The 70,214-nt window shown below is 35.1% G+C and overlaps 3 protein-coding genes and 1 long non-coding RNA gene across 4 annotated transcripts in view; 2 read left to right on the plus strand and 2 right to left on the minus strand.

Moving 5' to 3' along the window:
* LOC127865891 (CDGSH iron-sulfur domain-containing protein 2 homolog B-like) overlaps positions 1 to 15,725 on the plus strand; it is a 19,824-nt gene extending 4,099 nt beyond the window's left edge. The window contains exons 2-3 of the mRNA XM_052405942.1: positions 8,014 to 8,225; positions 14,705 to 15,725. Coding sequence (XP_052261902.1) covers positions 8,014 to 8,225; positions 14,705 to 14,809 — 317 coding nt within the window. The 3' untranslated portion in view covers positions 14,810 to 15,725. The remainder of the gene's footprint in view (positions 1 to 8,013; positions 8,226 to 14,704) is intronic.
* Positions 15,726 to 21,588: 5,863 nt separating this feature from the next.
* Positions 21,589 to 23,894, plus strand: LOC127865897 (uncharacterized). The gene is made up of 2 exons (XR_008042814.1): positions 21,589 to 21,807; positions 23,753 to 23,894. It is a non-coding gene; the product is annotated as an uncharacterized LOC127865897 (long non-coding RNA).
* A 5,447-nt stretch (positions 23,895 to 29,341) lies between these two features.
* LOC127866233 (uncharacterized protein K02A2.6-like) lies at positions 29,342 to 38,379 on the minus strand. The gene is made up of 3 exons (XM_052406657.1): positions 38,299 to 38,379; positions 35,662 to 35,857; positions 29,342 to 32,184 (listed from the first exon to the last, which is right to left on the minus strand). The coding sequence occupies exons 1-3, from the start codon at positions 38,377 to 38,379 to the stop codon at positions 29,342 to 29,344; spliced, it is 3,120 nt and encodes a 1,039-aa protein (XP_052262617.1).
* A 14,461-nt stretch (positions 38,380 to 52,840) lies between these two features.
* On the minus strand, positions 52,841 to 59,948 carry LOC127865875 (kyphoscoliosis peptidase-like). The gene is made up of 5 exons (XM_052405904.1): positions 59,858 to 59,948; positions 55,328 to 55,516; positions 55,102 to 55,217; positions 54,778 to 54,897; positions 52,841 to 54,692 (listed from the first exon to the last, which is right to left on the minus strand). Exons 2-5 carry the CDS (start codon positions 55,484 to 55,486, stop codon positions 53,744 to 53,746), a joined length of 1,344 nt encoding a protein of 447 aa, XP_052261864.1. The 5' UTR covers positions 55,487 to 55,516; positions 59,858 to 59,948; the 3' UTR covers positions 52,841 to 53,743.
* Positions 59,949 to 70,214: the final 10,266 nt, after the last annotated feature.

The raw sequence follows: 70,214 nt of genomic DNA on the forward strand, positions 1-70,214 counted from the left end.
ATCATTTTGAATGAAAAATAATCAAATTATAACAAAAAAATCTACTCAGAAAAAAAAAATCACTATTAAATATATATATAACAAGGTATTCAACTCAAAATGACCCGAAAACAGGGTGCATCGCTTTGAACAGCCAAAGCTTCATCAAGTGTGCAGTGATTTCTATGGACTCGGTCTTAATCAACGCAGAAATGAATTTACTTTCTGGAAATGTACATACAAATGTATCTTGCACTATTTTCACAAGTGCTGGGTCAAATTTTAAGAAATAACATGATACGCAGCTCGCGTGATCTACTGGTATGCAAGTTTCACGTCATAAATATGACCCAGATGATTAAAAAAATAGAATAAGAACACTGCTATGGTTTAAAAAAAGGGATTGCATGCTAAAAGTAAGTTTAATGTTGATCTTTGGCCTGCACTTTAGTAACATAAACTAACATTATGTTTGTGTTTTTGAAGGTTATTTACAGGTCCATCAGCTTTTCACTTGTACATGTATATGAGAAGACCTGCATTTAGTATCATTATGTTTTTATTTTAATTTAGTTTTTTTTTTGTTGCCCCTGAATCGAAAAATCGGGGGTATATTGTTTTTGGCCCGTCTGTCATTGAATGTGTGTGTGTGTGTGTCCCAAAACTTTAACCTTGGTCATAACTTTGGCAATATTCAAGATAGCAACTTGATATTTGGCATGCATGTTCTATACTAATAACTAAATACTAGTAACAGTTAATTTATAATATTTTGGATTGACAAATTGCTTTCATTTCAAATGGTGGAATGTTTGCAGCAGATTCCATGCACATTTTGACAGAAACCTGTACACAATTTTGTTAGTAGTGTCTGATACATGTACTAACAGTAACATACAACTGTACTTACAAATCAAAAGTCATGAAAGCGTGTTCCAGTATTCCAAAGTTCAGGGTGTTTTACTGGTGATCACTGAATAACTGAAGCAAGTGAATCCCTTTTGTTAGAATATGCCAGAAACCATAGGGTTTTATTACTGTAACAGATGTTTTGATGTTATAAATGGTCTCTGACAATCCATATTTTCTAATCTCTTTGTCATTATTTTGCTGGTGGTAAATACATTTGATATACCCAGCTTGGGAATATCCAATGTCTCTGGATTCCATGCATAATATACACCACAAATAAAATGACAAATTATATTAATAATGTGATTAAAATTCTCTTTTATTGTATATATATCAACTAATGACAATTTATATGTATCAAAATTATCCATAATACTTGACATATTTTGATGACTTGATTACCTACATTAAAGCTGACAAGTACTAGTGATGTAGTGTTATAGGCTAAAAAATTGCTTGTCTGGAGCTTTGCTGGCAGCATATGTCATAAGATCCATTTTGGTAAGACGCAGCTCATTTAACTCAATGCGAAGATGTAAAAAAATAAGATTGAATTATTTGATTGGATAAGACCTTCATGTACAATACCATGTAGACTTCAACTTGAAGAAGTCAATATAAGAACAGATGGATCTGGTTTTTGCCACTTAAAGTTTGAACTCCTACCTAGCTATTATATTTGTTATGCCCCCCTTCGAAGAAGAGGAGGTATATTGCTTTGCTCATGTTGGTCGGTCTGTTGGTCCGTCCACCAGGTGGTTGTCAGACGATAACTCAAGAACGCTTGGGCCTAGGATCATGAAACTTCATAGGTACATTGATCATGACTCGCAGATGACCCCTATTGATTTTGAGGTCACTAGGTCAAAGGTCAAGGTCACGGTGACCAGAAATAGTAAAATGGTTTTTGAATGATAACTCAAGAACGCATACGCCTAGGATCATGAAACTTCATGGGTAGATTGATCATGACTTGCAGATGACCCCTATTGATTTTGAGGTCACTAGGTCAAAGGTTAAGGTCACGGTGACCCGAAATAGTAAAATGGTTTCAGGATGATTACTCAAGAACGCATACGCCTAGGATCATGAAACTTCATAGGTAGATTGATCATGACTTGCAGATGACCCCTATTGATTTTGAGGTCACTAGGTCAAAGGTCAAGGTCACGGTGACCCGAAATAGTAAAATGGTTTCCGGATGATAACTCAAGAACGCATACGCCTAGGATCATGAAACTTCATAGGTAGATTGATCATGACTCGCAGATGACCCCTATTGATTTTGAGGTCACTAGGTCAAAGTCAAGGTCACGGTGACCCGAAATAGTAAAATGGTTTTCGGATGATTACTCAAGAACGCATACGCTTAGGATCATGAAACTTCATAGGTAGATTGATCATGACTTGCAGATGACCCCTATTGATTTTGAGGTCACAGGGTCAATGGTCAAGGTCACGGTGACCCGAAATAGTAAAATGATTTTCGGATGATAACTCAAGAACGCTTTTGCTTAGGATCATGACACTTCATAGGTACATTGATCGTGACCCGCAGATGACCCCTATTGATTTTCAGGTCACTAGGTCAAAGGTCAAGGTCACAGTGACAAAAATCGTATTCACACAATGGCTGACACTACAACGGACAGCCCATATTTTCATCAATGAATATTCATTAAAGCCAAAGTTATAAACATCCCCCCCCAAAAAAAATTGCATGCATTTTTGTCTAAAATAATGCAACTACCAAACACATTTATCCACAGGCAATTAATAGAATTGCACAAGCAATTAATAGAATTGCAAGTTACTAGTAATTTAAATGTAATTGATAGTATGTGGAAGCATACATTTATGAACTTGTTAATGCAACTTCTCTGTTCTGCGTTTCCATTTTATATCCAAGTAACATGATATACTCACTTTTGTCTTTAGTTACTTGCATACACATTATTCCAATATAGTACATATTTTAAATAACAATGTTTTGTTATTAAATAATAATGTGAGGCTGTTGATAAAGGAAAAGTATTGAGGATCTCATAAGGCACTCAGTGCTGTTAAATGGGAGGGGGGGGGGGGGAGCACAGCACAACACTGTGCCATCCATTTCACTCAAGATCTTTCCCTACTCACAGACCAAGGAGCAGGGGTCAATCGCAACTGTATAAAAGCAAACATGAATTTTGCATTGGTTTGTTTTATTAAGGATTTTGAGGGATTTTCACATATGGCTTAGCCGCTAAACTGAAGCATCTACATGTACATAATTTATGAACAACACACAAAAAGAACAAATATTCTTAAAAGAAACATGTGGGTAAAAAAAAAGTTTTTTAGCCCATTTATGCCGAGTGGACTCTCTCAGCCTTCTAAATTGGATCAATTCATTTCAAAAATTGGGGATGTTTGGTATATTTACTTCTATTTATTTCTTTTTTTAGCTCGGCTGTTTTCGGGGAAAACCCAAGGTATTGTCATAGCCAGCTCGTCGTCTGCCGTCTGCCGTCAGCGGTCCGCCGTAGGCGTCATGCTAATACCTTAACATTGGCTCTAAAATCAAAGTGCTTCCACCTACAACTTTGAAACTTCATATGTAGATGCACCTTGATGAGTTCTACACACCACACCCATTTTTGGGTCACTAAGTCAAAGGTCAAAGTCACTGTGACCTCTAATATAAAACTTTAACATAAGCCTTATCATTGGCTCTAAAATCAAAGTGCTTCCACATACCGCTTTGAAACTTCATATGTAGATGCACCTTGATGAGTTCTACACGCCACACCCATTTTTTGGTCACTAGGTCAAAGGTCAAGGTCACTGTGACCTCTAAGTAATATAAAAAATAAATTAAAAAAAAAATCTTCTGACAACCTTTAATTTATTTTAAAACTGCACCCGCAGCCAAGCGTTGGCACCTGTTTTTCGATCTCTTGTTTAATATACCACCAACTTTCCAACCATATCAGCAAAAAGTGATTTGTATAAATCGCTCTATATGATCTCGAATTTACTTGCTACAAAATTTCTCATCAGGCTCACACAATAAAACTGCTAAGAAAATTCGTAGCAAGTAAAGATGAGATATAAAGCTTACCGGTATATTAATACCAAATCAACGCTATTAATCACTTAGTAATAAAGGGTATACAACGGCTAAAACTACCTATCTGGGCATGGAGGTTGCCATCTTGACTATCATGTGATTATCCCCTAAGTCTAATACCAGTATGTGAATAAGGAATAAGACATCAAACTTAGAATGAACTGTATTTTTATTATATTCTTTGACAAAACTTTGCATTTATGCTCTTAATGCGTGTCTGTAATATTCTGTCTACACTTCTAGCATAATTATCTCTTCCATAACTAATATAATTCATAAAACTAGAAATGGCGCAGCAGAGGCCGAAGTGTATCCCCACGCTGCATGTTTGACCCAGGAGGCACCCCAGGGGGCGCCCCAGGGTTGGTAATGGGGCCATGCATAATTGAGATTGACTGTATTGTCATAAGAGATGTTCAGTATCTATTGAAAGTAAATAAGTGTAGAAATGAAGAAGTTAATGTAAAATAACATTAAACAAGATGAGAGACACAATGCCCCCTACTGGGCCGCTTTGATTTATTAAAAAAAAATTATCATTTTGCAGGTTCATGAATTACCTCCCTTTAAAGCTCATTACTTCCCTTGGATTTGATTTTTTGACCTTTGACCTTGAAGGATGACCTTGACCTTTTACCACTCAAAATGTGCAGCTCCATGGGATACACATGCATGCAAAATATCAAGTTGCTATCTTCATTATTGCAAAAGTTATGGCCAATCGCCGCTAATGTTAAAGTACATAAAATAAAAATATGAGTGAAAATCTCTGACCCGGCCCCACCCCAACCCCCATGTCTTTTGACCCAGGGGTCAGATCAAAATTCCAAATAGATCAGGGTCGCACATATGCTCATAGCTGCCATTTATGTAAGTTTCAAGGTTCTAGTGCTTATAGTGTAGGAGGAGATAGTGGCCAGGACGGACAGACAGAGGAGATATCCACATTATCCCCATGCTTTTTGGTAACAAATATATACAGCCCGTAAAACTGTATATAAAACATTGAGGAAACCACACAGTTTATTCCAAATCTGAGGATTGCTGGTTTGATGTCTTGCCACATAACTTGTCTCAGGATTGGTCATGATATCCTTTCTACAGCAACTCAACCCCAAACTGTGATCAAAGATAGGCTGTTGTCAGCTTATTGCATAAGCTTGGTACTGGTAAACAAGGTAACCATAGAAAAGTGTTAGTCAACTCTACCCAAACTGTGATCAAAGATAGGCCGTAAACTGTCAGCTTCTTGCATAAGCTTGGCACTGGTAAAAGTGTTAGTCAACTCTACCCAAACTGTGATCAAAGATAGGCTGTAAACTGTCAGCTTCTTGCATAAGCTTGGCACTGGTAAACAAGGTAACCTAGGAAAAGTGTAAGTTAACTGACGATGTGATTTGACTGAAGTACTGTTGAAAACAGCGAAACCCCAACAATTCAAACAAACAAATATTCCAAGATCAGTGTCTTATTCCAAATTAACATAACACATGTCAGGGGTTTTTCAGCACCGTCTTCGCCTCCGGAAAACGGAGGCACTCCCAAAGCAAACGGACCCAATCCCAAACCGAAATTATAAAAAAAAATCCCAATTTCCAAAAAAAAATATTTTTTTTTTTTTAAAGAATGAAGTGTCTTATAACTTGTGTGACTAACCAGTGTTTGTTTTTGTCAAAAATATCTGCTATAAGGTTTTGACTGTACAGTTCTTATCTCAGAGTGTAACTGTAACTGAAAAACAAAACTGCAGTGCTTGAATAAATGTTGAACATGCCAAATATTGCATCTGTTTATATAAAGAAAACAAAATAACAAATAAAAACAAATTTATTTGTTAAACCACTGAATTATTTAAGCATGATAAATTCACATTTTTTTCCAAATTAGCAGTTTCATCGAAGCAAAAATTCACAAAATGGCCAATTTTGTCGATAAAAAATTCCAGTCAGACTCCTTTTCCCAAAATAGGCAGAAAAAACCCTGCATGTAGTGTGTTCACATTAAGTGACATCTAAAAGCCTTCAACTGCTCTGTTCACAAGTTGGCTACAGCTTACTTATTTGTGGTACATACACGGTCCATGGTTTAATCTTCAAGTACAGGTAAACCAGACTGTAAACCTATTGTGACTTAATTGGGAGATTATTCTCAATGTAAACCAGATAACTTAATGCTTATAGGGTACATGTAGTAATACTACCTTAACAGTATAACGGCATATCTGACATTGTAGGTTTCCTAATCATTAATATAGACATGCTTGAAAACAGTAAGTTTTGATTCATTTATTCTTATGTTAATCAAAATCAGCTTAAAAGAACATGCAATTTAAAGTTTGCTTCTGATTAATCATTATGGTGTGCTTATTAAATCTTTATAACTGATATCAGTTTTTGGAGAACTTTGTTTTTCTTGTCTATCAGGAAGGGTGACTTAATCTAGGACCTGTATAGTAGTTAACTTTTTAGCTCATCTGAGCACAAAGTGCTCAATGTACTCTATTGTGATCACCCAATGTCAGTAGTCATGCGGAGTGTTACATCAACATCTTCATTAACCATGTTTATGTTGTTTGTCCGGAAATCTTTTAGATTGAGTTTGAATGTGGGTCACTTTCGTCCAGAAACAAGGTCACCAGGTCAAATCTTGGAAATACCTTGAAACCACTTTTGAGGCCACAGTTATGACTCAATTTTGATAAAACATGGTCAGAAAGTTTATCTTGACAATATCTAGGCAGAGTTTGCATCTGAGCCACCTCCTGTCAAAATTACATGTAGGTTGCAAACGTTTGCGTGGAACTGCTCCATATTTCTATATCTTCTACAGAGATTGAAATAAAACTTAACCACAACAGATATTGTAATTAAACATAACTTATGTGTTTAGGATCTTTTGAACATTCACTGACCAAGATTGATAACTGTGACCAGCTTTTCAGCAGGATTATGCCCCATTGTGTTCCTACACATCTGGTTATTGTTTGTGTTAATGATGAAATGTTTTAGTGCAACAAGTAGTCAATTTCAACTTCAAACATGGCGTTGGGATCATCATACTAGGTCACAGACAAAGGCCCATAATTCTGACGTACATGTACAATGAAGCAGATTATGACCCTCTATGTACATAGCAATCGGTTGCAGTTTAGGCCAGTTTGGTCAAGTTCAAGGTCACTGTTGTCAAAAAAATATTTAATGTATGGTATAGTCTTGTTTTCTTAGCCTTTGGTTAGATTTGTTTATTATTTCACACAAATGTTCGTTAGTTAGTCCTCTGTCAACTTACTGCAAAAGTCTCCATCCCATTATGTGGCTGTTAGAGCTAAACATGTACAAATGTATAATGAGCGTTGAAGTTTTGTTGATTTATTTTCTTAAGTTTTGGGTCAATTATGATGAAATTTCATTTGAGTGTTCATAATTTGTATATTGATCACTGCACAGTATGGCTGCCATTGATAAACTAGCGTAGCTAAGCACATACTGATTTGCAAAATTGCGTCTGCATAATTTGTGAGCGTAGCTCACAAATAAAAACTGAAATACATCAGTCTTTTATACAATTTCATGCAAGTGTTCGTTAGGTGATATTTTGCAAAAAGCATTCAACAGAATCTGCTCCATTTCACAAAAAAGTACCAGAAAACAATACAACACAATAATTTTACTCATGTGTTTATTAAGTGATCCTCTGCCAAACCTTTTGGATTGCTTCAAACAAGATGGTGGCTTTAGCTTAAAATAATATCCTTATCCTTTTTACATCTTTCATACTTTTCTCCAAACTTGGATGTGTACCTTTATTGGTGTCATACCAATCCAGCTTTAAACAGGTTCCCTTAGTTTTCTTTTGTACCCGTTAAAGTATGAACACATAATTTGTCTTCTCACTCTGTGTTTTACAAATGTATACAATCTACCAGGCAATACGATTTACCATTTTAACCCATTTTGTACACAATACTTTGTATTCCTACTAAAATTGAAAAAAAAAGTTTTATCTTGAAGGGAGTGAATGGCTTCGCCTTGTACCAGTGGTGGGTACAATCACTGTGCTGGCCTACGTCACATACCAGGCATTCCGCAAGGGCAAGGCTCCCCCAAGTGACTTGCGTGTGAATCTGCGTATTATGAAGGAGGCTTCCAAGGTCGTCAACATGGTGGATATCGAGGATCTTGGGGATAAAGTCTCCTACTGTCGATGTTGGCGATCCAAGAAGGTGAGTTCACTGTCGGTTAATTTTGGTTTGTAATCTTAAAGATTAAAGTTAAACTTTTCACAGGTTATTTGTTTTGATCCGTGTTGATTTGAAATCTTAAGGCTAAAAAAACTGTGATTTAACGTCTACTGTCCATTTTTAATAACATAAACAATCAGGGCTTGCATCAGGTTAGAATCAGGGCTTGCAATAAGTAACATTTTAAAACTGCAGTACAAAACTTTGTAGACTCGTTATTTACATTAATCAAGAGTATATAAACTTTGAAATAAAGCATGAATACAAGGTTTGTTTGAGCTAACTACCTCTTACCTGAACATTTAGTTTGGGAAGCATGTATATACTTAGGAAATCAAAAAAAAATATTTATTTTTAACTCCTTCACGGCATGGCATTCCTATGATTGCTGCTAATTTTGAAGTCATGGAAAGTGTTCAGGTACTATTTTGGAAGTCCTGCTAATTTGAAAGTCATGAATCTTTTATATTTGGTAATTTGGCAGTCAAGGAATTGCTTTTTTGAAGTCATGGAACTTTTAAAGTGTTCATTTGGAAGTTTTAAAACTTATATAGTTGATATTTTGGAAGTCATTTAACTATTATAGTTGCTATTTTTGAAGCACTGTAACAAAAACTGAAAGAAAGTTACTCCAAAACTTATTTTTATTCAAGCCTTATATACTAACCTAATTTTTTCAAAACAAATGGTGTAGTTGTTTTTGGATCATGCAGAATAATAAAATTTAAAAAATGTAAGCAAGACTTAATTCCAAGAGCAAAGATAAAAGTATTAAACGTTTCACAATGGTTTGACATTCAATCTTTAAATGAGTTTGTTTGCTTCAAACTTTTAAATTGGCCATAACTTTTGCAATATTGAAGATAGCAACTCATATTAGGCATGCATGTGTATCTCATGGAGCTCCCTTCAAGTTCAAAGGTCAAATATATGAGGGGAACATAGTGTTTCACAAACACATTTTGTAAAAATAAGTTTGATGTTTGCTGTCTAACTTTGTATTGTAGTTCTCAACTAAGTTTGTTCAAATCATGGTCCTGATGTCAGAACTGGTTGGGCTGGGTTTATATTATTGTTATATAAAGACTTATATTTCACAACATTATTACAAATCTCTGAACTTATAAAAGACACAAGTTTTTATTTGGTATTCATCATCATAATTATTATGGTTCTTTACTAAGTTTGTTCATACCAATGTGTTCAAAACTGACCAAGTCTCAGGAATCACATTTCTATTACATGTATAGTTTTTACAAACATAACTTTTCCTGAAAGTTTCCTTATTGAAACCACAAGACTCAAACATTAAATAGTTTGTATGTTACATTGTATAGTGGTCCTCTACTTAATTGGTTCAACCTGGGGATTAAATTCCATCCATCCGTCCGTCTGTCACAAACTTTCCAGGGCTATATCTCATAAACTACTGATATATAAGATTTCAACATGAAACTGCATGGGTGTATAGATATCATTGAGGAGAATTTCTTTGCATAAAAACCATACCCAACACTTAATTAATTAAGTGCTCATGGTGAGCTATTGTGATCGCCTTTTGTCCGTCGTGCGTCCTGCTTCCGTCGTCAACATTTGCCTTGTGAACACTCTTGAGGCCACATTTAATGTCGGATCTTTATGAAACTTGGTCAGAACATTTGTCCCAATAATATCTGGACAAAGTTCGAAACTGGGTCATGCTGGGTCAAAAACTAGGTCACTAGGTCAAAAAAAAGAAAAACCTTGTGAACACTGTAGAAGTCACATTTGATGCCCAATCTTCATGTAACTTTGTCAAAATGTTTGTCTTAATGATATGTTGGTTGAGTTCAAAAATGGTTTCAGTCCATTGAAAAAAAAGCATGGCTGCCAGGGGGCGGGGCAGTATTCCTTATATGGCTTTAGAGAAACCTTGTGAACACTCTAGAAGTCTCAAGTTTTGTCCAATCATCATGAAACTTGGTCAAAACATTGGTTTCATTGATATCTTGGACGAGTTCGAAAATGGTCCAGATAGGTGAAAAATCATGGCCGCCAGGGGGCAGGGCCGTTTTCTCTATATGTATATAGCGAAAACATGCAATCGCTCTAGAATTCCTTTTTATGTCCCCCACTATAGTAGTGGGGGACATATTGTTTTTGCCCTGTCTGTTGGTTGGTTGGTTGGTCTGTTGGTTGGTTGGTCTGTTTGCGCCAACTTTAACATTTTGCAATAACTTTTGCTATATTGAATATAGCAACTTGATATTTGGCATGCATGTGTATCTCATGGAGCTGCACATTTTGAGAGGTGAAAGGTCAAGGTCATCCTTCAAGGTGAGAGGTCAAATATATGTGGCCCAAATCGCTTATTTTATGAATGCTTTTGCAATATTGAAGATAGCAACTTGATATTTGGCATGCATGTGTATCTCATGGAGCTGCACATTTTGAGTGGTGAAAGGTCAAGGTCATCCTTCAAGGTCAGAGGTCAAATATATGTGGCCCAAATCGCTTATTTTATGAATACTTTTGCAATATTGAAGATAGCAACTTGATATTTGGCGTGCATGTGTATCTCATGGAGCTGCACATTTTGAGTGGTGAAAGGTCAAGGTCATCCTTTAAGGTCAAACGTCATATAGGGGGACATTGTGTTTCACAAACACATCTTGTTTTATTCCAATCTTCATGAAATTTGGTCAGAACATTTGTTTCCTGGATAAGATGGTTGAGTTTGAAAATGGTTCGGATCGGTAAAAAAACATGGCTGCCAGGGGGCAGGGCAGTTTTGCTTATATGGCTATAGTTAAACCTTGTTAACACTCTAGGAGTCACATTTATTGTCCAATCTTCATGAAACTTGGTCTGAACATTTGTTTTTATGATAGCTAGGCTGAGTTTGAAAATAGTTTTGGTCTGTTGAAAAATATGGCCGCTAGGGGGCTGGGCAGCTTTGCTTATATGGCTACAATGAAACCTTGTTAACACTCAAGAAATAACATTTATAGCCCAATCTTCATGGAACTTGGTCCGAAGATTTGTTGTATTGATAGCTTGGCTGTGTTCGAAAATGGTTACGGTTTGTTGAAAAACATGGCCGCCAGGGTAGCGGCAGTTTTCATAATATGACTATATTAAAACCATGTTAACACTCTAGTTGTAATGCGGATGTTGGTGCACAATGATGATGATGATGATGATGATGATGATGATGATGATGATGATGATTATGATGATGATGATGATGATGATAATGATGATGATAATGATAATGATTAAGATGATTATGATGATACTGGTAATGGATTCAGAAACATAAACCACAACCCAAATATCTAATTATTATTATTGCATCACTCAAATTAATTATTGCCATTACTTATGATTGTTATCTATATCTTTGCAGAAATTTAACATTGTGGTAAAACCAATAAAACAACAAGAAGTGTTACATAGAGTTTCATTCTTTATTCTCATTTATATACATACATTACATATTTATAACAGTGACACATATTCACCTTAAAACATTATGTATATAACCGCTCATGATGTTGAGCTATAAGAGATATTGCACATGTTTGCATATCATTACATAAAATATCATTCTATTATCATTATTCACAATACTAAGAGGTAGAAAGTAAGTGCTACTCTTACTTTAAAAAATAAATAATCAAAGATAAGACAATGATTGCTGTAAATTGGAGCACTAGCGCGCTAGTAAAATACATTTTCGAGAATCGAATAACATTCCTGATCAGATCCGGAATACATTAGTTAGCACTGACTTTCTACATTTACATAAAATTAAATGTTAGTTTACACTAAAACATATATGACATAATTTGCAAAGTAAAAATTGTCGTCTTTTAAAAATTGCATGACAGGTTTTGGAACATTGTCTAATCAAGTCTTTATTTGAGAACAGCATAGTAAATTGATCTATTTTTGATAAGTTTGGCAACTCAGAATTGCATACAATTGCCTTCGAGAGTAAACTATCTCTTAAGTCATTATATATTTGACATTCAAGTATAACATGAAGTTCATTTTCAACATTTTTACTTAAACAAAAAGGGCATGTTCTATTTTCTTCTATTAGTCCTTCATAACGCCCAGTTTCAATACGTATGGGTGCAACACCAAGTCTAAATTTACTAAATGCAGAACGATGAGATAATTACATATGAATCTTATTTGACTTTTCATTCACTTATCCTAGGCTACTCTCTATACAACTCATTTATACCTGTGCTTGCATTGTTGCCAGGTGGTAATTGTGTAACACTCCTGGAAATTGACCCCAATTAACTGGGCACTTTCATCAAAGACCTTTGTATTGATGTCAGATGGAAACCATTATTAGACTTGAAATGTTTTACCCCTACAATTTTCAGTTAGTCAGTAGTTTGTGTGTGATTATGAAAGATTTGTGATTTTAGAAGGTTTTATTGTTGTTTCAATTGGAAATATCAATGCAAGGTGAGTCCTAAAATTGTTCCAGTTGTTTAAAAACACTATGTCAAAAATGTGAACAATTTGGTAGTAAAAAAACAACAACTTATCAAATCTTTTAAGAAGCACAAACAGCTGTTTGAAGAAAAGTTGATTTGTTTTTGCAAAAATAATGTTTTTATGCTACAGATTTTTTGTGCATTTAAATTACAAATAGTTTGATAGTTGTTTTGATATGATACATTTTCAAATGTCTTGTGTGTGTTTACTTCTATATTTGCACACATTTTTAACTATAAGAAAGATCAAGTGATGTTTTGTTATATAAAAGAAGATCAATATTGAATTTCTAGTAGCTGTACATATTCTCATACTCATGTACTTTTTAACCAGGTTTTCCGAAGGAAAAAACTGGTTATTAGATTGGCGAATGCGGGCGGGCTGGCTGGCTGGCTGGCTGGCTGGCGGGCTGGCTGGCGGGCTGGCGGGCGGGCGGAACAAGTTTGTCCGGGCCATAACTATGTCGTTCATTGTCAGATTTTAAAATCATTTGGCACATTTGTTCACCATCATTGGACGGTGTGTCGCGCGAAATAATTATGTCGATATCTCCAAGGTCAAGGTCACACTTTGAGTTCAAAGGTCAAAAATGGCCATAAATGAGCTTGTCCTGGCCATAACTATGTCATTCATTGTGAGATTTTAAAATCATTTGGCACATTTGTTCACTATCATGGGACGGTGTGTCGCACGAAAGAATCACGTCAATATCTCCAATGTCAAGGTCGCCACGACTAAAAATAGATTTTTTTTAAAAACAAACTTACAAAGGGGTTTAATTTTGTTTGTTCATTTCAAAAGTTCAGTTTGAGTTTTCTCCCTTTATCAGATTTTTTTTTTCACTATGAAAACCTGGTTTTGTGACAATTTTGTCCCTTGTTTATAACTGACTTTGATATATGATAACAATTCAACATTTTTATTTAATTATGCAAAAACTATTTTACAAAAACACAATCTCTTTAATAAATACGGTTGTTTTCAGTATCTAAAAGTGTTCTTGCTAAACAGATTGTAAACAGTCATCCCCTATAAGATGCTGAGATGCTTATAACATGATCTCAAATTTGGACAACAATTTGTTGAAAAATGTACTTCCATTTTCTTTTGCTGATGCTCATTATTAAATTACTGTCCTCATATTACTTTTATCCAAAATAATAGCTTTGTCGCAACGGGTAACAAATGTCTATTAAAAAAATAATAAACACACACACAAAACTACTGATAGCGCATATATGTATATATCTGCCGAAACAGCAAACCTTTTTTTTCACAAAACAACGTTAACAACTCTTGTTTCCTGGATATGATGGTTGAGTTCAAAAATGGTATTGATCCATCTAGTAACATGACCGCTAGGGGGGGGGGGGGGGCATTTTCCTTATATTTCTTTATATACTGAAAAAGCCTGTGAACACTCTTAAAGTCACATTTTTTGGACAATCATCATGAAACTTGGTCAAAACATTGGTTTTATTGATATGTCGGATGAGTTCGAAAATGGTCGTGATCAGTGGAAAAACATTGCCGCCAGGGGATGAGGCAGTTTTCTCTATAATTATGTTTGTAAGAAGCATTTTCCTTATATATATATATTTAAAAAAATCTGGGTATTAAAAACATGGCAGCCAGGGTGGGGGGGTAATTTTCTATATTGGCCTATTGTGAATATTTTGGAACACCTTATTTTTAAAGTCAGTCTTGTCATACTAATAACTTAAAATATTTGCTGAAGAGTTTTAATCTTTGTTTCTTTCCATCTCAGTCTCTCAGGTGAGCGACCCAGGGCTCTTTGGGGCCTCTTGTTTAGGATCATACCATTTATCATGGGATTTGCTCCCATCCATAAACAGACTTTATTTCACGGGGGATATTTATTAACAGAATTTGCTTGTTTGTTAATATGTTCTTCAAGCCAGTAATCATCTAATGTAATTTCTACACTCACTTAACTTCAGTTCCCTATCTGCGACGGCAGTCATAACAAGCACAATGAGGACACTGGGGACAATGTTGGGCCCCTGGTCCTCAAACGACGGGAACCTGTTGCAGCCACAAAATAACTGCAGACAATATTCTTGCCATGCCTCCTGCTTCCAGATTGTGTACATTCCTTTGCATGTTAAATGGCCGAGATCAAATTTGAGAACTTTGGTTTCACATATGATGAGAGCATTGGTATTGTAAAAAGATATAAATTGTTTTATGTATTTGTTCTTTAATTTCAAAACTGTTGTAAGGCTAGAATGATTACAACATTTTTAAATTTGAAAACACAACTAATTATCAATTTATGGTTATCTTCCAAAGTGTTTTGTCAGACGAAAGACTCAAATAGATATTCATGGCATGATTAAACAAGTTTTTTATCTTAAGACGTTTTTCTCTTTTCAAGATAAGATAAGAAATTGTATTGCATTCAGAACAGAGAATTCAAATAAATGAGTGCATTGTAGAGTATGTGATAGTAATTCAGTTATTGCTTAAAGAATTTATAGTTAACGTTCTGTGGCTCACAGTTTGACGAGGGTTTAAATGGTGGTACAAAATCAATACATGTTTAAGCAGAAATTTGAAGTTGTAATAGTCTTCAAATTTGTCACACAAAGGTTGATATTCATTAATTTTTGTTAATGGTGTATGAAAGATTTGGTATTGGTTTAGGCTGTTTCCCGTGAGTGAAAGCATTATACAATAATCATGTTATAGTCAAAGAATGATTTTACCTCTTGTTCAAAATAGTTTTCATTGGTCTTATAAGAACTATGCATGTGAGGTATTTTTGTGGAAACAAAAAATTGATTTATAGTTTATGATGTCAACATTATTTGTACGATTTCATTCATTGAACTGCATTGATAGTTTTCATTGAAAATGTTTATAATTTTGAATGTTAGCTCTTATTTTGATATGGAGTATCTATTAAACATGTTCTTATATACATGTAGTTAAGTATTAAATAAATTCATTGATAAGCTATTTATTGTTTTGTTTTATTTATGAAAAGTAAAATATTGTATTTACTTTGTTATATTGTTTTAAAGATAAAAGAATACAATTGTTGCACATAGATGGCATATAATATCCAAAAGACATGCATCACACCAAAATGTAGAACAGTAAAGTTTAATGATCCCACTGCACAATCTGGAGATATGCAGGAATCAGATCCTGTCTATTCTTGAGCCCAAAGTTCAGACACAAATAAGTGAATTACTATTGTCAGCGTGTCAACTTTCTCAAGTTTTTTAGCTCACCTTACCACAACATGCTCATGGAGTGATTTTGTGATCACAGGTATGACATCAACCCATCAAAAAGTAGCTGCATCAGGGTTAACCCGAAAAGCCCGACCCAAGTCCTGACTTTATACTTGAAGGCACTAGCATCCCACTAGATATGTCCACTACTCATCTTGAAGAACACAGAAATACCAAGTGCAAAGTGAACAAGAAAGATAAAATAGAGCTAAGAAGGCGCACAGCCTACTCGCTCATGGGGGCAGGCTTCAATGGAAAGAACGGACTGAAACAATCTGTAAAAGCCCGCCTCTGGTCCACCTTCGTAGTACCTAGAATGTTATACGCCCTGGAGGTCCTACCCTACAGTCAGGCCGATCTCAAAGCCTTAGAAGCATTCCAGTTGAAAACCTTAAAGCAAGTACAACATCTAGCAGACAGGACTTCTAACGTTGCTGCCCTGTCTCTGTTAGGTATTTTGCCTAATAGAGCTCAATTATGCAAAAACACACTTAATCTGTACTACAGTATAATCCAGACACCAGGGACAGTTTAATACAAGGTGGTCGAGAGACAGCTGGCCATGAAATTGCCAACAGATCATAGTTTCTTCTCCAGTATCCGCAGACTGCTCCATACCTATAACCTGCCGACAGCGTACCAACTCTTCGAGAGCCCCCCTAGCAAAGAGGTGTGGAAAGCCAAACTAAACAGTGCAGTGGACCAGCATGCCATTGCGACCTGGAAGGAAGATATCCAAGAAAAACCTTCCTTAAGGTACATCCAATACAGATGCCCTCTCTGTCGGGACATCCTAAGAGCAGAAACCAGAGCAAAGCTGTTGACAGGAACCTACACCCTACAAGCTAACATAGCAGTTTTCAATCAATACGCTGTAAGTCCAACTTGCACACTTTGCAACACAGAACCTGAATGCAGAGTGCACTTTATAGCTAAGTGCCCCACGTCTAATGCCGTGAGAGACAAATACAGAGCCCGCCTCCATGAGTGCTTGCGCTTACAGGGAAGAGAAGAACCGCTGGAGCTAGTGAACAACGCAGATAGTTTCAAACAGCTGATCGTTGACAGCACACAACCAAGTGTCAACAACGGACACCTTCCCTCAGAGAAGGAGATAGAATCCATAGATCTGCTGTCCAGAGAGTACATCTAGAGTATCCATCTACTTCGGTGCCGTGAGCTAGCAAAGGGGTTATAATCACTTTAACAGTAGCGCTAACGCATATCTGTCGCGATTTTAGATTTTAATGTATTTGCTTTCAACTCTTAACTTTTACCCCATATGCGTTAGCTGCTACTATGCTTTTAAGCAAAGATTGTCTTATACTAGAGACCGAACTTTACGGAGACACACTAGTCGACAAACTCTGTAATATATATATATATATATATATATATATATATATATATATATATATATATATATATTTTATTGCCAATCCGTCGCTATTATCCTTTTAGTCGGTGTACCGGATTTATTTTTACATTTAATCTTGATGGACACTTTTTAACATCCGGCTACCTGATATAATGTTCAAAGGTATGTTTTTATCGCGTACGTATATAAATTTGTGATTGTGAGGATTCATTCATTCTGTGCGACAGCATCAGACACTACCAGAGGCCGCCAACATCAGACTACCAAGGACCGAACTACTAGCTCTACACCTTGGGTACTTCGACAAGTCAACGGGGGAATACATACGGAATATTACGCTAGTCAATTGTTCCAAGAGTTTGTATCACCCGAGTCATTCTATACATAGATGGTGACGTCACTACGTTATTATCACCTCTATACTTAGACGCATCACGCACCTCCATTTGGAGGCATTTATGACTACGACACAAAGAAGTCCGCGGATGAATGAAGAATTTGCTTTATAAGTAAACTTTCATGTTATGATTTAAAATTTAAGTATAATTTTGTTCATTCTTACGGTCTTATGTAAGTATCAATTAAAATTTTCGTAAGTTTTCAACAATTTCGCTCTTTTTTCATTTTTTTTTAAACTGTACTTTCACTTTCGGTTGTATAACAACATGTATCCTTTATTGACGAAAGTTTGCAATGAAATAGCGTTTTCAAAACCGCTTAAAAAGTTTCAGAAGGTGTATCTGATGCATGTTATGAATAGACACAATGTCATAGCTATATTGCCGACTAGTATGGGAACAATTTGGTATTTCAAGTGGCTCCATTTGAATTGCAAGAGAAGTTCAAATTGACTTGTTCAGTTTGTTAAATTTTACACCCTAATTATATATTTTTTTATAAGTGCCTGATAGATTTTTTTCTTTAAATAATTGAGATCAATGAAAATTTTAGTAAACGCACAGCATTGATGTTCTATGATGGTCATTTTTTAGTGGAATAGTATGTTACAATAAAACAATTATAACTATTGTATTAATGAATTTAGATTAGGTGTCATCTTTAAATGGGGTAGTAATTCATTATATGAGATTAGCACATTACATAGTTGAAAAAATAAATAACACTTTAATGACTTACCATAGTAAAATAAAGTAGCATAGAATATGTTGCAGGTCATAAAATGTAAAACTGAAATTGAAGAAGCTTTACAAATATTTTACACTGACAACACTGCTGGTTTTCCAAAAAAAAAATCCTTCCTATCTACCTCCCCTAGTTTTTTGGGGCAAATTTAAATATTATTAATATAATTGAGTTAAATTATTAAAATATCAATATGTTTTGATTACATTAGCTTATTATATTATTAATAATAAATACTTTGCAAGGAAAGTCCAATTCTGTTTTAATTAGTCTTAATTAGGTACTAGTAAAATTGAAAATATCAGTGACATCCAAAACTTGGCTTATATGCGTATGAATGCATATTTTCTTTGACAGTTACATAGTACCCTATTTAATTGGATTAAAAACAACAAAAAACTATAGTTTTACAACCCAGCCCAAGTTGACTCAAACTGAATTAATTCATCAATTGATCCTATTTAATTATATTTAAAACAACATGTGTAAGATTTTGAGAATATCCCATGTATTCCTCTAGTATTCCTCTAGTACACCAACATGCACGTCTTTCTAATGATTTACATGCACTCCTTAAACAGTTTAACAAAAATAATGAATGATTAATCCAAAGAAAACAACAAACAAGCTGCTTCATATAAAAAGTTTATTACATAAGATTACATAAGCAAATTAATCATTTTGATAATAAATCAAGATTATACTTCAACCAAACCATTATAAATTTATTGTGGGGTGGGGGGGGGGTAATGTAAGCACTAAAACTAAAATGGGGGAAATGTCTGGGGAGGGAACATCTTAGGGCGGGCGTCCGGAATTCCGGCTAAGGGGGACAGTGTTGTTAATGTGTCTTTAGAAGAAATAACTGAAGGAAAGTACTTATTGGTGTATGCCCATCCAGAAGCATTTCTGAGCATATCAATTGGAACAGCAATATTGAATGCATTTGAAAGAGATATAACTGTTTCATGAATTGCTTTTGTTGAAGCCCACAAGTCATGGTCCTTTAATGGTAGCTTTCCTATTAGGGAATTTTATACTTATTTTTTACTCTACAATCTAGCTCTTTTGTCATAAAATGAGAAGTTTTATTAACCAACAGGTTTTGTGTTTGAACCTCACAAATTTTATAATACCAAAGTCCCATCATATAATCCTCATCACAATCAGCAGCAGCATTATCATATTCATCATCATCATCATCGTTAGCAGCAGCATCATTGTGTTGTATTATCAGAATTCAATACAAATACAAACACAACCATTACAACTCTTACTACTACTACTACTACTAATTAATTAATTATCTACTACTACAACAAGAACAACAACTACGACTACTACTACTGATCTTACTTCTACTACTACTAGTCTACTACTACTAGTCTACTACCCAGCGGACATCATTCTCTACACCATAGCGACCATGAATTAATATTTGATGCCATGTACAACATAATTCACCTTATTACACAAAACATGGAATACACAAAATGAATGAAAATGCTTTAAAATAAATGCAAATTTGAAATTTGAAACAAAACAACCTAAGCAATACATAATAAGAAACACTACATTATTGAAACACTGATACCATGAACATTTTAGGGTGTAACACCTTATGTACATGTACCAGACCTTTTATGTACTACCGGCACTTTGAAACTTTACGTACCACCTACATAAAATATAGGTGTTATTTCCATTCATTCATAGCAGTCCTAATGAATTAAGGTCATTCTCTAAACATGATTAAAGTCTAAAGAAGGAAATAATTTGATTTTTTTACAGTTTGAACATTAAGGTCATTCTCTCTTCTCTTCAAAGTATCACATTTCAATTATACAATATAATACAAACATTTTAGACTTTATAATCCTTAGTCAGGATAAGATAAGAGACAAATGAATTTTTATAATTTACTTCAATTTCAGGTAAGACTAATAAATCATTTATTAAGTACTACATGTACTTGGGCTAATAAATTAAACTAAGACACTCAGTGACACTTAGACAATCTGACAAAATATAAAATCTATGGCTAATATAGATCTATAAGTCTAAATTCATAAATACTATCACACAAAATACATTTCATCAATAACACACATTCATATTAAATTAGTTATCTCTTTATATTATAACTATGGTACATAAAGTGTCAGATAGTGGTACATAAAGTGTCGGTACATAAACGGACTGGTACGTAATGTGTGACATTCAACATTTTAAAAATCAGTTAACAATATATGGACTTCATTGTTTTGCATATACGCAATCAAAGCATATTTATTAAAAATTAAAACACACTGTTCATGGCTGTATCTTTTTATTTATACATGCATCAACTATTCTGGTTATTAATACATTTTTAAAATTATATATAAACAAGAGCACCACATTATGGGTGCCAAGCTAGGCTGCGGTGCAGTTTTGAATAAATGAAATTTATTAAAACAATTTTTAGAGGTTAGTGACCTTGACCTTTGACCGAGTGACCCCAAAATGGGTGTGGTGTGTAGAAATCATCAAGGTGCATATACATGTGAGGTTTCAATGTTTTAGGTGGAAGCACTTTGATTTTTGAGCCTATGTAAAGGTTTTAGCACGACGCGGACGTCTGACGACGAGCTGTCTATGACAATACCTAGGGTTTTCCCCGAAAACAGCCGAGCTAAAATTGAGCGCCATTAGTCCAATTTTTTGACGCTCTTAAATATTAAGCTACTTTTTATATGGGTAATGTTTGTAGCAAAGAATTTAGCCCATATAAAAAGTATCTCTAAATTCTTTGCGCGTCTTATAAATAAGACTAGAGCGCCATATAAATTAAATGGAAAACATACATTATGTCATTGTCAAGAAAAATAAAGCTGTAAAAATCTCACCTGCTCGTCTTTGATGTTGCAATTAGCACATTCAGCATTTTCAGTATCTACTAAATAAATATATGAAAGTGCCAAATGTCCAAGATACCATGACGTCCTCCTCAAAATGTTAGATCCTTTGAACTCCATTTATTTTATCCCTGATTAATCCTCTCACACATGAGGCCGGTCCTCGGATGTTTCGCCCCCAAGACGTTTCCGCCCTGGTCGTTTCGCACCTGGTCGTTTCGCCCCCATATTAGGTGCGAAACGACCAGGGACTAGGTGTTGAGTAGTTTAATTGGTGACCATTATATAATCATCATAGAAAGTACCCTGAATCAATAATGTAAGTATATTAGTGGAACACTAGGTGTTGAGTAGTTAAATTGGTGACCATTATATTCAATAATGTAAGTATATCACGCATTTATCCGACAAAGGGTAGGTGATAAAAGCAATTAGCCACCATAAGTATATATATTAATGTAAAATGAATGCAGATATTTTTTTAATTGACTTGATAATCACAATCCAATCAATTTGATATGAGTATCTTTTATAAGCGGGTTATATAGATATAGATATATATATATGAGGCAATTGACCGTAAATTTAAATAGCATGAGTCTTAAATTAACAAAGCATTTCATTCCCTCATTCTGTAATTGTGATAAAACAGGTGTTAGTTATGGTAGCTATAGCGCTTACCATTTGTAGAAAACGAAATGTGAAAACATTTGGAGATCTGTATTAAAAGAATAACAGTGCTGCTATATATTGTAATATAAATAATTACGACTCATTCAGTTTATAAATGTGCTTTGCTGTAATTTATTATTGTGTGCTATGTATACTCGAATACACTATGTGTTCTGTTCTATTATATTCCAAAAAATATTCATTTAGTGCAATTTCATATTTAATACAATACAATGTATGGAAATAAAACAGTTGGTTTCTTGTATGCGTGATATTCTATTAGTATTACTATTTATTAAATTCAATTAAAATGACTTTGTAAATGGAAATAATAATAAGAAAGTGATGACATGTGTAAATAAGTAGTAGTGTTGCTTATTTTATCTAAATAGCAGCGATAGTATATTTATTATCTCTGTTATATAATGTACTTGTGTATAGTAAGAAATTCTAGTCATAAGTTGATGGTATATTGAATATATTTTGTGTATAGAATCTATTATATAGGAAAAATACAGAAAGCCACTGTTAACCAGTTCACTTAGGTCGTCGCTCTTTTACATCATTTTTCACTATGCGCATTAGTACCCAGTTTTACAAACACCAGTGTTTTATCAACTTCAATATTTTATAACAGGTGTTTAACATAAGGTTAACAGGGGCAAATCTGTAAGATTGGCCATGCATGTTTGTAAATTGTGTTATTTTATGTATTATTATATTGTACATGTCATGGACGAGAAATAAACCTTGAAACTCTATGTTTAAGTCGTAAGACATAATTAAACATCTTAATTGCGATAAGTTCGATTGATTAACTTGACAGCTTACGCACAAAGTGGTGCTTAGGCAACAATCAATTACTGACATCCGCCTTCGATTGTCAATAAATAAACAAATCAGTTTTCTTTTAAAGTGCTCCCTAAATGGATATTTGATAAACAGTATGAACAGGTGTTATAAACATGCCATTCAATGCGGACAGTTTATCTTAACATTGCCACTAATCCGATGTTGTTGCGTAATATTTTTTTAACTATCAGATAAAGATCGTCGTGTATTCGCTTAACAGTAAAAATGATTTTAAAAATGTCGTTTTTTTAGGGTTATTATTATTATTTATTTATAATGAAATGATAATTCAACTTGTTCATCTATGTACTTGATTTACTAATAAAACGATATACATTTACTTATTATAAAAAAGTTATTATATAATCCATCGATATATTATATGTAATTAATTAAATAACATTGCTATAGTCTAAGTAGTTTTGTATGTAGTTGACAAAAAGACAGTAATTCATCAGTACTTAATCTATAAAATTATATCTTAAATTGTAATACGAGAAAATTGAAGAATTATTTACTTATACAAACATTAAATTACATGGCAGTAGTTTTGTATGTATTTTTTCGTATTAATTTATAATAGTGAAAAGTCTATGTAGAGCTCTATTTTCGCGTTCTGCTAGTGTTTGGGCTGTTATACCTAAGTATTTAAAGGATGTCACTATTTCTAATAATTCTCCGTAAAGGTAGAAGTTGTAATTTGTATGGCGATTACTTTTTTCTTAGATCGAGGCCTTTGTTTTAGATGTATTTATTTTAAGAGACGCTATGCAGTAATTAAACAATAATTCCTTCGTTTCACAGGTATTTCTCTTGAGGAATACAAAGCCGCTGTGACGTCAGGATGCGAGCTTGACTTCGTCTGCAGTCCTTGTTCTAAAAAAGAACAGACACATAGATCAGAGGCCGATATTGATGTCGATGACTTTGCTGCAAATTGGGAAATGGGATTCGACATAAGCGACATTCATGACAACGTCACCGACGAGGACTTGGACAGTACGCGGGCAGAAGGCAATGGAAACGTGGACGATGACGGCGCTATTGACGGTGATCACATTACCGGAAACGAAATGGACGACACAACTGGAAACGGGGACGATGACGGCGATATTGACGGACCGCCAGACATGGAGTGATGTACGCTGTCGAACTCACCTACCTGCGTGCCTGCGGAAAACTACTGAAATATCGAATGTGTTCAAATAGACCCTACGGACATTTCTTCGTGTTGTCATGTTTATGTACTTCATAAACTATATAAATAAAATATGCTTTCATTGTCGTTTTATGTAACTAAACTTCTAAAAAATGATAATTAAGTGACACAAGTTGCATTAAAATGTCAGAAAAAAAACATGAAATATATATTAAAACATGTAATTATAACATAAATAATACTTGAAAAATATGCATTTTTAATTCATATTGTCACATTAATTCAGATGCTGTTTAAAGTCTTGTTTTCTTTTCAAGGCAGACACAGGAGCAAGAAATTAATCATTAATGTTACTTAAAAACATATAACATTAAAATTTTAAGTTAGCTGTAGAGTAATACAAGCCTTTTTTTTTAAGAAATACTTTTGAAGCTTAATTGTGTTAATATGAAATTTCATGAAGAGAACAAAACTATATCTCTCAGTGACTAACACAATCAAATTGGTCATAGTGACTGCTCATTGTGTTTCGAAGTTACATGATTACATGTTCTTATACTGAACTCACTTGCATGACTTTAATGGATGTAATCTAATTTCATTGTGAAGAATTGCCCATCTCCTTTTCTAAATCGTTTTATGTAACTAAACTACTGAATTATCGTATGTGTTCATCGCGATGTTTTACAACACTGTAATTCTACGTTATTTTATGCCAAATAAATAAACAAATAGACTCTACGGACTTTTCTTTGTGTTGCTTATACGCTGTTGTGTTTATGTAGTTCATAAAATATATAAATAAAGAATGCTTTCATTGTCGTTTTATGTAACTAAACTACTGAAATATCGTATGTGTTCATCACGTTGTTTTACACTGTTATTCTACGTTATTGTATGTCAAATGAATAAATAGGTCAGAAAAAATATCTCTTTTTAGTTTTTTGTTACTACTCTAGAGTCTAGACTATAAGTTTAGTCATTGACGTGATAAATATCCTCTTAATAAAATTATATAATGGTCATCAATTAAACTACTCAACAACTATTGTTCCGCTAGTATGGGGGCGAAACGACCAGGTGCGAAACGACCAGGGCGGAAACGTCTTGGGGGCGAAATAACTAGGGTGCGAAAAGACTTGGGCGCGAAACGTCTGTAAATCCATGAGGCCTACATGTAAGATTCCTTGTAATGTTCACAGCGTTTATTTTAAATTGTTTACGTTCTCAAATTTTAGCAGGTATTTAATTATAAATATTTATTTATGATCTTGATTTATTTACTATTTCGAAGATACAGTATTGCAACGCCAACGTGTTTAGTTAGTCTAAGTTACGTGTTTAGTGATTCTTACAAACAATAGACTGACATAAAAAGTGGCTCCTTTTGAAGCACAAACTGCATCCATGTATATATTACAGCTGGCCCGGTTTGATGGGGCCTGTTTTTGATAATAATTAATTACCATTTTTCACTTCCGTGTTTATTATGTTTACCAACGCCATGATGGAAAAAAGTCCGTTTCCCACAATCCTTAGCGCGCATTTACACAGGTCAGTAAGACCGGTGTGACACAATGTCACTCGAGTGGCTTGTGTGATGACGTATCACACGAGAGGCGGAGCCTCGAGTGTGATGCGAAATAGCACAAGCCACGAGAGTGATACAAACTCTTGGAACAATTGACTAGCGTAATATTCCTTTTATTATATACAACAACTAACGAAAACTGTTAACAAATGTATCTTTTACATTAACAAAACTGACAAAACAATGACTAAAACGGTACGCCATAGTTTATTTAAGACGCGTATGAATACAGTTAATGTAAATTAACGTGTAAACATTCGAACCGGGAAAACACAGGTTTCCGACACGCTTTCCTTAATGCCATCGTTAATCCAATTTTTATAACAATTAAGTTGACAACTTTAATCCGATGTTTATAACAAAAATGTTTAAACGATATGCACTTCCACTTCTATCTTCCATGTCTTTATCGAAACTTAGTTTAAACCAAACTATTTTATTGTATTCCTATCGAAATATACATTTATGCATGATAAACACACACTCCAAAATACGTTTTTAACACATAGTTTACTGTTAAAAAACACCACGTCCGACATGTCCTTACAGAGTTTAGATAAAACTATGGTGTTTTGTCACAGAAATGACGTCACACGATGTACTACGTAATATATTTCGTAATATAAAATATTTCTATTTTCGATGCGTGTTATGTGACGTCATTAAATGGGTCGAAGTAGTCCGGCTAGTATGGTAATACGGAATTGGAAACAGCGAGTAGCGTAATACGGGATTTTTTATTTCAACGATTGATACAACCTGTATTTTGTTAAAAGCATTAAACAGGTATATAATAAAGCAAAATATAACCAAAATCACCTTGGACCTGACTTCCAAATAACAAACAGCTCTTTCCTATGTTAAAAGGTTTTACACGAGATAACTGTCGTGAATGAATTCCGCATTGTATTGGTGCGATTTTTTGGACAACATTTTCTATTTAGAGATCAAGAGTTATTATTTTATCATTTTTATTAATTGTTATATTATTTATTTGTATGATTATGTTTTCTCACATATCTGACGCAAACATTTGGTCTGCGTTATATAAGGCATATGGCCGTATTATTTACGCAGTGGAATTCTTACCTGTTTATTATTTTAACATAGAACATTCAAGATGCCAGTTTCAGATGTCAAGGATGCCAAGATTAAAAAAGAAGGCGTTACAAAGTGTGTAACGCTCTATAAAGCTGAACGTACATGAAATCCTAGCAATCAAACAAGAAATATTCCGTCGAAGTATTACGCCAGTTAAAGACACAAACCAATGATATATACGTGCAGTATAAGTGTAATGAAGAACAGAAAAGGGAAAAGTCGATTCGATATTATTATAAGGTTACCAAATGCTACCATTATTGTGATTCGGAATGCCTGGAACAATTTGAAATACCTGATGCTCACGTAGAAGATGCATATCAGTGGATTTTTAAATTGCAAACTTAGATATTAATTGGTTATTTAATTCAATGACGTTTGGCGCGTTTTACCAAAACATTACTGATACTTGTATGTAACTTTGATTTAACACAGTTTCGACGACCTTCTTGGGCAGTTGGAGAAAATTGTTATAATCGCAAAAAGTTAACTTGTAGAGGATAGTAAGATTTTAGCAAATTCAATACACTATATATGATTTCAGTAGAAAAGTGTTCAATATATATATACATGTATATATATATGAAATTTCATTTATACTGATGTCAATACATATTATTTAAGACTGTTGAATTGCAGAAATAATATTGGCTCACTCGAACAGGCTATTTCGTTTGTTTCTTACATTGCCTTTTAACCTAAAGTAATGTTAATATGTAAAATGCATGACGAATTCATTCCGACCCAAATTATTTTTTATTATATTTGTAATGCTGAATAAACTTGAAAATATATGCAGGGACATCGTTTGAAGCATCATAACATAAACGTGTAAAATACATAAAATACATAACGAATTCATTCCGACCAAAATGAATTTTGTATCATGGATGTAAAAAATCCTGAATGCACTTACATGTATGAAGATACATTGTGGGAAGGAATGGCGCAACACAAATAATGGTTTATTTAAAAAATAAAACAAAACGTGAAAATTTAATATCATGACATATACGGAACGAAACGTCAGACTTGTCACTACACACATCAGCTGAACATGTTTTTGTTTGGTTCTACTATCTCGTATATCAGCCACCCAACAACCCATCCTCTTGATAATAGGTGAATTGATGCAGTTGCTCGGAAGGGTTTTCGTAGAATTATTATAATTCTAAGGTAAGTAACGTGATCAAGAAAACACCTATATTACATCACATTATATGCTATAAAACTATAATATTGAAGTACATATACAAACTTTATTAAAGATAGGCAAGTATTTCATGTTAAGCTCTTTAACATCGGAAAGAGCTGTTTGTCATTTGGAAGTCAGGTCCTAAAATGTGCTTAAAAGGAAGTCAGTTCCAAAAAGAGGGGTTAAACCAATAATTTTTTCCAATAAATTAATTAGCAGAGATAAAACGGCGTTGGGAGACTGAAATAATAATGATTTCAGTTATATTTTACTGTACACGTTTGTCACTACTGTGTATTATAAGTAGAGTATTACTGTAGAATAATAATAATGCTGTACGAAAAACCTCCCGACCAATTGAATCATTTCACCTATTTTCAAGAAGATTGGTTGTGGGGTGGCTAATGTACGAGATAATAGAACGTTTATCAGCCCTTTAAGTAATATTATAATTAATTTAATGTATTTTATGATGTGTCGACCTTATTCTGATATGAACTTTTGTTTATCCATTCTTTTACTGTCTTTTCAGATGATGCAGGTTAAGAGCGAAAATAAGTGCATCTTTCGTTGCAGTATTTAGTGTTGTAGCTCGTACAAGCACGTTATAAATGGCCAATTACGGGTTCAAAGACAACAAGACCATGCTACTCAGAAAGCGTTCATTGCCAAAAACTCTTAGTCGTACAAAACACCACAGGTTACATTCAACTATTCATTTACACACAACACTACATTCCTCCCCACCTTTAAAGAAAAACTGCATAAAGTTAAATTAAACAAATTACTGAGCAACATTTTAAAAGAATAAGTAATCAAAGTAATTTGTTTCAATGTCCATGTAAATAAAACACAAAACTTCACAGTCCTTATAGATTAATCAAATCTCCACTCTCATAATAACTCTGATAAAAGTTTCTTTACTTAAACATATCAAGGAAATCTAAAGTTTCACACAATTGTTCAAAGCATAAGTATTTATGTGGGAGGTAAGTCATAATGGTAATAATAAACAACTCACATTCAACATACACTCATGGTTCAGGCATATAATCAAAGATTACTTGACTAGACAATAAACATTAGCAGCCATGCTTAATGGGAAATCCTTTTGATACTTTGTTTAATTATTATACAACAATATAATGTTATTAACTTAATCCTAATGTCTTAAGTTTAATAGCTTGTCATTGCCTATAAATGATCATGGCGTAAAATGATTATTATTTTACATTGATAAAACAATCATTTAACAATGTTAACAATTTAAACAAAAATTAAACTTATATCAAAACTTCCAATGATTTTTCAAATACCATGATCTTGAATAGAACAGACACTGCTAACCTATGTCAGTTCAAAATCACAGAGTCTCTTAGGCATTCCCGCTGCTCTAGGTGGATTTCTGCGCAAGGGAACAGGAGTCATTGTAGGAGACAAATCAGATTGACTCGAACCAAGGTCAGGTAACTGAGGGACTGGACATTCAACAATGCTTTCAGGTTCACCCTCAGGATCAGGATCAGGAATACTAGCATTAACAGGTCTGAAATGTGAGGAATTGCGAGTAATGGTATGACCATTCCTATCAGCGATAACCATGCTTCCACGTCTCTCTTTGACTGTGTAAGGGTCAGGGTTATATGGAGGTGTAAGTTTGTCAACCTTACGCTGTTTGACCAGCACCTGGTCACCTGCTATCAATGTACACGGACTTGTGTGACGTCTGCTGTCTGCATACTGTTTCATCTTTTGCTTACTGTTTGCATCATTTATCGCCAAACGAGTAGAGACAGAAACAGGATAGACAGGCTTTGAGATTTCAGGTAATCCCATACTCATCTTTCTCCCAACAAGGGCTTCAAATGGGGATATCTGAGTGGATGCATGGGGAGTTGCTCTATAGTGCATGAGAAAATCATGAAGTTCATCTCTCCAATCACGGTTCGCAGCAACTGCAGCCCTAACAAACTTGTTAAGTGTGGCCATAAACCTTTCTACAGTTCCGTTGGCCTCAGGCCAAAGAGGAGTAATTCTTCGGTGTTTGAACCCACAGGTAGAAGCAAACTCTGCAAATTCCTGTCCCTGAAATGGAGGACCATTGTCTGACTTCAGGACAGAGGGAAATCCTTGTCGAGCAAAGATAGACTTCAATCTAGGTACAACAACTCTGGCAGCTGTCGAATAAACAATCTCCACTTCTGGGAACCGGCTGTGTTCATCCATTACAACAAGCAAGTATTGGCCAGATGGGAAAGGACCTGCAAAGTCAACAGCAACTTCTTCCCATGGCTTAGAAGGAAGCTTTGTAGGACAGATAGGTTCTCGTTTGTTTGGACCGGGATATGAAGCCTGACATGGGATACAAGATCTAACCGCATCCTCAACCATCTTATCAATGCCGGGGAACCACACCTTCTCCCTAACTAGTTGCTTTGTCTTAACCATGCCTTGGTGGGTATGGTGAGCAATTTCGACAACATGCTGCTGCAAGGAAGTGGGAACAACAATGCGGTGGTCACGCAAAATAACACCATCTACTATCGAAAACTCATCTCGAAACCTGACAAAGGACGTACAATCGGAGTGAGACCAGTTGCCGGACTGAATGGCTGTCATAACTTTCTGCAGTGTAGCATCCTCTCTGGTTGCGGTTTGAATCTCCTGTAAGGACATAGCTTTCGGTACTGCCTTCTGGACAATGAAAGCAACATGAGCCTCAGCTGCATTATCACGTTTTGGCTTCGTGAATGGGTGCCTGCTCATATAGTCAGCAGGATTCAGGTCATCTTTACCTGGACGATACTCGAGTGTGAACTGATACGGCATCAACCGAAGACGCCATCTCTCAATGCGCGCAGAAGCAGGTTTACGACTGTTCACAAGACCTAGAAGGGGTTTGTGATCTGTGATCACCTTGAATTCAGAAGCAAAGAGATACAGATGGAAGTGCTCAACACCATAAACAACAGCTAACATCTCACGATCTGTTTGTGAATATCGCTGTTCCACGTCTGTGAGTGCACGGCTTCCGTAACATATAACTCTACCTTCCTGAGTGAGAATCGCTCCGACTCCAACAGGGGATGCATCAACAAGAACCTCAGTTGACTTGTTCTGGTCAAAGTAAGCCATCACCTTAGTACTAGACAGAGCAGATCGCAAACTATCAAAAGCATTTTGGGCATCACTTGACCAATCCCAAGGAACATCTTGCCTAGTGAGACGTCTGAGTGGCTCAGTCATGGTTGCATAGTGAGGTATGTATCGAGAAACATACTGCGTCATGCCAAGGAAAGATCTTACTTCAGCTGGGTTTTGAGGAGCTGAGTGACCTACAATAGCCTTAATTTTTTCTGGATCAGCCGAAACACCTGTATCGCTGAAAACATGGCCAAAGAAAGAGATTTTGTTTACAGAAAAGACACATTTATCTCTGTTGAGTTTGGCACCACATCTGTTCAGTCGCTCCAATGTAAGGCTAAGTGCTCGATCATGATCTGACTGAGATTTACCATGAATAATGATGTCGTCTGCCAAGTTCTTTGCACCAGGGATGTCAGCAAGGAGGTCTGCAACCGTCTTCTGGAAAATTTCAGATGCAGCATTCACACCAAACAATAGACGTTTGTAGCGCCGTAAACCAACATGAGTGACAAAAGTAGTGATGTACCTGCTGGACTCATCAAGTTCAAGTTGGTGATATGCGTTGGACAGATCAAGTTTGCTGAATACTGTAGAACTATTCAAATCTGACATAAGTTCTTCCACAGTTGGCATAGGGTGTTTCTCCCTAGAGATAGCCTTGTTAGCCTCACGCATGTCAATGCAAACACGAACACCTTTTGACTTTTTGGGGACAACTACAACGGGGCTTACCCAGGGTGTGGGACCTGAAATAGGCTCAATAACATCAAGGTCTTCAAGACGCTTGAGTTCAGCCTCAACATCTTTGCGTACATGGAATGGAATTCGCCTATGACGCTGTGTCACTGGGGGAACATCATGATCAATGTGCAGTTTCACAGAGATGCCCTCTATCTTGCCCATCTTGCCATCAAACAGAGAAGGGTACTGATCTGGAATAGAACTTGAAGCTGCAAACGAAGAAAATGCAAACTGAACAATATCCAGAGCTTGAGCAGTTTTGGCCCCAAGGAGACAGCTGGACTGCCTAGAGTCAGTGTTACCTACAACATACATGTCAGCAGTAACTGTTTTACCCTTATAATTGATGGTTGTTCTAAAATAACCCTTAACATCTAAAGGTTGAGATGCACCGTATGCAAAAATCAATGGTACAGGCTGTTGAAGAGAAGGTTTGCTGCTCATGTTATTGTAAATATTTTCATTCATTATATTTACACTAGAACCAGTATCAATCAAAAATTTAACATCACTGTTAAAAATATTAACACAAACAGAGGGTATGCTAGAATTTGTACAACAAAGGTTAAATACAGATTCATCACTAGAACTATTTTGTGTAGCTTCTGAAGTACTGGCTTCTGTATAGTTCACATGTTGTAATCTTGATCTGCAAACTGTTTGAAAATGATTTAATTTGCCACAATGATGACACTTCTTCCCAAATGCCGGACACTTCCGGTCTACATGTTTGCCACCACAGTTACGACAGTCAGTGCCAGTTCTTGATGCCTGGGATGGGTTGTTGTAGGAACCACGACCTCGTGAAGATACACTACGACCACTCGAAGACACCACGACCACGCGAAGACACACCACGACCACGCGAAGATACACCACGACCACGCGAACCACCCGGGAAAGTGTGGATAGCGTTAGCGTAAGCTGCTTGCCGTCCCTCCATGTCAGACGCTCTAACCTCGGAAACCTCCAATGCGCGAGCCTCTTCAATAAGTCTGTCAAGAGTAAAGTTATCTCGCAGAGCTCGACGTCTGATGCGTGTAGACGTGCATCCTTGTATAACTTGGTTAAGGATCTCAGTGTCCTTGTTGTGAAATTCACATGTCGCTGCAAGGGTTCTTAGCCTTGTGTAAAAGGTGTCGATCGACTCACCAGATTCTTGTTTCGACTGCCTAAACTTATAGATTTCGTAGGTAAGATTCTGTTTCGGAGTGAAATAGTTTTTGAATGAGGAACACAATTTTCCATATTCGTCAGGGGTTTCTATGTTATCACCGTTTTCATTCTGTACAGTTTTAGTAGAACCTACCCCTTTTTGTTCATCAGTGAACGAGTCATATATGTCGAAACACTCTTCGCCACAGTAATGCAGAAGGAGAGCCTTTTTGCGCTTGTCAATATCAATGTCCAGTGCACAGATTAAATTGTCTAATTTTTCCGTCCACTTACGCCACCCAGGGACCTATACAAACAAAGGGATTAGCAACCTCGCGATATCCCGTTACAGCACGCAAAATAAACCGGTGCGCGAGATCAGGGACCTATACTTTAATCTCGATCGATTGGTCCCGGTGTAGCGATAATAAACCGGTGCGCGAGATTTGATAATCTCGATCGATTGGATAATGCGGCTACACGATATCGATTGCGAGGGATTTCGCTTATTTAACGCGTTACGTTTTTTCGGATTCAAATTATATTATGTTAAATAAACAAGTACCTATTCGTTTAATTGTTGCGTTGTTGATCTCAAAATCAATCATTAATTAGTCTTATTATTACGCAGTATGTCAAATGGGCACCCAATTATCGGACTCTTTGATGAATATTAATTGCCGGTTGTTTCGCCAGGGTTAAATTGCCGTTGTTTATCGCACGTATGTGCATGTAAAAAAGACCGGTCTTTTAATAGAATTAAAATGTTACCATGTTTTGTTTAAAATAGCAACATTATCAAGACATGTTAAGTGCAAACAACTCAAAATGTATAATTGTTCTTTTAACCTCCGACGCAGCAAATTTTCGAATGTCATTTTAATATTTATTTGGACTCCCTTAAGTCATAGTGAACGTTGGAATTCATGGAATTTACTGAAAATGTCTTCTAAACATAAAAATTTCCTTTCATGGGATGACGACATAGATTTAGATTTGGTATAAGGTTATTATACTGATGATGAGGCAAACAATAAATCGCAAGCAAGCACGAAAGAGCTGTGCTATATTTGTCCTGTTTGTGGTGCGGAGTATAAAAGTGTATCAGGATTTCGAGGTCATGTCATAAAAAAACATTAACAGAATTTACGAGGTAATAAATATTGGATGCATTTTTTTAGTTCTGCATTTTGCGTACAAACCAAACAAAAAACAAGAAAGGTTTTCGTGTTTAAGTAGTTCTATATATATATATATATATATATATATATATATATATATATATATATATATATATATATATATATATATATATATATATATATATATATATATACTCATGTTTTATTCGTTTTATTATCATATATATCTCGAACAATCAATATATAAAACAACATTAATAAATCAAATCCTCGCACATGCAAGTAAGATATCCAAAACAGTGGACACATGATACGGTGTAATAATGATGAGACAATTGAATCAGGCATTTACAGTTACTAGTTAAGTAAATAGTGTGTACAAAGGAGTTTAGTGTTTTATTCCTTTAATTATTTTCAAAGAAATGAATATAGAACGTGTTGTAGAATGGTTTTAACAAAATTATGGACAAAGATTTAAATGCAGTTAATAGAACATAAAAGTTTATTCTGACTTAAGCATGTTAAGCTAATCGTCATTTACATTACATTTACAATAACAGCATGCTTTTGAAGTAAATACAAATCATGCATCACTTCGAAAAAGTTCCTTTTACAATATAAGGAATAAACATGTTTTCGTGAGAATGTTAATATTGTTAATACATAGTGACCTGTCTGTACCAAAGTTCATAAGTGAAAAATATAATTATTACATGACTTTTTTTAAACAAGAATTACATACATTAATATAAAATTAGGACACATATAAGAAAAAAATATGATCCCTGCATATAACTGCATAAAGTATATACTTGCATTGTTTTTTCATTCGTAATTTTTTTTTAGAAATGTAGAATTAAGTAATACTGACAATGTAAAAGCTGTATGATATACCTCTACCTATGCTACACTTAATTGTAGTTAAGTATAAGTAAAATCCCTGTGTTGACAACCTATACTAAAGCAAAACTATAGTGTATGTATAGCGATATGGTTCCTTAGAGTATATAAAGTACAATCATTTTATTTAGAGAGAAATCTATAAGTAAAATTAATAACTCCATCTATATAAACTAGTTAATTTCATTTATCTATATCCCTACATCGACTATCTATGCGAAAAAAAAATAATTGAAAATTCCACCTCAGGATTTCCTATGCAGACATCAAATTTTAACAGTCTTTCCTATAACACCAGAACATAAGCAACGCGATTGATATGTTGTGGCAGTCCAGTCCATATTTGGTGAGATCTCGGAATGCATTTCCGATGCACATAGACAGAGCACGTAAAATTACTCTTAATTTCAACCGATAACTTGATTGCTGTCAGACTGTCATTTGCGTACAACTGTAACATTTGAAATGATTGCTCTAATTCCTTTACAACGAACTGAGATGAAAAATTTTGCAGTTTAAGTTCCACAGCAAAGTCTGAGAAGGTTGTCGTCTCCACCTCCATTTCTAGAAGCCCTGAACTACATTCCATCACATCAGCTTCAGGCTTATCATTGTTTGTCTCCTGGAAGGAGTCAAGCTCATATGTGGAGTCTTCATCAATAGCATAACTATGATCACTTGTGAACTGCACATTTTCACTATCTGACTGGGTAGAAGAATCTGTTGTAGCTTTAATGTTCACCAGGGGTTCACTGGCAACATGGTTTTCTTCCTTTGGCTGTTCAGATGTTATGTAGTGTTTATCTCAATTGTTTTTTTTAAATAATTGATTAAGGACTAATATTGTATCATCATTGAGATTATACAAATCAAGAACTTTGCAAATAATGCAAATTAAATGTACACCACACAATGCACTGAAGTGTACAATTTGCTAATCCTTAGCATGCTGGGAAATTTGTCGTCTGCTAAAGTGTTGTCTGCTGAATTTCTAAAATTAGAATTTTCTTAGATTTTTTTCACAGAATACTTTCAGAATAGCAAACAGTTTGAATCCTGATGAGACGCCACGTTCTGTGGCGTCTCATCTGGGTCCAAACAGTTTGCAAAGGCCTTTAAAGTTTGATTCCAGCGCTGAAAGGGTTACGATACCAACATGAATAATATAGGGCTAGTATTTACAGAGCCTTGGCCCTTACGCAAAAAGCAATGACATATGTATACAAAACTGAAAGCGGTCTAACAATTAAAAAATGACTAAAGTTATACATGTGTATTGTCCTTTAGCTTATACAAAGTTATGAGTTAGTAAATAATGCAAATTAAATGTGAAACACACAATGCATTGAAGTGTCACATATCTAAAGATACCAACATGATTATCATAGGTCAATTATTGACCGAGCCTTTTGAAAAGAGCATTGACATACACATTCAAAACCGAGACTGGTTAAAAAAAAAATGACTAAAATTGTATAATCTCTGAGCTAATACAAAATTATGCCTTTGCAATTCATGTAAATAAAATGTGCACCACACAGTTTATTGAAGTGTAACATTTGCAAAAATACCAACATGATCAAAATAGTGCTACTATTGATGGAGTCTATTGAAAAAAGCCTCAACATATGTTGATAACACGTTTAACTAAAAAAATTGAAAAATAACTGAAATATATCATCTTGGAGCTAATACAAAATTATGCCTTTGCAAATAATACAAATAAAATTAGCATCACACAATGCGTTGAAATGTAATGTTTGTAAAGATACCCATAAGATTAATATAGGGCTAGTATTGACTGAGCCTTTCGAAAAGAGCCACGACATATGTTGATCAAACTGATAGTGATTACAAAATAAAAAAAATGACTAAAATGGTATTATCTTTGAGCTAACACAAAATTATGCCTTTGCAAATAATGCAAATTAAATTTGCACCACACAATGCATTGAAATGCAACGTTTGTAAAGACACCAACATGATATATATAGGGCTAGTATTGACTGAGCCTTTCAAAAAAGAGCCACGACATATGTTGATGAAACTGATAGTGGTAAAAAAATAAAAAAATGACTAAAATTGTATTGCTTTTGTGCTAATTCAAAATCATGAATTTGCAAATAATACAAATAAAATTAGCATCACTCAATACGTTGAAATGTAATGTTTGTAAAGATACCAATAAGATTAATATAGGGCTAGTATTGACTGAGCCTTTCGAAAAGAGCCACGACATATGTTGATCAAACTGATAGTGATTACAAAATAAAAAATGACTAAAGTTGTATAATCTTTGATTTAATACAAAATTATGCCTCTGCAAATAATACAAATAAAATTAGCATCACTCAATGCGTTGAAATGTAATGTTTGTAAAGATACCCATAAGATTAATATAGGGCTAGTATTGACTGAGCCTTTCAAAAATAGCCACGGCATATGTTGATGAAACTGAAATTGGTAACCTATAAAAAAATGACTAAAATTGTATTGCCTTTGTGCTCATTCAAAATCATGAATTTGTAAATAATACAAATAAAATTAGCATCACTCAATGCGTTAAAATGTAATGTTTGTAAAGATACCCATAAGATTAATATAGGGCTAGTATTGACTGAGCCTTTCAAAAAGAGCCACGACATATGTTGATGAAACTGATAGTGGTAAAAATTAAAAAATGACTTAAATTGTATTGCCTTTGTGCTCATTTAAAATCATGAATTTGCTAACAATACAAATAAAATTAGCATCACACAATGCGTTGAAATGTAACGTTTGTAAGAATACAAAAAAACAATAGTATAGAGCTTTATTTGACCAAGCCTTTTGAAAAAAGCCACGACACACGTTTCTCGGATTATGGAAGTGTAAACAATGATACGCATGATTTGGTGAAAATACCCACCGTTGTTTTATAAGTAAATACAAAGCATAGTCGAAAACAAATGAAACAATAAGATGTATCAAACTCAACAAACCTTTGCAATGAATACTTCTGTGTTGGCAACACTTGGTTAATTTGTACTCTTATTATTTCTCGATTGCTTTGTCACGGTCTCGCTTTGTCAAAATGGCGGCTCTTAAAATTTGCCTCGAAGCGCGAAGTCTCGTTGGGTCGCAAGTCTCGTTCCCTTTTGCGTAACAACGCGATAGCTTGTTCTTCGGTTCAGTGAGTGTCTCATCCCTTTGTTTGTATAGGTCCCTGCGCCACCGTACGCCGGCTGAATTTGACGAAGAATTTGACGTGTCGCCGCTGTCATGGATGTTGAACGAAGGAAATGGAGGAAGGTTGGCCATCCTCGTCGCCAGTTTAGTGTTGTAGCTCGTACAAGCACGTTATAAATGGCCAATTACGGGTTGAAAAGGTTGATGTTATGTGCAGACGTGCATAACAGATCGTATAGAGCAGACTGTCATTGAGTGTATATCCCAGTGTGTATGCGTCAATAGAAATTGAGTATTGTCAGTTTTTATGCAAGTGTATTCTCCGGAACAGATCCCGACTACAACTATTAATTGTATGAATTTTATTTTATTAACATTTAATAAACATTATTTGTCTGCTTATGGTATGATGTTTATTTAATAAACTACATTTATATACATCCGTTCAATCTTCAGATGTTTCAATATGTTTTTAAATTGCAATTGATAACAAATGAAGCCCTATAATCTGCACCCAGTTGACATTCCCGTATTCTTATACGGTCTCTATGCTGTATTAAAAGATATTATAAAACTAATGCTTATACGGGCTTTATTCCATTTAATGCGATATGAACACATTATTTACGTCTAAACAATCTAAGAAGATTCTTTGAAATATATGTGGTTGATTTCGACGGAAAACTATTGCAGCCCTATCAATCTGCATGTGTTCCGACAGCATTGAAGATTTATAAGTGTTTTATCCCGTGTGCTATAATCTTTTAATTGCATTTAAAACGTAGTGAGTCCCTAATCATCTGCGTCCAGGTCCAAAGTCTGAGCAGGTTCCGAATTTGGTTTCATGCGACGGATGACTACTGAAGCCCGAACAATCTGCATGCGTCCGATAAACTTTACAAGGCATATCTCAGGTTTTTATATGTGATTGATTTGCGAAAGAAAAATAATAAAGCCCTATAAATCTACTGGCGTTTCGACAACATTAACATGGCATTTCTAAGAATCTTATAAAGTTTACTTGCGACGGACAACCCTATAAATCTGCATTCGTTTCAACGCATCCTATCAGATTCTTATATGGATCTAATTTCAACGGGGAATTTGTGATAACCTATTAATCCTTATGCATGCCAACAACCTTCACAGTGTATTTCACAGGTTTTTATTTGGATTTTAAATTCGACGGAAAACTAATAAGTCCTATTAATCTGCATGCGTTACGACAGCACTCACAGGGCGCGTATACGGTTACAATCGGGGATTGTATGGGATTTTTCCATATACATTTGCGCTCAGTCGACACGAACATCTTAATTTATGGCATTTAATAAGTAATGCAATCCTTATCCATGTGCGTTCTTATACTGCTTTAATTGCGACTAAAGAATTTTTATTTTAATTAAAATCGCGATCCATGTAATGGAAATTAAACATGCAAGAGCAAGTGTAAAATGTATTCAGTTGTGACGTAAAACGGTCCGTGAACAACCTTAGTTTGATGGTATACGCACGATGTAATAGTTGTCTATACGCAGATTAATAGACGTTCATAAGTTCCACAACGCTTTTTAATACGTCTCAAGCCATGCGAAAAGTGTATGGACGCAGATAAATATAATGTCATTAGTTATTTAATACAAGTACTAGCGAATAAGCCACCTTCATATATCGACTCGATGCACATTGATAGGGTTCCTTTAGCTCTGTAATGCAAGTAAGACCGTATATATGCGCATGTGAATGTTAACTGGGTGCAGATCAACAGATACTCATTATTATTAAACCTGAATGTGGCAGAGTCCCGGTCAACCCCGAACAAGCTATGGTTTATCCCGGTGAAGCCCCGGCAGAGCCCAGGTTGTCGCCGGTAATGCCCAGGTGGAGACCCGGTAAAAGCCGGCAGCGTTCCGGCGAAGCCCCGGTCTACCGTAACTCCGCCGAGAATCACCGGGGCTATTCTGGCAACAGACCCCGGCAGAGGTACGGCAACGCCCCGGTTTAATCGCGGTCGTCGCCGGTAACGGCCAGGTGGAGCCCTGGTGAATGCCGGTGGCGTCCCGGCAGAGCGCCGGTTTACCAATGAACCTGGCTATACCGGGACTCTGCCGGCATTCACCAGGGCTCCACCTGGGCACCACCGGCGACAACCGGGGCCTTGCTGTAGCTCTGCCGGGGTCTGTATGGGCCCCGATGAAGCAACGGTGCCGTCCGGGTTGTTCCCGGTGCCGTCCCGGTTGTTCCCGGTGCCGCGCCGGTCGATGCCTGTCCTTCACGGTAACAACCGGTTCATCCCGCAGGTATTAAAACATTTTAATACTTACCCGGTGGAGCGTGGAGCCCCAGTTGTCCCCGGTTCATCCCTGTCGTCCCCGGTTCATCCCGGTAGAGCCCCGGTTCATCCCGGTAGATCCCGGATCACGCATCGGGGCTCCACCGGCATCATAGTGAGAGTGGGCCTTAAGACCGTATATACGCGCATTTCAATGTACACAGATCAATAGGCAACAATCTCGTATAATCCAGAATTAAATCGTATAAGCACGATGTGAAAGTTATCTGGATACAGATTTATAGGTGCTCATTTGTTCCCCAACGCTATACCACGCGTATAAAACTTGCGAAGATCGCATAGAAGCATGTAAATAGAAGTTACACAATGCACTATTAATCTGTATTCAGAACTCAATCTGTTGTGCACGTCTACATCTAACGCTTACATGCAAATAGAAGTTACACAATCTGCATTATAAATCTGTATTCAGAACTCAATCTTTTTTTCTAACGCTATTATAAACCACAATTCTACGACAAATTATTGACGCAGACGAATAGGGTTTCATCATAATCTGCACTAAAAATCTGCATTACATATTCTAATAGTGCCGCAAAATATACACCTCCCACTGTTCATCACGTGATACACAATCTTCACAAAAAATCTGTTTACTGAATTCAAACAGTTATGCGCGTCTGCATATAACACTAACCGGTTTAAAGACAACAAGAACATGCTACTCAGAAAGCGTTCATTACCCAAAACTCTTAGTCGTACAAAACACCACAGGTTACATTCAACTATTCATTTACACACAACACTACACAGTATATGTTATGAGGAATTTTACATTAGGGGATGATTGAGATACCATGCCCCATTCATGGACCACACGAGTTTAAATGTAGAATATACAAGAAAGAATCCTTCAACAGAGCCGGACTAAAACAGCAATTAAAAAAAAACACGAAACAAACAAAAACATGTACAGCCGATGTTTGTAGTGTTTTTTTTATAAAGTATGCAAAGACATGTCTGACATTTAATTGCTATGAGTGCTACTTAATTACACGTTTTGTTCCGTATATGCAATGATGCTAGTTTCTCGCGTTTTTTTTTAAATTAAAATAATGGTAAACCATTATCTGTGTTACGTCATTTCTTCCCACGATGTCTCTGCATACATTTTAAAGTGTATCCAGCACTTACATACATGATAAAAAACATTTGGGTCGGAATGAATTCGTTATGCATTTGACATATTAACATGACTTTAGATTAGAAGGCAATGTTATGAACAAACGAAATAACGTATCTAAGTGAACCAATACTTTATTTCCTCAATACAACAGTCTCAAATAAAATGTATTCACATAAGTAAAAATAGAGAAAAATATATATGTATATATTGATCACTTCTATTGAAATCATATCGTGTATGGTATTTGCACACATTTTTATATCCACTACAAGTTCACTATTTGTGATTATAATATATTCACCAACTTGTTTAAAAGAAGGTCGTTAAATGTGTCACATCAAAGTCACCTACACGTATCAGTAACGTTATGGAAAACGCGTCAAATATCTTTGTATTAAACGAACAGTTAATATTTAAAATATAAAATTTAAAAAAAACATCCATTTATATGCATTTTCTAAGCAAGCGTCCGGTATTCCAAATTGCTTCAGGCATTCTGAAACGCATTAATGGTAATATTTGGTTACACCAACCTTATAATAGTATCGAACCGGCATTACACTAATATTGCATGTATATATGATTGTTTTGTTTGTTTAACTGGCGTGGTACTTCGACGTAATCTTTTTTGTTTGATTGGTGGGTATTCATATTCCTTTCGCTTTCTAGATCGGTACACACTTCGTAACGCCTTCTTTTTTTTTAAATCTTGGAATCTTCAACGTCTTTAACTGACGTCTTGATACCTGGAAATAGTAAGCATAGTATTCCGTATAGTAAGCATAGTATATATCGTTTGAGGCACATTCAAACATAAGCATGTTCATATGTGTTAAAATAAACAGGCAAACATTACACTGTGTAAACAATACCGCCAAATGCCTTATATTACGCACACCAAATGTTAGCGTTTAGTATGCGAGAAAACATATAATAATAATAAATAATAATATATAGAAAGTAATACAAATATTAAAAAATAGATAACTCTTGATCTCTAAAGAGACAGTAATAACGTTTAAAACCTTCTAACATAGGAAAGAACTGTTTGTCATTTGGAAGTAAAGTCAAAAAAAGGAAGTCAGTTCCAAAAAGAGGAGGGGGGGGGGGGGTAAACCGTTATAATTCGGAATTAAATGAATTAATGGCATGAAAACGCGTCGAGATAATAACATAATCGTGATTTATGTTATATTTTACGTAAACATGCACAAATACTGTTTATTATGAGATAAACTTAATATTCGAACATCCAAAATATCGAAGGTCAAGAAATTAAATGACAAATTTGTGGACGGTTTTGCTTCAATAACTTTCAACGGTATTGAAACAAAAACCGAGAGGAGCACAAACGCCGTAAAGCCGAAAGGGCGTATTCATTAAACAGAAATATAAATACAAAGTGGCTTACCGGGTGAAAATATCCGCTACTCCTTCACGAAAAACACCAAAAAGACGCCATCTTGGAAGTAAGTTCCAACTTACCTCACCTAAAACTGGTAAGCTCCCGCATACGCATGCTCCATTGGAAAAGGCGTATTCATTTAAAAGAAATATTAATATTAAGTGGCTTACCGTGTGAAAATACCCGCTACTACTTCACGAAAAACACGAAAACGACGCCATCTTGAAAGTAAGTTCCAACTAAGCTCACTTACATCCGGTAAGCTCTCGTATACGTATGTCCCCTCCCATGTATATTGGGAAAGTGCCTTGAGGGAACGTGCACTTGATACACGGAATTGGAGTTATTGCCCTTTGTTTTTATGATTATGAGAATATAAAAAAAAAATATAATTTATTATTATTACACACTAACTATTGTGTGTAAAACATAATTTTTGAAGGCTTAAATGACTTCAAATCAAACTAAATTTTATTAAGGACCTTTAGACGAAGTAAATGTATCATAACTCTTTCTTCAAAATAACAAAGTTATCACCCTTTGTTAATTTTCCTAAGCACTATTTTTCCATTGCGATGAAAGACATCAAGGCAAATCTTTGTAAATCTAAAGCGAACATTGTCGGTAAGTTCAGAGTCCAGTTAGTATTATCTCTCTCTTCAGTGTTTTAGAAGTTATTTTCTTTACTCTATTTCTATTGATGAGCCCAATTACAAAGTGTTATATTATTTTTCGTATCATAACTTAAACGTATTTGAAAGGATTCAAATAAACGACATATAATCATAGAACTCTTAGAAAAGAGGTCCAGAGTATACATGTATTTATGATCTCTTTGATATGTGTTGTATTTGTTTGTGTGCGAAGAATCACGACTGGTATTCAATTGATTGTGATTAAACATTTTCATTTACAAGAGTACATTAAGATTTTTTTCTGTAAAAGTGTTTTGTTTTTTAACAACGTTGAGTTATAATCACACTATTGAGTCAAAATGATGCTTCTGGACATTTACTGTGACATCACTTGTTTGACTTAAAATACACTGAATAGTTGTAGAGGAAGGTGGTGTGCAAATTTAAAGAGAAAAAATAGCACACATTACTGTGTTCCCTGAAAAAAAAAATAGGGGAGCATAAAGTCGCCACTTTGCACGAATCCGTCCAATGTTTTTGTATGTTTTCGTTCAAAGCTACTTCAGACAAATTCGTGTTCCGCTTAATTACTATGAACTGGCGAGCTGTGAACTAACTATAACCGTTTCTATGATTTTTGTCAGACCTACTTGGGACTTTTCATATTCGAAATACTCATTGATAGTTGTAGCACGCGTAATGATTCTCCAATATTACAGGTGGGTCGAACATTGGCATTGAAACATTGTTTTATAGGCCGCACACATTTTGAGGCCGCATTACATTTAAATTATTTTTGCGGCGTTTTGCTCGTTATTTCATATTGTCTCATATACATGGTGTCTGTTTGTTCGTGTTTATATAGGTTTTATGATATCTTCATTTTTATTTGAATGAGAAAACATTTACATGCATAATGTATGTTTAATATTAGTTTTATTTTATAACATAGAATACCCAAATGACTTAAGTGTTATGTCGATATTCGATATTTAGCTGTCTTATTGGCACTATTTTTCGAAAGTTTCGACACATATATTTGTTTTAACAAATACATGTAACGATTTTGGAAATGAAATAATTAATTCATGAAGGTTTATTTAGCTAACACGAAGCTTGTCGATAAGAACGATGCTCCTGATATATTTGCGAGTGTCCTAATACGTCTGTTTATTTCACGAATACAGTTCATAAAAGATCTTTTAATAAACGAGACCTCCAGCATTCTTTAATTGCTGTTATAAATCTTTGTTTATTGATAAAGCTGTGATTAATAAACACATGTGATTAATAACGAAACTTTCATGTTTCACGTGTTTTCAATTCTAGTACTACTGTCATAACATGTTTATTTGAGTATAGCGGTTGTACAGAAATCACAGGTGACCATATAACATACAGCCGCGAGATAACACGAGATCTCATTGATGTTTCCAATTATTGTTCATTGATTTGTATTTACAAGCATTACAATTAAACAAGTGAGCACGAAAAAGTATTAAGGTAGCGAAGTCCTTATCTTTTATTTATTGAGTTCATTAACTCCAAAGTTTCAAACGAAATATCTGAATAGTTCTATTCATGGTTTTGTTGCTTACTACTTGGGCTTCTATTTTTAACACTGCATCCAATTTACTTTGTTGAAATGTGTTATTTTTGAAACCTTAGTAAACATTCTCATTAACAGACAAGGTAGTTTTTTTAATAAGATTTCAGGACTGCTAAGAGCATTCTGGAGTTTGGCTGGCCGCATAAGACCCATTTTCGTATGACGCGTGTTATGTGTGACAGTAATTGCAGAGATGTTAAAATATTGAAACGCATTTTTGTAAATAAAAATGAACCAAAATATCCTATTTGGTAAAATATATTAACATAACGAGTATATGGTCTTATTTTTGAGCAAAATTTTACGGGCATCAATTTAACCAATTTAAAGATAGAAATTTGATATGAACAAATATATTTAGATCAAAGATTTTACAAATGACCGAACCAAAAAGAGAATTATTTTTTTATTAGCATTTCATGTTCGACAAAATGTTCTTGTTTTGTATTTGTGAATCTGGCTGAAAAAAAAAACAACTACGGAATCCAGAAGAAATTTAGGTCGATTATTTGAAAGCTTTCTCTCTAGACCATTATCTATTAGTTCCTGCTTTTTTCACATGGATTGCTGAACATATCATGTAAGCGTCTCAAGTATTAAAACAAACAAAACCTAAATAGTTTTTTTCATTTGATCAATTGCTTTTGGCAAACGTAAGCGTTTTTGTTATCTGGTAAACAAGTCCCAGCCGTGCGTTATTATGCACTATTTACTGGGTCATTTGATCTTAACTTTTAAATGTGTGCCCACTATATATAGAAACAGTCATATATTTGATTTAATAGATATATACATTCAATATTAGCCAATTGGTAATCATTCCACTAAGCTGACAGTAGTACATTTTTTTAATAACGTATACATTTATAAATACATGTATTTAAAGTTTAATGAATTAGTGCATGCCTTCAATTAACACAAGGCTTGTAACAACAGACTGCGTTAAAAAGAACTAAAAACATACCATTTTAATGTATACCAGTACATGGATACGATTTTATATACGAACTATTGTTAAAAATTACAACAATTAAACATATTACACAAATGAATATAATTTCCATCACTCCCACATATGTTTAAGTAAACGAATGCTTTATTTATTTAAAAAAAACTTGAGTGTTGTGCTGTATAATGCAGGTGTTTAAAAGGGGCCATTTTTACTCTTGAAAGATTCGTCTGCATTGCAGATACGATATAGAAAGGAATAACATAACGTAATGCTCGCGCTCCACTGACGCCACGTTCATCCTGAAGAACGGCGTGATCGTCGGTGCAGGGTATACGAGCGTCTAGAATTTGCAGGTACATGTACACGTTTTACAGTTGTTACAATGCCAGATGTAGCGCCGTTAAATGTCGCATCGCCGCTATATGTCGCAGGCGACGAGATTTGTCGCAACGTTGACGATAAATGTCGCAAGGAACGATAAATGTCGCAAATCCTACTGACGATATATGTCGCAACTTTAACGATAAATGTCGCAAAAAAATCAACTGCCTATATATGTCGCAACATTAACGATAAATGTCGCACACCTTTGTAAGTCATGTAAAAAAATGAAAAGTCGAAGTAAAATGACTAAAACTTTTAGGTTAGATCTATTATACCCGACAAGGTTCATTGGGCCGACTTCCATCAGAATGGTCAGTTTTTAGTTAGTATTGTCCAAAATGGTCAGTTGCGGTCAGTTTTGTCCGAAATGGTCAGTTGTGGTCAATACTGACCCAATCAATTCTTATAATTCTTGGCTCGAGTGGCCAGTTGTTGATTTCCCTGTGCTAAAGGGACTGCTGTTATCAAGATTGGCCAAAGGTTGTAAGATGTGATAAAACTGTAACGGGTTCAATCTCAGACTAATTTTTGGCATAACGAGAGTGATTTAGTTTCTTAACTATAGTGTATACGTTTTTTATAATGCAGAACTGTTTGATAGAATTAAGAACATGATATTGAAGCGATAGATGCGGAATGTTATGTCCGTAACATTTGAAACATAACCTTGTTAAAAAAAACTAACTTTTAAATTTAAAAAAAGATGTTTCCATCAATATGCCGTCATGTCGCTGATCACGAATTCGTTATAATTTTTAAGATATCTAAAGCCGTTCAAAAGTTATCAGTTTAAAAAAAAAATACATATGTATAATATAATAAAAAAAATTCAATTTTTTTTTTTTTAATAAAACATAAACAGTGTATAGTGTTGTTTAAAAGTTAAAAAAAAATGTAACAAAAATAAAAATACAAAAGTTATAATCAATAAATATTTTGCATTAAGCACCCTTTTCATATAACTACGTCAAAAAACGAAATACATGTGCGCTTGCTCGCTCGCTCGTTCGCTCCATCGAAATCAAACAATAAGATAGTGAAATCTATACGAATTCGTCTCGCTTCTCGCTGAATTCGAATCCGGTGTTAATTTTCCGATATATTGATCCGTTAAAGAATTATTGATTATAAATGGTAAAATTCGATAAAAAATGCAGCACCGTTTAAACAGAAGCTCAAAATCCAGCATATACCTTAAATTCCAGTGAAATAAAACAATAAGATAGTCTAATCTATGTGATTTTGTCACCCTGAACCCGAATCCGGTAATACTTTTGCGACCCCTTCAAGAATTATACTGCACGTGGCTATCAGCACCGAGTTCGGTAGACAAGATACAGGTTATATTAGTCTATGACTGTTGTCCCTAATTACCTACATGTGCATTTATCCTGATTACCTATTTACTGTGGTTGAAGTTAGTCGAGATGTGTATAGATAGTTTAAGTTTTATTTAGTAAGTAATTGGAGAACAAGTGGCACGGGCACGCGGTTAATTATCACGCTTTGCGGGGGACCCGTTTTGTCCATATACGTATTTTTGATATGCCGATGGGTCTATGGGAGGTAATTTATTCAAGTAAACGCGGGATTTTTTTAGAATGCCTTTTTATATCGCTTTTCCCTTGATTAAATGCGGATAAACTACTAATTTTAAAGTGCATTCCACCAGAAAAAGTTTCGGAGAAAGATATATTGAGGTTTTGATCGTTCGTAGGATGCGGGTTTTCATATAAATTTTCTATTGCAGGGGAGGTAATTATAAAACGTTGAAGGCTTCAAATTAGTCTAAGTTTATATATATTAATAGATCTTTTGCAAGATTAAGAAATGAGCTATCAGTAGTATGTAATCTAAGGGATATTAGAGATATTGGTTCGGATATATGGGGGCCATATAATTAATCAGAAATTTGGAAATGTATATACAATGATACTAATCCCTACGCAAGGTACTTATTGTCGCTCATTTTATGAAAAAGAAAAAAATTGTCGCTCATTTTCATAACAGAGCGTCTCTCTTTTCCCTATATTAATTTTTACAATAATTGATTCATCATTAGCTGTTCACTGTGTTATCCTCATTATTTATAAATCTTATAGCATTTTCTGTGTTTTGTCGATGTGAATTATCATCTAATTTAACACTGTCATACTCGCGTAAAGTGTTGTCCCAAATTAGCATAGGCAATCCGCACAGGAGTCGACACTTTTCGCTTTTATAGTTTTTTTGTTGTTTAAATACGTAAATCTAGTCCAGCCGGAAAGTGTCGTCCCCGATCAGCATACGTTAATATGAGATAAGACACTTGAGGCACATGATTTAAGGCCCGTCTTGCTCAATATATATATATCCAGAAAGTGTCGTCCCGATCAGCATACGTTAATATGAGATAAGACACTTTAGGCCATGCTTTAAGGCCCGTCTTCTCAGACCAAGGCTCAATCATTTTCTTTGGTGGTCATGCCACTCGTGAAACTATCTTTGGTGGTCATACCACTCGTGAAACTATCTTTGGTGGTCATACCACTCGTGAAACTATCTTTGGTGGTCATGCCACTCGTGAAACTATATTTGGTGGTCATGCCACTCGTGAAACTATCTTTGGTGGTCATGCCACTCGTGAAACTATGTTTGGTGGTCATGCCACTCGTGAAACTATCTTTGTTGGACATGCCACTCGTGAAACTATATTTTTATATTTTTATAACCACTCGTGATATAAAATTCGACAAACATATGTACACTGAATGATCGTGACATACAAAAAACTACTTTGTATTGTTTAATTTTAGTCCGTGGACTGTAAATTTGAACTATTTATTTGAGCAGGGTCGTGCCTATGAAACTAAGTGCAATATGTGTAAAGCATACGACGTACCTTAAGGAGTTTTAACATCCAAGAATATGATATTAACAATTTAAAAATTTCAAATCACACGCGTGTTCCAAAGAACAATAGAACATTTGCATCAGTTTTACTCATCGTTGGAGAATGGTTTGAAGCTACCCGCCATACGTCCCGAGCCTCGAACATCTTATTAAGCTAGTTAGATATTCCTTTATTTATTAAACTAATAATTTCAAAACAAATTCTGTATGTGCGTGTCTATTTGTTGCAACAACTTCAAAGCAGTGTTTTACGATCATGAGAAATAATATCATATGGAAGGAGTAGTTGTTTTATAGCGCATCTTTATTAGTATTGTGAAAGTTTAATTGCATTTGGTATTTGTTTGTTTAAATGTTTATACCGTTTTATAGTAGTCAAGTTGACCATTAAAATACTTATACAATATTATGCTTGCATGGTATTCTAAAAACTTGTATTAGTCGAGTTCGTTGTGTACTGTCTAATAAAGTTAAGTATTGTTTTCACGGAATTACTGTAAGCGCCACGCCTTAGCTTGCATGTATGGACACGAAATAATGTAATACATGTAGTTACCAGAGGTCCCGGTGTGATCCTGGATCGATGATTCTATCCAAGAATATTCGCCTTCTATCGCTGATTCAAAGATGGCAAAGCTGTCAGTCTCCAGCAGAAATACCGAGGCATTCACATGTTGTTCTGACTGACCTTATATAACCAAACTTGTCGAAACGGCCTTAAACCCAAAGCAAAAACTTACGGGCCCCTCGCTTTTCCGATTTCCGACCAATTTAAAACAAGGATTTTGTCATTTTTGGCTACAGCTTAACGTTTTTGGTCGAAAATGAATAAATCGGCGATCTCACCGCAGCTGACAATTATGGACAATACTGACCACTTCGGACAATACTAACTAAAAACTGACCATTCTGGTGGAAGTCGGCCCAGATAAACCTCGTCGGTTAATCTAGATCAAACCTGAAAGTTTTAGTCATTTTTACTTCAACTTTTCATTTTAACATGACTAACAAAGGTGTGCGACATTTATCGTTAATGTTGCGACATATATCGGCAGTTGAAATTTTTGCGACATTTATCGTTAAAGTTGCGACATATATCGTCAGTAGGATTTGCGACATTTATCGTTCCTTGCGACATTTATCGTCAACGTTGCGACAAATCTCGTAGCCTGCGACATATAACGGCGATGCGACATTTAACGGCGCTACACCAGACCATTTAACGATTTTTGTCATTTACTAGCATCGGCGATAGCTTGAAAACCAGTCTAAAGTGGGAACTGCTGAAATCGCCATTCACTTATAAAGAGTTAAACAAACAGTTATAAACTAAATCATTTGCCTTTAAGATCGGCATTTATTATTTCAGTCAGAAACATAGCGTTATTGAAATGATTGTTAAACTACCGATGTTGTTTAAATGCAAACGTCAAAAGTTAGATATGAGTGCAATTCTCTCTGAATAGAAAGGAAACCCAAAGCAGGAAATTACACAGTCTACATGGGTAAACTACCAAAATCTACACAATAAACGTTTATGCTCCAACGCTTGGGGACTTAGTTCTCGACATGTTCGTCAAACCTTCTTCCGAACAGGGCCGCATGTTGAAACAGCTTGCTAAGTACCATTTGCGATGCAATTCTGTGAGGAGCCCAACTTCGAATTCCCGAAAGCGTGTGAATCCACGTCCACCGAGCAGTGCCAAATCATACGTCCGAGGAACGCTCTTCTGCCAGCCAACATCGCAGTGGAGTTTGAAATACAAGCTTCACAGACGTTTGCTTTGTCAGTCAATAGAACTAAGTTGAAATGGCGTGGAAGTGAACTTCAAAGGTATTTTATATACTGAGCGAAAAGAAACAAATAACACAGTTTACGTGACTTTCGATGAAAAGACTACAATCTGATATGAAGGTTGGCTTCGATTCTATACTATGTTACAGCTCTATTTCGTTTGGCCGGTAAAACGCAGTTTAGCCAGTCCGTACAACGTTTTATATATACTTTAGTATTTTATGGTTTGAAAGGCTTAACGAAAATGTTATCACATTTTATTTTGGTTTACTAAATGATTATTGATCCTGTTATTTTCGTATAATTATTTGAATACATAATGTACACTTATTTCACAAATAATGTAAACCTTATTTCAACAGTTTATTTTTGAAAGATATATTACCACGTTAGTATATACCGTTAAATTTGCTTTATTGGTTAAAATATTTTGTGTGTATTTTAAGGTCGTAGCATAAATTCTAAATGCAAAAAACATTTCTTGTACTGACTTTGACAATCCGACTCAAAAGTATGTTAAATCGCTAATCTATTACATGTTACTATATTTTCAACATTTTATCATTACGTTATTTTTACAAAAAAGTGACATATTGCTGATGCAAGATTATGAAGTCAAAAGGTCTTTAATACAAGATAATATATTAAAATATTACTTTTTTATATTAAAATCGTATCACACATATCATTACACATGTACATTTTTTCTAAGCATATACTATATATTTTTACTTATTATTCCATTTTTGTTTATGCAATTGTGATACACCACATTATTGTCTACATGATTGACGAATTGCATTTACATGTTATTTTACTTGTTGTTGTCATATATATTATTAAGTATTCCCATTATGGGTTTATAACTTTAAGAACTTTAAGATGATCGTACACAACTTTTCAATATATTAATTTTTTCATAATTGACATACACTTTCAAACGCCTTCCAGTTTGTTAGATCGTATGATATATATTGCCATTTAATCGAAAGCATTATAAGACAGCTCTCTGTATTTTTTTACGATTTCCTTTTCAAACCATAACGTTCGTTCCAAATGTCGATTTGTGTATTCGAAAATCAATAGTTTGCAATAACCGTTCCTAGGTGGTGATCTCTATCTTAAATATTTATTGTTTATAGTAGTTGTTCTGTTTTTAAGTTAGCGGATAAAACAAGAATTTCATTCCTGATTAAGACTCTCGAGTGTTATTTTTTGCGATGTCATACGCATGAACACGTAAACTTTTATATTGGTATGTATATGAAATACCAAGCATTCAAATATACGCAGAAAATCACCTACGCGTCGGTCTGAAGTATTCCTTCCGAACAGTATTTTATACTCTCCGAGCCCGATGGGCAAGTAATGCACTTAATGGGCTTCAGTTTTGGAGTCTCTTTTAAACACACAAATGCATTGATACTCTGGATGAAGCACAATCATATCATGTAACAGTATTACAACCACATGAAATCTTCAAAATATAACACATATAGGAATATTGTTCTACCATCTATACATATGTCTAATATATTTAGAACAAAGGGATGATCATGTCTTAAAATCTTACACTGCATAAAACTGGGAAAATTCTTTCAAGCGCATCTCGCGAATCGTTTTGATCACGTTACTTTATAATAGCCCCTTTTTACAACTTTGGTATCAAACAACCTCGTTTTTTGAGCGATTTTTGAATGTTTAATGACTGGTGGTTGGGCACTTCTCAGTTAATTGGGAATTGTAAACACCGGTCCTTTTCAAGGTTTACAACGTTGTTTGATGCTCAGTTTCTTTCCAATATAAATCTTGAAATTGACAAATTTGTAGCTTAAATTGAAGGCTTAACCTGAATACTAGTCAAAAGTCCAGTTCCATATACAGTAGAAATTCAATAAAGTTTTGCCTTCTTAATATTGCCATTGACTGCATCCACATGTGGAGACTTGATAATATCGCTCTCGCAGCTGTCCTGAAGTCGAGATCGATCATTGGGGAGCTCAGATTGTTTGAAATGCATGAGGCATTATTGAAATAATTCAGTAATATGTAAATTCAATATCATTATATACATGTAAAAAATACCGGTATTTGTCGTTAACACATCAAAAAACAGTAAATTAAAACGAACTTCCGGTAAATACTATACCCTGTAAATATCAAAAGCAACAATATCACCATCAACACAACAATTCGTGATCTCAAACAGTAAACGAAGATAGAAAAACAGAGCAAAATAAAAGATTAAAAAAGCATATCGCGACTTAAAAGCTTAAAGTTGTTTTTTTCAGTATTAATATTGTGCTTAGCGCGAAGTTCTTAAGTTCCCCTAACAGCTCGAACGCTTACTCAGTGTGATACTGGAACATTGCTTCCCAGCGTGTTGTGTTGCCTGTTTTAAATACCGCATTAACCTTATATGCACAGCCCTTGTCTCCGGTTCTGACTATACCACTGAAAAGTCCCCCGTTTTTCTGAAGTGGTTCCCGATTCACACTGATTCCATCCAAATCCGGAGCCTTTATTTCAAAATTAATTTCACTGTTTGCAGGAAGTTTAGCGTTCTGAGGCTGGACAATCTCGCATTGATCCGTATAAATGGAGGCGTAAACAATCGGAAATTGGAAATCACCATCACGTACAGAATTGCAGTGCAGAACGTATACTGCCACTTGTGCCATTGTGCCTGCTCCCGAACCTTCCTTTGCGAAAATGTCAAGCCTGTATTTTCCAGTCAGTGGTGGATGGACTCTTATTACGCCCAAATCCCCAATACTTCTGGCCAATGTAGCATCGGCCTTTTCGCGCCACGTGTGTCCATCCAAATGCCAAAGTGTGGCTTTGTAATGCAATCTCTTGTTCTTGCTTCTAAATTTAAGCTGTATTTCATTGGTCATTGTTATCGTTCCACTCTTGTGACTTTCAGGGACCACGCCCAGAGCAAAAGCGTGTGATTTGAGCTGCGCGTTCTTGTTGAACTCCTCAAGAGTTACGGGCTTTTTCAAAAGCTGCCATTTCATGCTTTCTGCCAAATTATTATCCATGTATGGAAAATGATCGTTAACAAATTGCGCAGGGTCGGTCAAAAAGTAGAACTCTTTAAATTCTTTGACATAGATGTGCCCGTCCGTATGACCAGCGCCCCATGTGCAGTCCAACAAGAACCACTTACCATCAAGACGTACAGCGTTCCAGGCGTGGCTGGTTTGGCTTGACTCTGTAAACGGCTTATCTGCGTCGTATCCAAAACCCTTCGAAAACCCAGAGAGTTTCTTTACCTCTATCCCTGCAGATCTGTATAATTTAATGTTCAGTCAAAAGTAAAAAAAGAAATAACATTGTATCAAGCGAAAAATATTCATACGTCGGTAACACGTACCTGCAGAGGGCTTCCATCACACTGGCATAACCTTCACAGACGCTCAGCCCATTTTTCATGACGGACGTGACGTCATTCGGTGCACGTGGCTGTCGGCCCAATAAACCATCGATATCGTACCTACAATTATAAACCTAGGATTTTTAGACCAAATACAGCCTTTTTCCAACATGATTTCTACATAAAAAGGTTTACATGACATACATTCAAGTCGTGTCCTAATATAAGTGTAGTATGCCTTTTTTACACAGAAGAGAGATGTGAATGTTCAATAATAAAAATGAGTTTAGAAGGTTCGATTTTTAATTAATCGTGGTTCCGTACCTTATATTCTCTGCAATCCAAACAAAAAACCCTCGCACTAGAAGTCGTTGGTCCTTAGTTTTCGTCATCACGTAATTCACAAGAGATTCGACGGATTCCTTTAGCGCTGAAGGTGCCTGGAAATGTGTGCAAGTAATTGCATAAATATACCTGTATCTAATTAAGCGCTTCTGTTAGCAATATCAACGCTTATATGTTACATTTATTAAACAGAAATGACACTAGCCTTTTGGACATGCTGATCAATGTCTGCGAACTCGTGTATCCCTTCTTGGGGCGATTCAACTACCGGTACTTTCACGTTTTCTACTGATTTAACATTTGAAACGTCTGTTTTCTGCGGTCCGACAGCTGTTTGGCGTGGTTTGCTGCCTATACATCCCATTGTAAAAACGCATATAGTGTTCGTCCAAACCTGAAGTAATATATTTTTGATGATAAATTACCAATTATTAAATCCATTAATACTTTGGCACTGGTTGTACAATTCGTTAAAAATATTTAGCATGAGTCTTGATTTCTGATTTAAAAATAGTTACTTACCAAATTGATGCCATTTAATATGTTATTAATACAAAGTTATATTAGGATAAAAAGTCATTTATATTTTTAGGAAAAAATTCTAATGAAATTTCATTGATTCACTTTTTTTAATTTGATGCAAATCTTTCGTTTTATTATCGTTGTACATGTATATGATATTTACTAATAACAATACAGTAGTTTTATAAGTATTAGAAAATGACATGACAAACCTTGTATGCCTTCATATATATCTATAAACGCTCTTATCTAAATACGAACGTCTGAGTTTTTTTTAACAATCAACACATGTGTATATCTGATTGTCTTGTCCAAATAAACAATGGAACAAACAAATCAGGCATGAACACAAGAACAATATACTTTGAAATCGAACTATTATATTCCTAACCAGGAAGTTGGTTTAACAACTTAAATCGAATTTCAATCATACTATTTTTAACCAGATACAAACAGATTTAGCTAAGTATGAGGTTCATGCGCTTTCATATTAATCCCAATTTTATAGATCGGTGATCCCAGTTATGTAACTGCATGTTTTGAGATTGTTGTTGATACTGCGGTATGTTATATAATGTGTGCATACAGCCAATTGTCATCAATGGAAAATAGTTCGCTGCTTACTAGAATTCATTGAAAGGTTAACGGAGTATAAGTGAATACAAAAATAAATAAATAAATAAATAAATCCCTGTGCCGTTCTCAATTCTTGTTTGTTATTATTTGTGTTATTGCATACTAGAATGTAATTTAACTACAAACATAACATAACATATGTTATGGCCGGCCCACAATACAATCGTTCAATAATCCTCCAATGGTGGTGACAACAAAGATACATGTATGTTAATTAACAATATATTATTAATGCGCAGAACATGTAACACAAAGACATAGGCATACAATTTATGTAACGTATCATATCATAACTTTGAAAAGTAGATCTAATCAAGTTATATGTTTCATAATAAGAGTATTTATGACGTCATGAAACACTTTTGTATTAATTATCAAGCAAAAACTTCTTTCGAGTAGAAAACGCTTCGTGCATATATTTTGCCATATCAATTACATTCTTTCTGTCATATCTCGACATCATTGTATAAAACAGATTTAAAGCTATATAATGGTTTACAATAATGCCCATTAATAGTAATACCATAGCCTGTCCTTACAGCGTAACTCCATTAGCCTAAGGCTTCTTTAAGCCACATAACTTATTTTTCATAGTAAATTTAAGTATAAATAACTTATTTTTCATAGTAAATACAATAAGTATAAATAAGAAACATATTTTATCTATGTAAATTAGAATATATTTGGTGGTTACAAGGTAGAAATCCGTCTTTTTTTGCGATTTTAAAACTTAAAACTAATCGCGTTTGTCGAAATGGACGTATACGTCTAGAAATCATACTTTCGGTTTTAAAAGCGGTTCCGTTTGAAAATTAATAAATTACTTGCTATCTAGGCTATAGATTTAATTTTATCTATGCCAATTAGAAAATATCTGGTGGTTACAAGATAGAAATCTGTCTTTTGCGCTTTAAAACTTAAAAATAATCGCGTTTGTCGAAAGGGACGTATACGTATAGAAATCCTACTTTCGGTTTTAAAAGCGGTACCGTTTAAAAAATAACAGTATCAGATAATAGTAGTAATAATAGTCATCTTATTTGATGACAGGAAACACTGCGTCTTGTCGTTAATTCAGTTAAAAGCACGCAAATATATTTGAAAACTGTCTATTCATGAGTACTGTTTGATAGAATTTATAGATTACACGTTGTTTATTTTGTTATTCTATTTAACAATTTACGAGTGTATACGCTTTAAAATACAAAACAAAACCATAAAATAAAACGAATAAAATAAATCAAAGTTGATCCTTCCGCTCATATGATTGTCTTAAGGTTCTGATTGGCTCTTAGGTCAGAGTTCTGAGGTCCAGAATACCTATCATCTGAATGATTTTGAAGGCAGTGGAGCACGAAACCTGTTTGCGACTTGCGGTACTAAAATCTCTGTCTATCATCGTATTCTTAGCATACTTGCATATGACATACCGGTATATTATTATAATTATTATATGTATTACACGCAAACCATACTGGGTATATTATTATTATTATTATTTTTTTTTTTAATTATTATTATATGTATTACACGCAAACGTAAACAATACAGTTTAAGCCAAACATCTGATCATACAAAACAATGTATACATGGATGGAAAATCGAATGGTATTGCATAATTATTTGTGGAAATATATGAGTCGTGTTCTGAGAAAAATGGGCTTAATGGCTTAATGCATGTGCGTAAAGTGTCGTCCCAGATTAGCATGTGCAGTCCACACAGGCTAAACAGGGACGACACTCTCCGCCTAAACTTGATTTTCGGTAAGGAGAGACTTCCGTTAAACGAGAAATACCATAAAAGCGGAAAATGTCGTCCCTGGCTAGCCTGTGCGGACTGCACAGGCTAATCTGGGACGACACTTTACGCACATGCATTTAGGCCAGTTTTGACAGAACATGACACACATATATATATATATATATATATATATATATATATATATATATATATATATATATATATATATATATATATATATATATATATATATACGTACCACAAAGCTTTTTATAAATAAATGAGAGTCAAATAAATAGTTATACTCTGCATGTCTATTGTCATCTGATCATTGTTTTCCTATCAATTAAAACAAGAAACCGACGGAGACAGGTGATGCTACCCAAAGGTTGTTTTTTTGTCACAATATTGCACTATATATTCAGATAAAAGGAAACGTCTTGAGGGGCATAACTTTGGACAAAATAAGACGATGTATGGTTTAGCAACTTAAAAATTTCAAAGGGTCATAACTCTCTAAATAAATCATCTAACCATAACCCACAAATAACATGCGCATCTCCTCAAAGTAGTTAAGCTTCCCATAAAGCTTCATTGAATTCCAGTCAGTAGTTGGGGAGAAATAGCCCGGACAAGAATTGCACTATATGTACAGTTTATAGAAAATTTAAAAGGGCCATTACTCTGTGAAAAAGCATCCGACCGTAACCGGCTGATAATATGCACATCTCCTGTTGGTAGTGAAGTTTCCCATAAAGTTTCATTGAATTCCCGTAATAAGTTGCTGAGAAATAGCTCGGACAAGAATTGCAATATATTTACAATGGACAATTTCAAAGGGCCATAACTCTGTGAAAAATCATCCGACGAGAACCGGCTGATAATATGCACATCTCCTCTTGGTATTGAAGCTTCCCATTAAGTTTCATTGAATTCCAGCCATTAGTTGCTGAGAAATAGCCCGGACAAGAATTGCACTATATGTACAGTAAATGGAAAATTTCAAAGGGTCATAACTCTGTAAAATCATCCGACCAGAACCGGCTGATAATATGCACATCTCCTCTTGGTAGTGAAGCTTCCCATAAAGTTTAATTGAATTCCGGTCATTAATTGCTGAGAAATAGCCCGGACAAAATTGTGCACGGACGGACACACGCACGGACAGACGAAGCGGCGACTATAATTATGCTCCCCCCAAAAATTTGGGGGAGCATAGACATTTTTTAACAAAGCTGAATCAGCATGAAAATGTTAATGGGCTTGGAGCAAGTCTAAGCTAACTTCAACCAGTTTAAAGCCCCAAGTGTTTTGTTTTTCATCTACTGTTCCAATAATCATTAGGTTTGGGTGACTATGTTATTATGTTATATAAACTTTATTTGCTCATTCTATTCACATATTGTGGAAATGTGCATTTTGAAATAAACGAAACGAAACGGCGAATGTGTTAACTTTTTGATATAGATATCCATTTCATCGTATACCTTCCCAAGTAAAGTTAATATTTATAAAGTGGGAGTATATGATATATGTTGTTTTTTTGATTGCATAGACAATTGGTCAAATATAAATAACAGAAAACATGATACTGGACACATTTTTAGGAGTTTAGCATTATTTATCTCAAGATAATGTTATTTTAGCTTCATTTCTCCTATATTTGTTTGGTTTTATACTGGAACAGCCAACCATATCAAACAGATTGATATAATTGTGTAATTGAATGGATTCATTTTAACTAATTACCTCAATACGTTTTGATACTCAGATTATTTTTGTTCATTTTTTTTAATAAAACAATATTTAAATGCATTAAGCGTTAAAGAAACTTACATGTATTAATCTCCAGTGCAGTTGTTATAGTAATATATATATATAAGTGTGAAATGATGTTGTTGTCATAAATACGATCGCATACAGTAATAGTCTTATGATATTCACCGGAAAATGAATCACATGTACAACTATATGTACAAAGACTTTGATCAGCAATATGACTGAATGGTACGTTAAAACATATTATGAATTGATAATTTCCTTTGAAATCTATTACTTGTTAAGTGCTATTGTCCCGATGGATGTTAAAGTGAGACAGCTTTTTGCAAACACTGTCAAAGCTAAATAATTAAATAAGCGATAGTTGTAATAAATAAATTCATGTACAAAACGTTAAAATCTGTGGTTATTTAAATTAAGTAAAAAAAGAGAATCGGTTTCATTTAGCTTCCTTAATTTAATTACTGATTCCTAGTCCGTTAAGTGTGTATATTGTGTAGTTAACTTTATCAGCAACTAAATGAATTCATGGCGAGGCGAGCACGCCTGTAGCAAGTCGTCTTTATTTATGGTACCTTATAAATATAATATATATGTATGTTTTATTTCAAAAAATCTGTATGGAAATTAATTATAATTCAACTTTTGCATGAATGGCAGAGAGGCAACATAGCACAGACATACACTCGAAAAATAAAATCCTCATCGGGATACTAAAGTGATGGTCTCAGAAGTAAAATGGCTCCTTCTAGACCAGGTCTGATAATTTGGAATTATCGGGAGAGTATCGTATTCGACTAAAGAGTCCCGCTCCGGCGTCACATTCGTGAGATTCTGTCGAATTTATTTAGTCTGGACAGTTACGAAAATTATCAAGTAAAGATATGTTTTACTAAACCATATTTGATTTTAAAACAACACCAACATGAATGTTAAAGTACACTCCGTAGATATCATGATTTCCTAAGTTGTACATACATGTGAAAAGTACCATATGGGTATATACTGATTTAATTCCCGATCATAACTTTTTGAATACTAGTGATGACATAAATTGATGTGATGTGCATTGATGCGTTTTGATATCAAATATATTAATATGTTCATGTAATTAACAAAAGTGAGCAGATGTTGAGTGGTGACACGCGCGACAGTCCTCAGATAAATTTAGTTGATAAATGAAGACATATATTTTCTATTGAATATTAATTTAACAAACTATAACAGTGCATTTATCTCCAATAGCAATATAACACAACATGCATGAATAACTTCTACAATGTTCATCTTCGAAACATAAATATAAGAAACAAATAAGGGATTGCCATGTGCTAAGCAGAAAAAAGAGTGTACATGTTGTTTTTTGTTTGGTCTGAAAAACTAACTCTCGCTGAATGATTACTCATCAAAATAGTGCCGAGGCCGAGTCTGCGGCTACGGTTCGATGCCTAACGATTATCATAACCTACAAAATCACCAAACAATGCAGTTACTGTCCTTAAAAGCCTTATCGTAGTTTTCCCCCTTTCATAATTTGTTAAAAATTACTTTGAACATCTCACGTGAACACAAAATACAATGTTACCGGGAAGTAAAATGTTATCATTTAGTTACTGAAAAAAACGTGCATAAAAGACGGTTTTTCTTTAGTTTGTGCCGATATCTTAAGGAATTAGAACAAATCGTTGAAAACATCTGAAATTGGTGACAAAATTTCACCTTGCGTGAAGCATAACAGTGCAGTACACAAGAATTGTTTTAACAAGAACGCAGGCTTATTAAATAAAGTAATTCTGATGTATTTCACAAAAACAGCATTAAAATCTGTCTTTAATGTTCTAGTTTAAATTATTAAGAAAATTTGTTTTAAAATGTTTTTGAAAATAAAGCACCACTAACCGGTGTTTTTACATCCGTTAACGTTAATTTGGAACCCTACAAAGTCACGTGATCGTGCACACTGTCACAGGTGTCGCCAGTCTCTTGCACGACGATAGAGCATAGAACGAAACATACGTATTAAAAAGGTGATTGAAGTGCTATTTTATACAAACGGACCAGAGGTTCTGTAAAATAGACGATGCAGGTGCATAGGGCGTAGTGAGTCCTTCCGCTCCTGAGGCTGCGGTATGTGATGACCAGGAGTGTGTCCCAGCACTACTACCAAATTCCATTTTCGACGCAAGTAAATTAGGACGGATTTTGAATTAAAGCTGCAATTTCGTGCCATTTGTTTTTAACTAAAAGATAATTTTAATGTTGGTTTGGTCTTGCGTTATGGAAGGAAGTACCCGGAGAAAACCCTACATGTCCGGTATGGTGACCAGCAACCAAACTCATATACTTCCGGGTACGGGAATTGGCCCCGAGTCGCGTAGGTGAGAAGCGGGTGTACCAACCACTGCTAACGGAGTAGCTTGCATAGAGATCCCAAACATGAACTATATATTTAATTCAAATGAACACAATAATTATGCGTACACAATTTAACATGTGCATTGTTTACTTAATTTATTTTTAAAAAGATTTAGGAACTGGATATGAAAAAAATTATTATGCATCATTATTTATCATTTTAAAACAATCAGGTTTATATTGAATCATTTATAAATATAGAAATTTAATAGGGACTTACTTAACCCGTTCAATGAACTTAGAATATTAATTGTATAACTGTCTTTAAATTCAATAATGTCATTGTTCAACTCATTTGCAATCGTTCATACAGAGATCGGTTTAGATACGCCCGCTCCTCATTCTATGGTCCTGAACATATTCATATTTGAACTAGTGTTTGAGGCCTTTGCTAGTTTTGTTTACAGTTCAAATAATCTCTCAATGCCAAATAGCGTTCTTGTGAATAATTCATAATCACCTATTAATATTATGACGACAACGCAAACAAATAATTTCTGTAGATAAAAAACCGTTTATTAATTATTTCTTGAATATGAATTTATGAACGTGATACTAAGGTATTAGGTTATAGTATTACTCATTGTTATACAAACATCAAGATTACAAGCTGTCATCAATCATAGATGGACACCATTTATGTCCGATGATATGGCGTCGGAGTTGTTGAAAGCATCATTTTCTGTGACGCATTCTAAGGATTATGGTTACCTTATCTTTACATTTATATACGGTGATATTATATTGAAATGTGTTTGACCATGGCGGTAAATGAGATCAGGTTTTGAAAAATAACATGTATCAAGGAAGAGGTTTAATTTCGCATATAACAACCTTTTATCCTTAACGTACACATGCGAACAATAATGCAGTCATATCTAGTACCTTAGGCCTCTCTGGTCCTGGATGTAAACCCATCAGCATCTATTGGTATATACTCAGCGAGAGGAAGTTGTAAAAATAACCTTGCTGGAATGCTTTTATGAAGCTTTCAATAATCATAGAAAGAACAATATTAAGTCAATTTTGTTACAGTGTCAAACTATTTCCGAAAAAACATCATAAAATGATAAGCTATATTGCTCTATTCTAGCCTTAATTGTTTTACAACGCATTTCCATGACTAAGTCCGGGGTAATGGACAGTGTTATGTCTAATAAAAATTTCAAATTTGTTGGGTAAGTCTTTTAAAACGGATCGGAGTAAATCGGACAAAATAGGTATTGCTGGTCACAGCTATTAGACAAATTATGGAAAAATGTGCATCGGGCAATCTTTTGTACATGAATTTTTGTAGTTCGAGAACAGCCAAGTTCCCGTGATTTTTAGTCTAGTGATATAAATCAGGCTGCCAAGCATTGGAAGATCTCAAGTTTGTCAATGCCCTTTTGAAGATATAATTCTCACACAACTGAGATGTATTATAATGATCCAGATTGGGATTAGTAAGCTGTTTTTCTGAGTATTTTTAAAGCCGACAATACAGCTAGTGTTGTGTGCACAATGTTGTTACCAAATTTGAGATTTCCCGGGTTGCACCCTGAAAAATTATCAACAGAATATGATGCTCACATGCTCTTACTATAAACGAGATTCAAAGCTTTGTATTTTACAGCATTTATTTGTTTAAATATCTACTAAAATAGCTAATGTTATCGAGTATAATAGCTAGCATTTGTGCTTTAGCTAACTGTAAGCACTGTTGTCAAACTCCACTATGTTTACTAGTACATGGGTTAATAATTGTATGCCGAAAGGTGCGGGGACGAATTCTATCACAAGGTCATCGCACGCTGAGATCTGATGCAAGCATATTCATATTACTGCTCCAACTAAGCTCCCTTGAACACAACGTGCTTTTGGAATCGCCTTTTGTCCCTCGTGCGTCGTCCGTTGTTAGTCATCTTTTCATTTAAACGACATCTCCTCTCGAACAGCCGGGCAGATTTTAATGAACATTCCCAGGAATGATCCTTGGATGACCCTCATTCAAAAATTTTCAGTTCGTTGAGGTCAGCTTCATATGTAGATAACGAGAGCTAAAAGTATATTTTTTGAATTGAAACTTTAGAAAATATTGTTCTCTGAAACCGCAAGGATCAGGGGTTTAAAATTTCATATTGCATTGTATAGTGGTTCTCTACTAAGTTGGTTGATATCATGCCCATTGGGAGTTATAGTTTCGCTTAAATGTATATCCTGAACATTGGAATGGTATTTTGTGTGTACATGTACCATCGTTTGGTTGATCTCCGTTAAGATTGTTCAATGTATTACCCTTTGTTTAAAATTTGCTCACCCTTTTGGATTACTACTTTACTAATATGTATAGAGTGATTATTTACAATCATTCCCTTGTGTTTTTAACAATTTTATAGCAGTATAACAGATACCTTCTTCTCAAAAATACAAGGTGGCACGTAAGGACCAGATAGAAAAGTCTTTCACAAAGTTTGTTTGAATCATGTCCCTGGGGTAAACACTGACAAGGCTCAGTGGACTAAGGATTTAAATAGACTTCTACGGTGTATAACTTAACGAATATTTTTCTCTGAAACCGCAATTGGCAGAGGTTTAAGAGCTATTGTGAAACATCGTGTGTTGGCCATGTAAGACGTTCGTTCAAATATACCCTCTGTAGTAAAATATTGTCACGCCCTAGGGCTAACATGATTTATTTTATATAAAATAATTTTTACAATCTTCTTCCCAGAAAGAACAGGCCAAAGGTGTAATAATTGGTAACATAATATATTGGTAATCTACATTTTTAAATTCCTGCCTCTGGGATAATAAGTCGCTGAGAGGTAGAAGGTAGATTATTTAAAAGCTTTCTCTCTAGACCATTAAATATAAGTTCCTGCTTTTTTTCACATGGATTGCTGAACACATCACGTAAGCGCTGCAAGTATTAAAACTAGCAAAACATAAATATTTTTTTCATTTGATCAATTGCTATTGGCAGCCAAACGTAGGCGTTTTTGTTATCTAGTAAACAAGTCCCAGCTTTGCGTCAATATGCACTAATTAATGGGCCATTTGATCATAACTTTTAATGTGTGCACACTATTTATAGAAACAGTCGTATATTTGATTTAATAGATATATACATTCAATATTAGCCAAGCGGTTATCATTCCACTAAGCTGACAGTATTAACTTTCTTAATTACGTTTACATATATCCATTTTTAAAGTTTAGTGAATTAGTGCATGCCTTCAATTAATACAAGGCTTGTGACAACAGACTGCGTTAAAAAGAACTGAATACATACAATTTAAATTTATACCAGTACATAGATACGATTTGATATACGAACTATCGTTGAAAATTACAACGATTTAACATATTTCACAAATGAATATAATTTCCATCACTCCCACAAATGATTAAGTAAACGAATGCTTTATTCATTACAAAAACTAACAAACTTGAGTGTTGTGCTGTATAATGCAGGTGTTTAAAAGGGGCCATTTTTACTCTTGAAATATTCGCGTCTCAATCACGGCCGTTAATCACGCGCGCCACCTCTTTTTTGAGATGCATCAATAAATGTGCCAATGCTACTACCGAGGTGGGGCTCAGGCCCGGATGTTTTGAAATTTAATGGATAATATAACATAGTGCTTAGGTTTTATATGTTTTTTCAAGATACTTCGCATTATTTTTAAAAATAGGCCATTGTTGTGCGTTTCAGCAATTATTAATTCATCCAAAAATGTACAGAAAATTCTCAACCTATTTAAAAACGTGAGAACCTATATAAGTTTTGGCATGGTGGAGTTTTAACAAGCATTTAGATTAGCTTTTCCTGTGTGACGAGTCCTCGCCAAACTCATTTACTAGTATGGGCGATAGCATGAAAACCAGTCTAAAGTGGCAACTGCTGAAATCGCAAATCACTTCAAAGAGTTAAACAAACAGTTTCAGACTAAATCAGTTGCCTTCACGATCGGCACTTATTATTTCAGTCAGAAACATAGCGTTATTGAAATGATAGTTAAACTACCGATGTTGTTTTAATGCAAACGCCAAAAGTTAGATATGAGTGCAATTATCTCTAAATAGAAAGGAAACCCAAATCAGGAAATAACACATTATACATGAGTAAATTACCAAAATCTACACAATCAACGTTTATGCTCCAACGCCTGGGGACTTTGTTCTCGAACATGTTCGTCAAACCTTCTTCCGAAGAGGGCCGCATGTTGAAACAGCATGCTAAGTACCATTTGCGACGTAATTCTGTGAAGGAGCCCAACTTCGAATTCCCGAAAGCGTGTGAATCCACGTCCACCGAACAGTGCCAAATTAAACGTCCGAGGAACGCTCTTCTGCCAGTGAACATCGCAGTGGAGTTTGAAATACAAGCTTCACAGACGCTTTCTTTGTCAGTGAATAGAACTAAGTTGAAATACAAGCTCCACAGACGCCTGCTTTGTCAGTGAATTGAGCTAAGTTGAAGTGGCGTGGAAGTGAACTTCAAAGGTATTTTATATACTAAGCGAAAAGAAACAAATAACACAGTTTACCTGACTTTCGATGAAAAGACTCTAATCTGATATGAAGGTTGGCTTCGATTCTACACTATGTTACAGCTCTATTTCGTTTTGCCGGTAAAACGAAGTTTAGCCAATCCGTACTACGTTCCATATATAATTTAGTTTTTTATGGTTTGAAAGGTTTAACGAAAATATTATCACATTTAATTTTGGTTTACTAAATGATTGTTGACCCTGCCATTTTCGTATTTTAATACATAATGTACACTTTATTTTCAGAAATAATCAAAACCTTATTTTAACAGTTTAATTTCAAAATATATGTTACCACGTTAGTATATACCGGTAAATTGGCTTCATGTGGTAAATATTTTGTGTGTATTTAAAGGTCGTAGCATGAATTCTAAATGCAAAAGAAACATTTCATGCAATGACATTGACAATCCGATTCAAAAGTATGTTACGCATGTATCGCTAAGCTATTATTCAACGTCAAACGCCAAACAGTTTAACTACGCACGCAATTTATTATCTAAAAGGTTTGGCATAATAATGTCAAGGCTGGGATCTACTGTATTATACAGGTTCCCCCGAGAAAGGCGGGAAATTTAAGTACATAATGTCTATCCCCGTGACAAGCGGGAAGTGTGTTCGTGGAAACTATGCCTATACAACACTTCTATTCGTTATCATATAATGGTGTTTTCAAGGCCAGAGTAAAAACCAGAGAAATAACTTCGCTGAATGGAAAACTGTACCCGAAAACAACCAATATTAACAAAAGTTTACTGAGCAAAGTCTAGCAAATTCGCTAACACTGATACAGTCAATTACGCAGGAACCTGTCGTCGGGGGCCGAACTAAGTAGATCATTGGACAGACTGACGGTGTGCCGAACGCTGTTATAAGTCCCAGCCATGACGATGTGGGTTTCTAATGGAGCTCGTAATTCTCGACAACACTGGAATATAACACAAATCTGGCAAGCATCGTGTTACAATAAAAATTAAGTGGGAGGGTGGGTGGTAAATGTAAACTTGTAAACCATAGCGCGACCTACCCTGTGATGCGAGGAGTAAGTAAAAGAACGACGATGTTGTTGTTTCAGAGTTTATTTACAGGTCCTACTGGCCTCTTCACGAGGTTATTGTAGCCCGACCTGCCCCTGTGACCTATCAGGGGATAAAGGTTTATTTTGAGCCAGAGTAGGTCAAATTTACCCCGTCTGCCCGGTGTACGCCAAATGTTTTTTATTTTTAAGAGAGTTTCGTGCACGTTGGCCAATGAGACCTTAATGTGCTCACTACCGTATGGTGGTGGTGAGGTGCGGATCCCGCAGAGTGTCCCGCACACATCTAATGTACAAGACACTCAACGCGACCCACATCCCATCACCACCCGGTAAGTAAGACCCGGAATACACACACATAACACTCTCACACCCCCCACTCATAGCAAGCGATGTGTATGAGAGTGCCACGCCCGTGTGTTCCGGGTCCCTTGATGGTGATCTGTATATGGTTGTGTATAGTATGTGGTATGTGATTGTTGTGCATTTGTCTGGAGCGGAAGAGGAGGTGTCTGTCAGTTATTTACGGTCGTCGGTCAGTCGTGAAGGGCTGTATATCGTTGCAGTTCCCAGATCGCAGAACACGCCGCCCCCGCACGAGCGCACCCACGCCGAGCGAGCCCGAGCTCCCCGCGCCTGCATACGGCCCCGGCCCGAGCCCCCAACCGCTGGAGACCCTCGAGACAAGCACCCTCATCCACCCTCTCGCTGCGCGCGACAACAGATCAGCCAAGAACCAACCATGGAGCCCCCCAAAGCCCCACCCGGAGTCACCATCGTTCTTTCCCACCCGCCAGCCAAACATTCAGACCATGTATCAAGCTGGGGTGTATTTATTTTGTAGTTATGTTATATTTGCTATTATAATTGGATAGGTAAAGTAAATAAATGATCTAAGAATGCCGTTGTTATATCATATGATTTATTTATGTTTTATATAAGTTGTAAAACTCATAGTATTATAGTTTATGGCCTGTATTCTAGCTTTCATTTACCCAAATGTGGTTGTTGTGCTCTCCGCCCCAGGAGAGGTGTTAGTGAGGGTTCGAGCAGGATACAGGAAACGCCCCGATTCCAGAGGCGCCCCTGCTTCTTTTAAGTGCCCGGTGTATAGCACCGATACACTGCACCCCCGTTAAATGTCCCTCGCGGAGGACGATTTGCATGGGCAGTGGTTTTATACTTAGTGGACGAGTCTATGTGTTAGAAATGACTGAGTAGGATGGGTTATAAAATTGGGGTTCGGGTTTCGGCGATCCCTTAGAAAAATAGCGTTTGCGTTGAATAAGACAGTTTATTCTTGAGCGAATAAACATTATTATTCAACGACAAACGCCAAACAGTTTAACTACGCAATTTATTATCTTAAAGGTTTGGCATAATAATGTCAAAGCTGGGATCAATTGTATTATACAGGTTCCCCCCAGAACGGCGGGAAATTTAAGTACATAATGTCTATCCCCCGTGACAAGCGGTAAGGGTGTTCGTGGCAACTATGCCAAAAAGGACCACGGCCGCAGGAAGTGGGCCTTCCACCACACAGGCAGTGAGACATCAAGGTAAAAGAACGCACGTTAAATGTAAACTTGTAAACCATAGCGCGACCTACCCTGTGATGCGAGGAGCAAGTAAAAGAACGACGATTTGCATGGGCAGTGGTTTTATACTTAGTGGACGAGTCTATGTGTTAGAGTTGACTGGGTAGGATGGGTTATAAAATTGGGGTTCGGGTTTTAGCGATCCCTTAGGAAAATAGCGTTTGCGTTGAATAAGACAGTTTATTCTTGAGCGAATAAACATTATTACATGTAACTATAATTTCAACATTTATCATAACATTATTTGTACGAAAAAAAAGTGATATATTGCTGATGCAAGATAATGAAGTCAAAAGGTCTTTAATATAGATAATATATTTAAATATTACTTTTTATATAAAAATCGTATCACACATATAATTATCATGTTCATTTTGCTTAGCATATACTTATTGTGATACACTTGTAGACACATTATTGTCTACATGATTGTCGAATTGCATTTCCATGTTATTTTACTAATGGTTATCATATATATTATTAAGTCTTCCCATTATGGGTTTATAACTGTAAGAACTTTAAGTCGACCATACACACCTTTTAAATATATTCTTTTTTCGTAAGTGACATACACTTTTAAATGCCTTCCATTTTGATAGATCTTGTTATATATATTTCCATTTAATCGAAAGCTTAAGACATCGCTCTTTTTTTTTTTTGGAACTTATCAAACATTTGTTACGATTTTCTTTCCAAACCATAACGTTCGCTCCAAATGTCGATTTGTGTATTCGAAAATCAATAGTTTATATTGACCGTTCCTAGGTGAGGTGGTAATATCTATTTTAATTATTTATTGTTTATAGTAGTTGTTTTGTTTTTAAGTTAGT

This window comes from Dreissena polymorpha, chromosome 2 (assembly GCF_020536995.1).
Source record: "Dreissena polymorpha isolate Duluth1 chromosome 2, UMN_Dpol_1.0, whole genome shotgun sequence".
Classification (NCBI taxonomy): Eukaryota; Metazoa; Mollusca; class Bivalvia; order Myida; family Dreissenidae; genus Dreissena; species Dreissena polymorpha.

Excerpts from the sequence above, each read along its gene's own strand:
- LOC127866233 (XM_052406657.1), bottom strand. The coding sequence starts at position 38,379 with ATGGCCAACCTTCCTCCATTTCCTTCGTTCAACATCCATGACAGCGGC. Across the intron at positions 35,858-38,298 it reads CTTCGTCAAATTCAGCCGGC|CCAAAGGAAGAAAACCATGT; the intron begins GTACGGTGGCGC and ends ACATCTGAACAG. Across the intron at positions 32,185-35,661 it reads TGAAGCTGATGTGATGGAAT|GTAACACTGACTCTAGGCAG; the intron begins GTAGTTCAGGGC and ends TGTATGTTGTAG.
- LOC127865875 (XM_052405904.1), bottom strand. The coding sequence starts at position 55,486 with ATGGGATGTATAGGCAGCAAACCACGCCAAACAGCTGTCGGACCGCAG. Across the intron at positions 54,898-55,101 it reads TGGATTGCAGAGAATATAAG|GTACGATATCGATGGTTTAT; the intron begins GTACGGAACCAC and ends TTATAATTGTAG. Across the intron at positions 54,693-54,777 it reads GTGATGGAAGCCCTCTGCAG|ATCTGCAGGGATAGAGGTAA; the intron begins GTACGTGTTACC and ends TAAATTATACAG.